Source organism: Episyrphus balteatus, chromosome 4, assembly GCF_945859705.1.
Source record: "Episyrphus balteatus chromosome 4, idEpiBalt1.1, whole genome shotgun sequence".
Classification (NCBI taxonomy): Eukaryota; Metazoa; Arthropoda; class Insecta; order Diptera; family Syrphidae; genus Episyrphus; species Episyrphus balteatus.
Window position 1 is genome coordinate 71,146,864 of NC_079137.1, and position 63,094 is coordinate 71,209,957.

Consider the following 63,094-nt stretch of genomic DNA (forward strand, 5'->3'; position numbering starts at 1 on the left):
CCAGATCATTATCCAGATTTTACTATTAGGTGTGTTTTTTTGTTTATCTATATAGATTTTGTGCAAAAAAAACGACATCGAGATTTTTGAAATCAAAACAATTTACGTGTTAAAAACAACAAAAACTTTATCTGTATAGATTTTTGAAAAATCCAGATAATTATCCAGATTTTACTTTCTCTCGATAAAAACAGTAGTGCCAAGGTACTTTATTTGTTGTGTTCATACAAAAATATCTGAAAATATTAACAAAAAAAAAAAAGCGGAGAAAAAGAGGTTTGAAAAAAACTCTCATAGAAAAAAATAATTAAAAATTTGTTTGACATGGTTGCATTGAAATGTTAATATCTCGAGATATACGCAATGCACTTTTCAGATAAAAGTCTTAAATGGATCCTTATAAGATTGTTGAACAGATATGTATAAAAAATTACCAAAGTTTTTTCGAAAAATTAGAAATAAAAATAAAAAAGTTTTCACATTTGATTTTTAAAAAATCGAAAAAAAATTCAATATGGCTACCTTCAAACGCTTATAACACAAGAACGACGCAACTAATGTTAATGGTCATGGTCTTAAAATGTAGCTAAGAATATACAGATAATTTTTGGTTTTTTGTGAAAAAACAATTTTTTTGAATCCAACATGGATGCCATGGCCATATGAAAATTTTTGTTTGCATCCAACATGGATGTAATGGCCTTCCCACTTCGGAGTTAAAATAAAAAAAAAACAAAAGCAACATTTTTGACAGACAGCTGCCAAAGTATATGTACAGTGGTGCCAAATGTTTGCATGGATTTCAAAAATCCCGATGTCGTTTTTTTTGCACAAAATCTATATAGATAAACAAAAAAACACACCTATTATCTCGATGAAAACAGTAGTGCCAAGATACTTTATTTTTTGTTACACAATACCCAACTAAAATTTCAGCTTCGGTTAAGATATTACAAAAGCTACATTTCAGCTTCTTTTAAACTTTAGTAAGGTTGTTAAGCATGGAAAAAGGAGAACGTTATACAAGTTTGAAACTCTTTAAGAAGTTTAAATGAAGCTTTGCCGAAGCTGTGAGATTTGACAGATAGCTTCGGAAGAACTTGTATAGCTCTTTAATACATGTCTTATCGAAATTAAAAAAAAAAACAACTACAAAAACAAAAAAGAATTCTTTTTTACTTTCGGCCATCCTACTATATTCATTAATGAAATCAAAAACTTAATCAGTTCAAATATCAGAAATGTAAAAAAAAAATGTCTGAGCTAAGTTATTCAATGTCAAAACCAAAAAGTGTCCGAGCTAGATTATTCAATATCAAAACCAAAAATCAATTACTAAACTTGGTAATTTCTGTAAAGCTTGTATAAATTCATTAAGCAGGCTTTTCCGACAACAATTTTTTTTTTCGTTTAAGTTTCTTTAACAGTATTTAAACAACTTATTAGAAGTTGTTAAACAAGTTCGAACTTCTATAAGAAATTAAATTCTGAAGTAAGCTCAATACAAGCTGTATAAAAAGTAGTATTAGTAGTAGAGATCTCAATTTATAGAAGCTGTTGTGCTAGTTGGGCCTAGCTCCTCAGATAAACTTTATAAAAATAAATTAATACTTAAATAAAAATCAACATAAATGCAACACAATTTAATTTCTTTTTATTTCTCCTCGTTTCATTTCCACTCCTTTTATATCCTCACTCACCTTTTATTTCTCCTCCACTTGCGTTTGTTGATGACAAACTTTACAGTAGTCTTACAGTGTACTTCTTCCCACACTTATAGGATCGAATACCACTTTCGGCTACTGATGAGAAACTTTACAGGAGTATTTCATTGCACTTCTCATAAGTTTAATAGGAGTGAAAAAGGGGGCCTTTTTGATGATAAACAGGGTTATATGAGTCTTTTAGGTGTGAAATTAGTCATGACGAGAAGCTTCTCACCATCGTTATAACATCGAAATAGTTAGTTGGGTGGCCGTCGGATGTGTGTTCCCATTATCAAAATACTATCCGATCAGACCAAATGGCAGCTAGTCTGTCCGGTAAGTTGGTCAATGTGAACCCCCCTATTATGACATTTTTTTCATAAGTTGTCAAAAAAGAAAATGAGTGCGTTCAGCACATCAAAATCTGTGTGTTTGGGTATGTTTGATTTCCTCATTTTCGATTTCGATTATAAGGCCGTGTGTGAATTGGGTTAAATATTTAACCTCTGTTAAATTTTTGACACTATTGAGGTGAATAAAAAAATTTTCAGTTGTATAGCTTATTGTTTAATATTTTTCTCTGCCTCTTTCTACCATGATACTACTCCTTTTCAATAAAAAAAAAAAACATCTGCCAACAAAATTTAACCTGGTCCCAGAGCCCATTAAATTTTTAACAACTTAACATTTTTATTCACCACAATAGTGTCAAAAATTTAACAGAGGTTAAGTATTTAACCCAATTCAAAAACTTCCTAAATCTTGTTTTGGGGAGATTTAAAGGCTTGGCCACACCGGAGGGTATGCGGTATAGCGGTAACGATATTTGTACTAAAAAAATTCCACACCTGAACGTTGATGTGTCAGTTTGGAAATTTTTTCATACAAGTACCCTCACCGCTACCCGTACCGCTACCGCATACCCTCCAGTGTGGCCAAGCCTTTAAAGGCTTGGCCACACTGGAGGGTATGCGGTAGCGGTACGGGTAGCGGTGAGGGTACTTCTATGAAAAAAATTCCAAACTGACACATCAACGTTCAGATGTGGAATTTTTTTAGTACAAATATCGTTACCGCTATACCGCATACCCTCCGGTGTGGCCAAGCCTTAAGGCTTGGCCAAAGAAATTCCACATCTGAACGTTGATGTGTCAGTTTGGAATTTTGTTCATACAAATACCCGTACCGCTACCGCATGTACCCTCCGGTGTGGCCAAGCCTTTATATTTGTATGGTAAATCAAGTGATTTACCCCCCCTATTCTGGCAAACCTCACAAGTCACAAAAACCTCACAAGGTGATCATAACTCGATTTTGTAAGAATTTATTTCTCACAAACTTCTTACTAGCAAAAATCCAACTTGTGAGTTGTGACCTCCTTCAGAGCAGATCACAAATTCGAAAGTTTTTGTGACGCGAAAACCTCACAAAATCAAAATCAGCTCACCTTGTGAGGTCCTCATAACTTGTGAGGTTTGCCAGAATAGGGCCATTAGAGGCCGTAGGCAAATCACCCAATTTTTTAAGATTTTTTCGGAAAAATAAATTTTTTAACTCACCACAGCTGTAAACCAAAATCGAAAAAGTGAATACGGTGGCACTACTGTAGGGAAAAATTCCAAGCCGGAACAGTTCCACACGGGAAATTGTATGAAAAAAAATTCCAAACCGGTGATTTACGTCAACGTTCACGTGTGGAAAAATTCCAAGCTGGAACGGCGACGACCGACGTTTACATGAGAAACTTTTCCACACGTGAACTTTGACTTTCCGGTTTGGAATTTTTTCATACAACTACCCGTTCCCGTAGGTACGCATCTCTTTCTGGTGTCGTCATTCCATTACTACTATTTGCCAAAAGAGAAAAGTGCAAATTTACAAAGTCATTTTGTGACAAAATTTTAAACAAAGATGCAAAAAACATAAATTTGGTTTCAAAACCATTTTTATATTTTTCTTTAAACATTAAATGAAAAACAAAATACGCAGAAGTAATTCTTCACGTATGATAACCCTAGACGTTCTTCACATGTGAACAGGCACAATAATGCACACAAAAATAATGCACATGTAGCTGCTGAGTTATCTACGCTATAGGAAAATGTCATTTTGACTTTTCCAGTAGTTTTTTTTTATTTGAATTTTGACATAAGATTCTTGTTTCTTGTAGTTTATTTGAAAGTACACACAAGTTGTTGTTGTTCACTCAAAACCTTCAATATAAATTGATTACATAGGCAGCTTCCCTGCAAGAATGAAAAGCCATACGGGTAATTCCATGAAAAAGTGGACACGAATTTTGAACAAATTATGCAGTCATTTTTACTTTTTTTTATTAGAAAATTACTATTTATAAATAGCAACATAAAAATTCAGGGAGTTTAATAATCTTAACTGGTAGACCAGAATGTGTGTCTGTGGCTTGTGTCTTGTGTCGCTGTCAAAGTTAAAAAGTATGAAATTAGTATATTGGTGCCAGAATACGTAGCTGTGGCTGTGGCAAGGAAATTCGCTGTGGTACAAGTCGAGTCGACTTTTACTTCAAGCTACAAGCGGAATGACTTTTGACGTTTCTAATGTGGTTACTCAGTTAAAATTATTTTTTTTCAAGGCAATTGACATTTTTGTACGCCACATAATTCTGTTCATCTTTTCTACATTTTGAGCGAATTTATTTGACATCTTGTACCACGACGTTTTTCTTTGCTACAAGCGAATTTTCATTCTGTTCAACCAGTAAAGCATTTTTATAGCATAAGCTTGCCAGCAACAGAAGAATTTTACATGAAAATGACGGAAAAACAAGCAAACTGAAAATATGATGAGTCTAATAGTGACGATGACAATATCCCCTGGTGAGTGCTAAAATAAGTTAACATTTAAGCAAGCTTCGTTACACACTATTCGATTAAAACAAAACTTGAGTGAAAATGCATCTTTTTTTTACTTTTGGAACCACAAATCGCAGGTAACATGAGTTACCAAAATAATGTAACGTGAGTTACCTAAATATTTAAAAATTTTTCCTTGAAATATTGAAAAAATGTTTGGTTTTGTCACTAATATTAAAAGCTTGTAATTTTGTATGTATGGAATCTTCATTGAAAACAAATTAAGATACTTAATTTCACATAAAAACTTCATACTGTCGGACCCTTAAAATTCGTGTCCGATTTTTGTAACGTGAGTTACCATCAAACTTTTATTTTTCCCAAGTAAATGTTAAAAATAAAGACAATTTTTTTAGTGAATTATGAAAGTAATAGTTATGCTCCATTCATGGATAGTAATTTCGTATCAATTTACATTAAAATTGAAAAAAAAATTATTTAGGTATGTGTTGGAAATTTTTGTGAATGTAACGTGAGTTACCATGGAATTGCCCATACACAAACTTCTTCTAAAATCGAATTAAAATCGATCTCATTGCGTTTTACTTGTCGTAAATAATTCGCGAAGTCTGTTGTACTGAACAAAAAATCGATTCTTTTTTAATCTACATAATTATGTGAAATAAGATGTGAAATTTTTGAAGAGCCTAGTCGGCTTTCTTTAATCAGAATGGTATTGTTTTCTATTGCAATATCATTAGTCCTGAACTTATTAGGTAGGGTAGAGTTGCCTATTTTCGGCCGTCTCCAGTTTCCGGCCACCTTTTGGAAAATCGTTATAGCTAGGGATTTCATAGGGTTTATTCCAAAATGTTGTTCTTATGCTGTTTTCTTATTTGTTAGAACAGCATACGAGGGAAAATTTGGAATAAACGCCTTCGAAATCACTAGTTATAACGATTTTTCGAAAGGTGGCCGGAAACTGGAGACGGCAGAAAATAGGCAACTCTACCCTATGTTATTAGAAATTAATGAATGTTATTAGAAATAAAATTTGTAGTTTTGCAAAAAAAAAAGTGAGAAGTAAAACTTCAGTCGCGTGTACATGTGTACACACACGTTTTTTTGTATACCTAGTGGATCTCGAAAGAAGATTCAGACAGGATACAAAAGGATTTTCAAACTGTCATGTCAAATGTTTCAATGCTTTTTATTTAACTGTCGTGTTTTTTAGTATCTGTATTCTTCTTGGTCGCGTTTTCTATAGAAATGACACTTTGTGAAGAAGTGACAGGATCACTGTGTCATTTACCTACAGTTGAACTTTAAGTCTACAAGTTTTTTTTTTTTTTATTTTTTATTGAACTTCCTTTTCTTTGATTAAAATGGGGGGCAGTTTGTGTTTTTATCGTGTCATTGAAGAATTAAATTCTTCTTTTATTTATTTTATGACTGGAGGATAAATGAACTCATGTATTTCAATTTTTTAAGATTTCTAGCGAAAGATTTTGAAATGACTCAAAAGTCTTAAGGAGAATATGTATGTAGTAACACAAGGTTGTATGTTGGTGCCTCTGCATGCCTGCATGTTAGATTGTCTTTATTTCTAAATATACACTTGTCAACATGTTCTCATACCCGCTTATCCATATGTCAGCATGTCCATGTGTCCGCATGTTCACATGTCCGTATGTCCACACGCTTCATTTCTTCATGTCCACTTGTTTCACTTGTCCATATCCCCACTTGTTTAGGTACATGTTCTCATATCCGCATATTTATATGTCCACATGTTTTTACTTCCATATATCCGCATGTGTTCTTGTCCACCTGTCTTCATTTTCTCAGGTGCACATATCTACAAATGCGTATGGTCACTTGTCCATGTGTCCACATGAGTGCATGTCAGCATGTTGGCCATGTCTTCATTTCTACATGTCCACTTGTCTACATGTTCTCATATCCGCATTTCTATATTTCCGCTTGCACTGATGTACGTACACCTTTCCTAATGTCTGCATGTTTTTTTGTTATGTCCGCATTGCTGAACTTCCACATTTCTATATGTCACAATATTCATAAGACTAAATACCCGCAAGCCGCATGTATACGCATATCCTTATGTCATCGTATGTCTAAATGTTCACAAGTGTACATCATCTAACTAATCTTAAAATCAGTATGTTTGCGGGTCCATATGTCCATATTATGTCTGCATGTCCATATATTTGCAAGTCTACATCTCCACATGTCTATATGTCTCCCTTAACATAAGTCCGCATGTACGCAAATCCGCATGTTAAAATGTCTGCATGCCAGCATATGATCATACCCACATGTCTGCATATCTACACGCCATCATATTCTCAAGTCTCATATCTACATGTCCGCATATCCGCATGTCCACATTTCCGCATGTAGTCAAGGGCGAATATCCTCATACCCGCATGTCTGCATGTTCATTAGATATAAGAAGACCTGGAGGGTAAATCTTTTAATATTGAAAGTTAAAGTTCTAAAGACTATTTTTAGTAGAACAACTTTATTGAAAAAAAATTAAAATATAAACGATTATTAAATTTGCAAGTTTAACGGCGGTTGGAGGGGTAGAAAACATCACATATCTAGATCTTCTAAGCTATTCTAAATCTCTCATTTTTCAACTACTATGGAAGCAACACTTAAATTACCAACTCAATTTAAAACCCATAAACAACCGATTTCCATTGAAAATTTGGCATTGCTTCCAACCACCAAACAAAATAGCCCTGAAAATCTCATATCATCATTTTTTAAGTATAAACTTAAACATTACATTTTCGTGAACAAAATATCTTCTTTCAATATTCCCTTAGCTGCTGTGTAGTAGAATAAGAACTATGGGCAACTGAAGCTGGCTTTCATCCAATAATAACAATTGCAACAAGAATCCATCCCCGAAAAGCAGCGTTCAACCATCATCAGCCAACAGTTGTTATATGTGTACACAAAATCCTTGGCCTACAAATATTATGGAAAACACAACACTCTGCTATCGCCTCCTCTTCTGGCTAACATAAGAAAATTCAAACAAACAAAAAAAACTTGAAACTTGCCATGAATAGATTTAAACAGACCGTAAATAGCCTGATAATGCTTCCTTCAATTTATTTCAATATTTGCCCACAAACACACACACACTCAAACAATTTTATAGTGGTTCCTATGCATGCGGCAAAAAGGCTTCCAATTTTATGCCCAACTCTTCTGGGAGGCGGAAATAAACCATTTTGGTTAACCAAATGGTTGGCAACAGAACAAAATCCAGAACCAATGATGATGATGATGACGATGGCAAAGCAGGCTTTTTCCCAAAAAAAAAAAAACCCAAAACCAGAAGAAGAATAAGAGCCTTTTCCATATAAAATAGCCTGCTGCTTCCATATAAGTACAGTGGCATTATAGAACGCAAAAAGTTTATAGTAGTTGCTGCTGCTGCACGCCATTTCCATTCAACATGCATGCGCTACTACACTACTTATTGGTGTTTTGCCGGGTGTAAATTGTGTGTCCTTAATTTTTTTTTTGGTTTTGGGGAGGAAGTCGCTCTCTCTGAATGGTTGTCTTGGCTCAAGTCCATCGTTAAACGTTTTTGTATGTTGTGTAATATTAGGCTTGTAAAGCAACAAATAATATCAAGCTTATATTCTAACCATAACTATATCGCTATATCGAGAACGTTCCCAAGTCGCCGGATTTAATTATTTGGCACTTATAAGGACGGCCGCCATGCATCGCTTTGCCATGATATGTGGCGAGCTGCTATAATCGCATGTAATTCACATCCGTGTTTTCTTCTAAGGCAAACAAGCAAGCAATTTATTTTTTTTTTCTTTTTTTTTTTCATTTTATTTATTATGTTATTACTTTGTGTGGCCGGCGGCGGAAGGAATTGCTTGTTAACACGTGACTTTGTCTGGTTTTTTTGCACCTGTTTTATGGGAATGATTTCAATGATTTAATTTTGAGGAAAGAAATGAACAAAAACTTAATTTTTAGACAAGAAATTAAAAAAAATAATCACATGTATTCAGCCAAATCAGGTATTGTACAAAAAAAGTTAGAAAAAATTAAGGTGTACCGCAAGGTAGCCATTTAGTACCTCTTTTATTTGCTTGGACAATATACGATAGGCACTCTACGATGGGACTTCTTTCAAAATCAGTTAGCTAGTTCATTATTTGTTATTTTTACTTGCGATATAGGTACTATAGGGCAAGTTTAGGATTCGAAAAAAAAATCGAACTCGAGATAACTATTTTACATGACATTACGATGATGGAGAATGCCAAAAAAGTGGATCCAGCAATTCTGTCCGTCTCTGTATGCACCTCGAGCTAGATCCTAAACTGCTGGAGCGATTCTCTTCAAACTTGGTAGTTAACAGTTTTGGGCGATTCTCTAGAGGGGAAATTGACATTTTTCTTAGGACCAAAACTAACGGTATCTGTCATACAACGATTTTGTTTAAATTTTTTTTGGATAGTATAACATATAAGAGCCAACTTTCGAAATAAAAACAATATTTTTTTGTACCGTTATTAACGGTACCTGCCATAGAACGTTTTTTTTTTTTTGGTTTTTAAATATCTCGTACAAAACTAACCCGATTTAAACCGATTTAACACAAAAGCGTTTAAGTAAAGCTAATATTAAAATTTTAGAAAATTTTCAAAAAATACAATTTTGGATTTTTAAAAAATATTTCAAAAATTTTTTTTTTTTAAATCAATTTTTTTTTTAAACGGGTTTTTGAAAAATTTAGAAATGACGTTTTCATGTGTTAATTAATTATTTCTTCAAAATGGCATACCAAATTTTTTTTGAAAAATTTTTATATATAATAAGTTATTTTTTTTTTTTAAACGGCTCTAACGATTTTCGAATTTTTTTTTCTAAAAATACATTTTTATACAAGAAATAAAATGGCATACTTGGTTTTAAACGGTGGTTAAACGGTGTTTAATTAATTATAAAAACAGATATTATTTTTTTTTTAATTTCTTGAAAATATCAAATTTTAAATTTTCACTAATTTTCTTGAATTGAAAGCTTTAACATTAGAGTAAATTTAAGCATAAGAGCGAGTACGTGAGACCCCAGTCGTGCATTCTATTTTTTCTTGACTTCAAATTTAGCATTGAGTTTTAAAATTTTAACACCGATAAGGCATTTGAAAGATATTTAAAAAGTTGGCAAGATAAGGAATACGTTCATATCATTTAATTTGAAACATATAATAATACAGTTAAACATTTGAGTCATTCCACAGACTAGGCATTGATAAATTTAAATGTCTTTTTTTCTCATGAAGTTTCATGACATTATGAAATACTTATCAGCTTAAGTTGAAATTAAAAAAAAAGAAAAATCGAAATCAAAACCGCATGCAGAAATTTATAAAAATGAATGTGATTAGGTGACAGTTAATTAATATTTTTTTTCTCGTTGTGATTTACTTATTGAGACTAGAAACTTACACAACATGTAATCTTGACTGAAAAGGTAGAGTTTCTTAAGTTGACATGTTACGGTAAAATTTACCGCAACAATGACTGGTCTTTCTGTCCCTTTCATCCCGTTTGTTTTACAGGTGTTTCCTTCGATTTACTGAGAGAGACAAGGGCAGCCATGGGTCATCAGCCATTGGTAATCTCTTTCAGTAAATTTGTAGAAACAATAAACTTGATCTTAGCACCTAAATTGGATTGGTGTGCGAATCGACGAAGTGCACTCTGCTATTATACCGAGGGAGTGTGAAGTAGTAAAATCGGCCGACAGGTGGTTGAGCCTTAATTATGTAAATATGCCGACAGATGGTCGTGCCTTAACTTCAAAAATCGGCCCAGAGGGGGTCAAACCAAACACATAATTAAAACTGCAAAAGATGGCCTAACAAAAACTGGTTGATGCAGAAGACTGACCAAAAGATGGTCGACATAAAAGTATATTAGTATACGAGCAAAAGCACGGGTTACATTTGGTTCCCGATTGCTGAAGACACTCAAATTTGAGTATGGCCGAGGGCCCAACATACCTATATATATTTTTGTAAAAGATGGAACGCTAAGGTTATTTTTCTATTCCCCCAAATCTAACAAAAGTCCACTGGTATTAATTTTAGAATCGCGGTGAAAAACAAGTGATTGCCAACTTTCCTACAAAAGAAAAAAATGAATGGGGTTGGGTGCCATCTTTGCCAAGTTTTTCTCATTAGTAATCCTGGTGGGGACAAATGCATTTTGTTAGCCGAAATTGGATTGTTTTAACTTTAATTCTTTTCTTTCTTTTTATCTTGAAAAAAAAAAAATGGGGATGAATGGCTGAATGCGTTCATGGAATTCCCGCCACTGGAAACGATTCAGCTGCCGGCGAATTCCATGATGATAACGCAAAACCATGGGAGAACGAGAGTGCGAGTAGGTAGGACCGTTTGATTCCGACATGGGCGCTCTGCAGCCAATGAGCTGAGAGTTGCTGAATGACGTGATCGGAATCGGCTGTTCCGGATTGGCCGAAAGCACTGGGGGTATGAGAGCGAAAAAGGATCGCCCAGGAAGAAAAATTTCTGGCGTTCACTTTTAAACTGGCAAGCTCAGAATAAAGATCAAAAATTGGAAAATTGTGAAAAAGATAATTGTTAGAAAAATTTTAAAGTGAAAAAGAATTTAATTTCGGCAGTATAGTTTTGTTAAATAGTTTTCGAAAATAAAAATTTTAGTGGTTGTTAAAATTAATATTTTTGGAAAAGAAAAATTGGGAGGAAAATTGGCAGAGTGGTCAAGGGTGAAATTGGGGTGGAAAAGTTACATAGGATCGTTGGCAATCCAGAAAAAAAAGATAAGTAGAATTTGAATTTATATTTGGTATTATAACTCGTTTTATTGTTGGTGAATTTTGATAACCTTTTCATAAAAATCCGTTGGCTTTTGTTTCGGTTTATTTTCCCGAAATTGCGGGACACGCGACCTAGTTAGTTTAAATTTTTAACAGTTCGAAAAACTGAACTTAGCGTTCCATTTTAATCCGTTAAAACTCTTTGTTGAATTGGTTGAAAAGATTTTGGGTTTTTGCCCTACTTAACTGCAAGGTTTCCCAAACAAATAAAAGCTTTCAAATCTCTACTAGAGAAAGTAAATTCGTTCTTTTTATTTTTAATTTTCCATCGTCGTTTTTCGCTCCAAAAGGTTTGTAATTTCCTTTCAAAAAAAAAATTGCTGGCGCCCTTTTCATTTTTAAATTTCAGCTTGCGACGCCCCTGGTGAAAGTAAGTTGGAATTCAAAAATTTTATTATTACCTTTTATTTTATTTTAATTCGCTCATTAAATTATAATCATCAAATCATAATATTCGCTGAACCCATCCCTTGCTGATTTAGCCGTGGTGGCAGCATATAAATTTGCTGTGTGTGTTACACTTTTTTTTTTTTGTTGCTTTGAATTCGCTGAACAAATTCAGCTCATAGTCATCATACCGTCGTCGTCGTCATCGTCATCGCCATCAAAGTTGTCAGTCGCGATTTTAAAATTTACTTTAATAATAATAATTGTAGTCGGAAAAAGTGTAACAGACAGACTTAAGATTATAGTGACTCAAGCGCTCAAGACTTTTTGATTGTTTGAAATTGACTTTAGATATTTTTACGCATGTAAACTGAAATAAAAGTCATCCTTAAGTCGAAATAAAATAATAAAATACTAAAAAACATTCCTAAAAAGTGTGACTACATAAAATGTAGCTATGTGTGTCGACATAAAATTATTTTTTGAATTGAAATGAATACCTAGTTTCTACAGTTAAAAATTCTGGAGTATTTTTTAATACTTTTTGGCTTACAATGCACTTAATAAAATAAAAATAATTTTTTAAAAAAATGTTAAATGAAATTTATATAAGTTTTATTCTCAATGCATTTAAAATTGGGTTTAGATATTTCCTTTTTATTAAAGGCTTTTTAGAATAGTTATCTTGAAAAAATCGTATATTTGTTTGCATATTTGAGGCAGCTTTAAAGTGTTTTTTTCCGCTGCTGAAAATTCATCAAAATTGCCTTAAAATACTTAAACTTTTCCGTCAAGTTTAAGATAGGTATAATATTCCATTTTAGATATAAGACATAAATTAGCCAGAAATAGCCATCCACATTATTTTATAGTACAAAAAGAGGTTGTCTGTAAAGCCAGTTTACGGACGATGATTTTACGTGATAACGTCGTCAGAAAACAGGTTGTGTGCTTTTGTTTAAAATGACTCAATTGAAGCGTTTGCTTATTTCAAACAATCATAATTTACAAGAAAAAGCTAAAAAAAAATTACTTTTTTATTTTCTCATAATATTAATTTTTTTTATTTTAAAAGCTTACAAAAAAATTATGCAATTTAAAAGCCAAGTATTTCTTCTTAAGAATATAACCATTTTTAAATTCTTACAATGCGAAAAAAGTATAAAAAATAATTTATTGAAAACAATCGTTTTCATCAAAAAAGGCAAAAAACATGAATTTTTATCTTCTCACGTCATTAATTCCATTTTTTCCCCTAACAACCTATAAAAAATTTTATACCATCTGAAGGCTTATTGTCTTAGCTCAAAATATATATATCGATCGGGTCTATGAGACATCTACAAAAAGAGCTAGAATTTTTTGAACTCGATCAAATTTCAAATTTATACAATGTGAAAGCTTATTATTTCACCTTTTATATGACGTATCAATATCATTTCAAAGATGCCTACAAGAGAAAACATGCAGAAATCCGCTTGAAATATCCTTAAACAGGGAATTGATTTACATTAAATGTAGTCAAAATAGGTACATTTTAGGGAATGAAAGATTTTTCTTTTCTTAAACATTAACTTTATCTTTAATGAGAATGCTTGAAATGACAGAGTTTTTTTTGTTACCACACAACGACTTCCAAATTTAACCTTTTTCATGAAAGAATACAAACGTAAAATCAAGAAAATTTTTGAGAAATAAAAAATGAACAAAAATGATGATAATCTAAAAACCATCCATGATCACCAACAAAAGCAAATTAGTAACAAGTAAATTCTCTCCTTGTTTTATGTTTCCAAAGTTTTTACTTTCCAAATGACCCATCAGGAATACCTTCCAAATTCTTGTCCAACTTATTCTATCCAAAAAATACTCCCAACGTCCAACTTTCAAACAATACACCTCTATTTTCACTTAAAACCCACTTACATTCCCAACTCATGTTCTTGGTCACTCACTATACTCTTCCCCCCTCCAGCTCAAAACTTCCTCATATATCTTTACCACAAATATCATTAACTCTCATAGCGTTTCCTCTTAAATGTAACGACATTCGGAAATAATTACCCTCCCTTGTTCAAATAGTTTTATATTCTTCAACAAAATTTTCTTTTCCAAAAATAATAATAATAAAAAAAAGGTCCTACCATACAAAATTTTATACGAGAGCAACCTTTTCCCCCCAACATAAAAAGCCACAAAAACAACAACAACAATCAACTTTTAACTAACCAAGAAGAGAATCAGTCTAAAAAGGACGAAAACTAAACTAAAAAAAAAAAGGAAGGTTCAACCTCCTGCCACTAGAATAACTTATTACATTCTAATAACAATGCTTGCTGCTATCCTCAACTATATATTTCGTCCTCAAGACCTCAGACCTCAAGAATATATAGTTCCATTACCATACCCTAAAAAAAAGCAAAAAAAAAAAAAAAAAATTAAAGAAAATAAACTAAAAAGGAAGTGTTCGCGTTACTTTGAATAAAATTATAAAAGTTTTTCTTTTCACAACGCAAAACCCGAAAAAGGACAAAGGTTTTCAATTTGTTTGCGGGATGAGGAGGTGGAAAAAGTCGACAAGGCTCAAAGAAAGAATGAGCACCAAATATATAGAAAAACTTTCCTCTCTAATTTTGCCTAGAAAAAAAAAAGTTAAAAAAAAAATTTCTCCATAGACAGGACCTTTTTCTCTTGAAGCGTGTATCCTATCTTTTCAAAAATATGTATCCCTATACGTATGGAGTGTAGGGTTCATCTTTGTTATTCTTTGGATAAATTTCTTCCTATATAGTAAAATTGTTTTAATAATTTTTTTTTTATATTTATTTTTTTTTTTTTTTGTGAATATCCTTTTTTCATTCTGTCTGTGTGGCCTATTCATAAAAATTTTCGGGTGACTTTACGATGCAATTGCATAGAATGGATATGAAAATTTTTTCTTGTTCGGTGGCAAAATTTTGTATATGCTTGCGGAAAATAATTCGCAACGCTCGAGATGATACACACTCCACAAATTCGTCCTTTTCGTCCTCCATGTTGCCTCTTCTTCAATTCAATAATAATAAAAACGGAAGGTATCGTCTCTGCTGAAGGAGGACGACCAAGATTCCAACGAATGTGCTTTTGCACGGCGGCGGCGGAGCTGAGCCGACTTTTCCGCCACCAACCATCCACCGCCTATCACGTGGAAAGTTTTACCCGTGAAAAACTTTATTTGTTCTGGGAAATAAAATACAAAGGAAAAACTTTTCTTTATTCTTATAAAACTGCTTTTTCTTCGTATAGGCGCGCCAGATTTGCCGGGCTAAAAAGTAATGAAAATGGAAAAGGTGAGATTGCCAGTAAGAAAAATATATCACAAAAGGACGAAAGTTTTCCTTTTAGTTTAATAAAAAAAAAAAAAAAGAAAAGAAAAACAAAAAAAAAGTTAGGAGGCATATCGCAAAGAGTGTGGAAAGTTTAATAAAATTAATAGATTTTGTGCGAAGATTAATTGAAGCATAGCGAGTGACCCAAATTGAAAGATTGCTTAGATAATGGGGAATGTCCTTTGGGAGGACATAGCTGCAACTTCAGCATATACAGATACCATCCAGATTTTAAATTGAATTCTCTTCGTCCCTTGTTGGCCATTTTTATCATAAAGTATTATATTTAATTCCGGTTTGAAATAGTCATCCTGTGTGTGTCCTGGCTAAAAACGGACACACATATCCTCCTGCCATATAGTCCTCCAGACAACATTATTATATGGACCATTTTCTCGTAACAAAATTATATCTGGTATCTATCCTTTTTTGCATTTTGGGAGAGAGAGGATAATGTGTTGCTTGTTGGTGACCATGTGTGTTTGTGTGTGTGTATTAGAGTAGGTAAAGCATTATCCTGAAAATGGTGTTATTTTGTTGTGCAACCGGTGCAAATACGAGATATAATTAAGGAATTAAAAATATTTTTTGATAAAACGCTCAGCCAACCATAGAAAATTTAACATTGCTAAGCGGGTGTAGGTAGTATAAAGGTTTATGTAGATCAGAGTGTTATATAGGCTCTTCTATACATTGTTATACAAACTTTATAGAGCTGAATGTGCAGTCATTAGAGATATAGCCCAGACTGAGTCAGCAGGATATTTTTTAGGGTAATTTTATTTAATTGCAAACATGATTATGAGATAATTCTACGGTGATGATGACCTTTAGGATTTTTGAGATTGTTTTTTTTTTTGCCTATATATTAAATGGTGGCAACTAAAAAAGGTAGAGAAACTATTTGGTGCAAAAAAAGGGTTTAAATAAAGATTTAATGTAGAAATTACTCCTAAATAAGGGAATTTAATTATCTGTGAATAAACCAAAATGGTTTTAAAATGGTAATATGTACGAATAATGGTTTGAATTATTTTGAAATGAATTTTGAATTGAAATAGATGGAACACTGTTAGAAACTTTAAATGTATGACAAATTAAGAATGAGATTTGAACATTACTGGATTTAATATGTCTCAAATCCTTGTAAGTTCTTATGAACTTTAGACATCGTAAAAAATGAACCAATTTTCATAAATAACTAGCTAACCCCCACCCGCTTCGCTGAGTGTACTTTTTAAAAAAATAGAACCTGTTTGAAAATACATTTAAACCGAAAAAAAAACTGGTTTATTGTAATGAACATTAACCAATTTATTGTAATTTATGCAGTTATTGGACATTGTTAATGGAATAGCGGCACTTGATTCGGAAGGCCGAATTACACTTCAAAACAATTTTTTCAATGTTAATTCAAAAAATGAATTGATTCAGTGTTTTTCCAAGTATAAAGACAAATTACAAAAATCATACTTGGCTGAGTGAACGTGCAATAATGGCTGTTACAAATAAAAATGTTTCTGAAATCAATGCAACAATTTTAAACTATATAAATGCACAATGTTTTGCCTACATATCGGTTGACCCTATCACAAATGAAAGCAATGTATCAAATTACCAAACGGAGTTTTTGAGTTCATTGGATATACCAGGACTATAATGTATCAAAAAGCCTTGCCATATTATTAGGTCCAAGCGAAAAAATATAATTTTTTGGTTCATGCTGCTGAATTTTTAAAGTTTTTGTCGAAATGTCTTTAATTTGTTTTATCCCATTTACCTGCGCTTATCATGTAGATACGGATTGCCTTAAAAAAAGTCAAAGAATTCATACTTTTTGATACAAAATAACGTACATAAGGGGATAAGCTCCAAAAGAAGTTTCCTATGGAATTCATGCCGGGAGAATTATCAGACCGGTCCAATACTTGAATTTGTATATCGAGGAATAACGTGATACGTGACATTCTTAACTTTATGGCAAGGACCCAGTCTTGCATAGATATAGATGCTTCGAGTCTCGAGCCTATTCTGAAATCGTAAAATCAAAACGTTCCCAAGCTCCTTTTGTTTTGGTCTGGAGCTATGGCGTTTTCCTTTCCCTGAAATAGCAGCACAGCCAATAATGATCACAGGATGTTTTTTTATTTGATTAACGTACTTGTCTGGTCTTATACGAAAAAAAAACTACTCCAAATTTTAAATTACGTACTATCCAGACGATCAGAGCTTCTATGTTTATGCGAAATGCGATCCTTGACATTAAAGTTAAGCATGTCACGTTATTCCTCGGTACAAATTTTATTTTCAGATCGTATTTATGCTAAAAGTAATGATATCAAAAATGTTTTTCCCGTACCATCGGGTGCATCTAAGAAATACAAACCACAACTCTGATTGATGACACCTTGCATAATAGTGTCATACTTCGGGAATTGGTTTGCACAAATATTCTTAATTCAACGCAATTGTATTGCCTTCCGCGTAGTATTTCTTGATCAAGAACATCTTGCTCTTCACGATTTGGAGCAACCAATTATAATTGTGCTAATGCTTTATTCGCAATCATCAAACAAAACACGTGTCCTAAATAAAGATCACAACTTGATTATATAATTTTTCATTTGTGTAATCCAAATGTGGATTTAATGTCACACGGCGCATTCGGTGTATCTAATCCTAATCACATCTAATCCTAAAGTTCGAGTGGATTTGAAATATAAGATGATATTATATTTACTGAGAACAATATGATGTGGCGAAGACAAAACAGATGCACCAGGAAGCGTTGAGTCCCAATGAGTGTCTGCTTCAAGCTAATTCAAACGTTGACAGGCATCACAGACTATAAACTATAATTATTATTTTGAAAGCCTGTCTTAATATATTTTTTTTACAAATAAAGCTTAGTTAAACTTTTTAAAAAGCAAGAGTGTTTTTTCACTCGTACAAATTGACAGCTATGTGAAAGTGGGAGTAAATGTATTATTTTTTTTTATACAAACCATCTACATATTAATACCTTTCAAACAAACAAAAAATTACCAAAATCGGACCAGCCAAACGCGAGTTTATCGGCCACACACACTTAACGAACTCATTTTTATATATAAGATATAAGGCGACAAAAACTCGATACTTAATTTTTAACCATATTTTATTAAATGTCTGAAAATTTGGATATTTTCAATAATTACCGTAAAACTTAACTGATTTTGAAAAAAAAAGTAGGTAAGGTGATAGCTTCGTCTCATATGACGATAAAAAAATGTCGGCTAGAAATTTGAAGCCCAAACCGTAAAACTGACCTGATTTTTTAAAACAACAATTTCGGTCTCAACAAAATCTCAATTTTTAGTCGTTTTATTTACCGTTATAATGAATTTGCGCCAGGAAACTGTCGTCACAGAATTTGGACTTCTACAGGTGCCCAATTTTCAAAAAAAAAATTCCGACGAAAGGATTATTACCTACTTAGAAACACACCGTTATAAAGCAGTGTCCACCGAAATAGCCAAAATAGCGTTAAAAACTGACGTCTTAATATTTGGACGGTAAAACTAAACTGAAAGGAACAACGGGGAACGAAATCTTAATTTTTAGTATTTTACGTCACAGAATTTGGACTTCTTCAGAAAAAAAAGTAAGACGAATACTTATGTTTACAGACTTTCCTGGCCAAAAAAATCAAAAACTATGTAAAATACTAACGTCTACAATTTTGAACATTTGCCACCGTTATGACCGCTTATATAGCTTCGTCTGTACAAAATTTCGATACTGTTTTTTTTTTTTTATTGTTTTTATATATAGTTATAACGAAACATCGACCAAAAAAGCCAAAAATTCGCTAAAAAAACTGTCCACACGGTAAAACTAAGCTGAAAAAAGGCATGGTGATTGCTTAGTTTTGTTAAATCTCGAAACGTCATTTTTTAGATTTTTTTTTATACATTTACCGTTATATTAAAATTTTTAGACAAAACAGTCAAAAATGAGTTGAAAAACTGTCATCTGAAAGTGTAAACTTTTTCCACTGCCGTAAAAATAAAACAGTTTTCAAAACAAAAGTATGTTGACGCTCTTGTTGCTTTTGTCACTTTTATCGACATATAAGTCACTCAACCCTTTTTAGACAGCGTATATTATAATTACAAAAATACTCTTAGACTGTACAGTACTGTCCATTTCTAACTTAAATAAAAGTCTTTAATAATTTATACAAACCAAAAAAAAAAAAAAAATTCTTTCCTCCCAAGTCCTTTCCAGCCTCATAAATCATTCTCTTTCTCTCTCTCTCACACATTATTCCTCTAACAAAATATTCTCTTCTAACTCTCAATTTGTCCAAGAGCCTTATATCATTTATAAAAATTGTTCCCAACCATAAATATCAGGTTAAACCCTGTTTTGCCACACACAACTCAAAAACAAATAAAAGGATTTTTTTATCCCCCTCATATAGTAAGACCACAAAAAAAAAAAATATTAAAAATTTCCACAACAAAACCCCAACAAAAACAAGAAAAAAAAAGGACAAAAAAAAGAAAAAGAAGATGAAAAAACTAAAAACTTTTCGAAGCCTATAACAACCGCAAAAAGTGAACAAACAGCGAAAATCCTTTATAACAACTTTTCACAGGGATTATATTTATATATGTATATATAAAAAAACACACAGACACATACACACATAGATTTATCTAAAGAAAAAGTGGACAAAAAAACATTATTGTATTAGGGTATCCACACACTTTTTCTTATCCCACCATCATCATCATCCCCCCTTTTATCTCCTTTTCTAACCATATCGCACTTTGGTATCCTTTTTTTTGTATGTATTTTTTTTTGTGTGTTAAAATAGAGACGAGCCGCCAGAATCAAAGTTGTATATCATAAATATCCTTATGGCAGGAGAGCACAACGAAAAAACATAGTTTCGGTGGAAGGTATTAGCTGATGCTGGAAGATGCTAGAACCGGGAGGAAGGCTCATCGTCACAGACATTTTGTTGGTTGGGATCGGCTCAACTATTATATACAATATTGTAGTAACGCAAGCTGTTTTGAATTTAAGGAATATTTTGGGACGTTGCCAAAAAACCCACACCACCAGAGTATTACCAAATGGGGTACGTCGTCGTCATCGTCCTTTCCACTACTTTGAGAATGATGGCAGCGACAAGGACTATCAGAGATGAGCCTCTCCATCTCAGCCTATGACAAAAAAAAATATAATAAAACTATAGAATAAAACAAACCAACTTGTAGAAGACAGTTCCTTGCGCAAAAAAAAAAAAATAAAGGACGAAAAATCAAGCTTAACTAAAAGCACATCGCTTGTCAGTCTTCGCAACCACTAAAACAGCAGCCAGCCTAGTGGAAGGCACTGTGGTAAGGATTTTTGGCATTATCCTTAATGAAGATACCCAACAAACTCCAACTCCCCAACCGAGATAGGCTGGATGGGTCATAGGGAAAAACCCCGCATAACTATATAAGCAAAAAAGGACCAGAGTCTGATGCAAACCTGTCAAGGACGAATGAAAAAAAAAAATATTTAGTGTGTGTGTTTATAAAACAATGTTGTCTCTCATCATTTTGAATTATGTATTTCCAGTATCCTGGAGGGTATTATAAGAGTCCCGCTTAAATAAAATGTCTTTATTGCTGTGAAGGACGACGATTAAAGGTTTTTGGGCATCGCACCCAAACAGCAGCAGCTCATCGTGTTACTCCCAAAATGTGTCAGTTTTCATAAACACACTATCCTTATTTTTGAATGGGGAGAGAGAGAGGGGACGATCATGAAGAAAATCCTTGGGAATATTTTGCACAGTTTGATTATGATAATGTAACCCGGTTTTTGAGCTTTTATTCCCTTGTTTATCCATAGTGTTCTCTCTATTCTGGTAGGGGGTTCGTTGGTTTGGCTTATCATTAGGATTTTTGGAAAATGTGGTTAAATTGTTGCTAAAAAGGGAGTAAATTGGCTATGGGTTTGATGATGGTCATGGTGGATGTGTTGCGGATGGTGTTGCATTTAGCATATATTTCCACCGGTTGCCGGACCTTCATATGGCATCGTATAAATTTACGTCTACCTAAGCTTTGACTAAGGCATCAGGATTAAGTTATTTGAAAAGGCTAACATTTTGGATGGTCTTAATAATATCGACGTACATATACAAATGAAGGAGCAAAGTCAATGATTTATGTGGGAATATAATGTTTTGAATGCTTTGGTCTTACGGTATCGACACAGGGGATATCCTTTTGAGGTTTTTGGAATATGGTTGCCAGGATTCTATGTGGCAGCCACAAATATGAGATAATCTTTAAGCTTTGTGGAAAATGAACAATCGAAGCTTATTCAAAGTTATGAGATTTTATCACGCTGTGCGGTGTTTTTAAGTCTTTCAAACAGACAATTTGTTTGTTAGATTGTTTTTCAAATTTCTTTGTACGATTGCTTTTGTTTCAAAATTATTTGGGTTTGGAATCGAAAATTTGTTTTCACCACAAAAATCTATTATCTAGTTTGACTATAGGGTTTCTTAGAATTATTTTTAAGACACAAATACTATGAACCTAAAGATGAATATTTAATAGATTAGATATAAACACAAAAAAATATCCAATCAGTATACTATACATACATACATAAGTGACAGTCTATAGCCTAAATCCAGGAGACAAATAATTAGCTTCCAATAAAATCACATTTGCAAAATCATTATAAGTAGCTTAGAAGTTATGAGGGAACAAATGAACATAACGTAGACACCCGTAATTTTTCACTTCACCTTAAAACACACAAGGTGAAACAAATTTAAACAGTTCGCAGCCACAAAATTTAAAAAACAATATCGGACTTTCGCAACTATCGCTACTGTCGCAGTTTTCGCTTTTGTCGTATCTGTAGCTGATTTCACAATTTTCACAGGTTTCGCATTCTTGGAACTTGGTGCACTTATCGAACTTTTCGCAGTTTCTACACTTTTTACACATTTTGCACTTTTTGCAATTTTTAAAATTTTTCATTCTTCGCACATTTTGCAATTTTCGCAATCAAAACAATCAAAATCGAATTGGAATTTTGATTTTTTTTATACCTACTCTTATAACTTTTTGCACTTGTCGCACCAATTTTTTCAATTTTCGCAATTTTCAACCTTATCATAGATTTCACATCTGTGGTCCTTTTTTGCAATTTTAACCGTTTTTGTACATTTTACAATCTTCGCATTTTTCGCAATCTAAGCAATTCTCGCACTGTTAAAACTTTTCACGCTTTTTGTATTTTTTGCAATTTTCGCATTTTTTCGCATTTCTCGCACTTATTTATTTCGTGGCATTTAAACAGAACTGTTATAAACAGTGCCAATGCCATCGATCGAGTTATTGCAACCATATATAAGGACAACCTGGGTTACCTAACACTTTCCCTGTAGGGTGGGAAAACGGAATGATCGTTAAGCTTTCAAAAAATTGAAACCTGACGATGAGTTTTTGCACCCATTACAATTTAACTTTCAGCAAAAAATTAAATAAATGAATAAATGAGATATGCTTTACTTTAAACCCTAACTATGTGGACACGAGCTCTGCGAAATCCTATATCAGTTTGCAAAAAAAAAAACAAAAAATGCAATATCATTCGCGTAGTCATTGTCACAGTCATCATAAGTAAACTTGCCGGCAGTCCAGTAGTGCGGCAAGCTTTAATCTTTTGTTTATGATATAGTCCCATATACCTGCAGGTGTACGTAGGTAGTGGTATCTCCTCTAAAAAATGTGTGACCCAAACAGGCTTCAAAAAAAAAAAAAAAAATCAACATCCAATACACAAAGAAATACCCGCATATATGTATCTTTTTTTCGCAAAATGAAAATAAATCCAACTCCAAAAACAACAATAATATCAACCTGCATAGTACTGACTTCAGCAAGTCTCTGTCAATCAAAAAAAAAGAAAAAAAAACTCAAAAAAAGACTCACTTTGCTATAGCATTTCCGCTGTTTTTTTCGCTCTCTATAGTTTCCTCTATTAAAAAAAAAAATCCTTAACACAGCACTCTTCAGTTTTTACCCCATGCAACCCATCAAAACAAACATATCCTCAAAAATAAACGGAACACGAATCGATAAAAAGCAAACACAAATAAAACAGAACAAAAAAATCAGAAAAACAAAATGGAACAAAACTCACCTGAAAACGTATGCACATTGACGACGACCAAGACCCAAAACCGGGCAGAACAATATCCCTTGACAGCAGCAAGAGAGTAGAGGTACCTTTTTCGCATACAATTGCAGTTAAAAGTGAAATTCTTTCCTATATCTTCTCGTATATGTAAGATATTTGGATGAGTGCCGAACGCACATCGCAAGCAAATACACAATCCTTGCACTCGTTAATTGGTATGCACGTATCATCGTGGTGGCGGGCGCAATGTAGGTATATGTACCTTATACCTTCCGGACAATAGCGTCCACCAACGTGAAACAGGCATAGCTAGTACACAGGACAATCATCATCTCCATTCGCATTATCGCATGGGATGGCTCGCAACGTCGCTTTTAGCAATGGTAACTTGCTATGGACATACACACAAATACAAACAAAATACCAAACAGATAAACAAAACAAACATAGTCCAAAATGTATATAAAAGGAAACAAAAAAAAAATTATAATACCAGGATCTATGTAGGATCTAGCCGCATTCCAATCCAATTGCGAGAATGCGATTTCGCGCGCAAAAACTTGAATTCACTGCACTGATGCAGCAATTTTCAATGCGTTGTCCAATTGAATCTGTGAGGATTTCTGTGCCAAGCACTGGCTTATAGTAAATTCTTGTAGGATTTAATACTTGCAAGAATTATTTCATGTTAATGTGTGTCGTCCTGGGACCTAACATACTGAAAAGTAGCTAGTTGGTTTCATAGCATTTTGAAAAGAATTGTTTATAATAAACAGCGAAAAGAGCGAAAAATTCTAAAAGTGTGACAAATGCGAAAAGAGCAACTAATGTGACAAGTGCGAAAAGTGTTACATGTGCGATAAATGCGAAATGTGTGACAAATTAGAAAAGTGCGAAAAACGTAACAAATGCGACGAATGCGAAAAGTGCGACAAATGCGAAAAGTCCGACAGATAAGACAAGTGCGAAAAATGTGAAAAGTGTGAAAATTGCGACGAGTGCGAAAAAAATTACAAATGTGACAAGTGCGAAAAGTGTGACAAGTGCAAAAAGTGTATAAAATGCGACACATAGACTGCGAATTGAGAATTTGATGAACAATGCTGCATTTGTTTCTTTTCTTTTGTTTTTTGCTTTAGTCAAGAAGCTCATTAAAACTCTTTACAATAAAGAATCGTTTCCCTGATTTTTGACTTTAGTCTGTCTCTGTCTTGAAATACTACCCAAACCAATGAGGCGATATTGTTCAAACTTGGTAGTTATAAGTAGTAACGGGAACTATCGAATGATTTGAACTATCGATAGTTAGTAACTGAATGATTTGAACTGTCGAATAGTTCATTTATTCATTTATTCATTCGAATAAAAACTATCGAATAAAACTATCGAATAAAAACTATCGAATAAAAACTATCGAATACACTATCGAATAAACCATCGAATAAAAACTATCGAATAAACTATCGAATAAAATAAAACTATTCGAACTATATTACACTATCGAATAAACTATCGAATAAAAAAAACTATCGTATTCTAATGAAAAAACTATCGCACAAAAAACTATCGAATTAAAAAAAACTATTCGAATGAAAATTGTAACTATATGAATGAATGAAAATTTTACAATTATCGATAGTTTGATGGTTTTATTCAATAGTTCCCATCACTAGTTATAAGTGTTTTTGGTGTTTCCCTAAAGAACCGGAAAATTATATCCTTTTTAGGATCTAACTAATGTCTATTTTCTATTTTGATTAAAATAACGTTCTTCTTTTGAAAAAAAAAAAAAAAAAATTAAAAAAAAATAAACTATTTCTTTTTGTGTTATTCAATTAAATTGTAAATTTAAATTTCAAAAAAAAAAAAATTGAAATTTAGCTAACATTCCTATTTTTAATCATATTTAAATCTGAACATACTACTGACAGTGGCGTATTGAGGGGGGGGGGGCTCAGGGGGCTCAAGCCCCCTCCCCCAAGCCTTCAAGATCATGTTTTTATTTAGCTGATTTCATCCTAACGTACATGATTAACTGAAACTTGTTCGTAAATCTAAGAGATTTAGAGGCAGCACAGATGCTCGAGCCCCCTCCAAATTCTAAAACGGCTGTTTGGGTTTGTTTCAGTAAGAGCCTAAGCTGACGATGAGGGTTGGGATAATGTTTGTTTTTCGAATTTTAGTCCAATTCAGAATTCTTAAGATAATTTTTTTAGTATTTTGACTTCCAATTACATCACCGTTAAATTACACCGGCCGGCACACAAAAAAAAAATGTCATGTACCAGGAACCAGACCAATCTTTCTATATGTTTTTGGGCACGCTGAATCCGAATTTCAAGTCCGTTTGGCCCTGTCACCCTCCATTTTTGAGTAAAATGCAAAAAAAAACTCAAAAAAGGAAGTTTTTTGCCTTTTTTGCGTCTTTTTTACATTTTTCTCAAAACTGGAGGGTGACCGGGCAAAACGGACTTGGAATTCGAATTCAGCAGGTCCAAAAACATATAGAAAGATAGGTCTGGGTCCTGGCACTGGTAGCGACATGACGCTGTCAGCCCTCAAAATTGCTCAAAAACTCTTGACGTGATAGGAATAAATCTGTACACTGAGGGAAAAACACTTTAAGCTCCCATACAAAAAACTTTAAAATCAAAAGTGTTTATTAACAAAAGAGCACTGTAACGATTTACTTTAAAATTAAAAGTGACACTTTAAATTTTTTCACGTCCGTGTGAAACATTTTAAATTTCAAAGTGAAATCGTTAAAATTTAAAGTCGCTCACTTTAAAAATAAAAACACTTTTAAGTTTAAAGGGAACACTTTCAATATCAAAATGACACTTTTAAATTTGATTTGAAAGTGTTTAATATAAAATGTAAAGTGTTTTTAAAGCATTCACTTTTAAATTAAATTTAAAATGGCTCACTTTAAAAGTCAAATGGTACACTTTTAAAACACTTTCAAAAGCGTTCACTTTAAAATTTAAAGCGTTTTTAAAGCTTTCACTTTTAAATTAAATTTAAAATCGTTTGCTTTAAAAATTAAATGGTACACTTTTAAAAACCATTCAAAAGCGTTCACTTTAAAATTTAAAGCGTTTTTAAAGCTTTCACTTTTAAATTAAATTTAAAATCGTTTGCTTTAAAAATTAAATGGTACACTTTTAAAATCCATTCAAAAGCGTTCACTTTAAAATTTAAAGCGTTTTTAAAGCTTTCACTTTTAAATTAAATTTAAAATCGTTTGCTTTAAAAATTAAATGGTACACTTTTAAAAACCATTCAAAAGCGTTCACTTTAAAATTTAAAGCGTTTTTAAAGCTTTCACTTTTAAATTAAATTTAAAATCGTTTGCTTTAAAAATTAAATGGTACACTTTTAAAAACCATTCAAAAGCGTTCACTTTAAAATTTAAAGCGTTTTTAAAGCTTTCACTTTTAAATTAAATTTAAAATCGTTTGCTTTAAAAATTAAATGGTACACTTTTAAAATCCATTCAAAAGCGTTCACTTTAAAACTTAAAGCGTTTTTAAGGCGTTCATTTTTAAATTAAATTTAAAATCGTTTGCTTTAAAAATTAAATGGTACACTTTTAAAATCCATTCAAAAGCGTTCACTTTAAAACTTAAAGCGTTTTTAAGGCGTTCATTTTTAAATTAAATTTAAAATCGTTTGCTTTAAAAATTAAATGGTACACTTTTAAAATCCATTCAAAAGCGTTCACTTTAAAACTTAAAGCGTTTTTAAGGCGTTCATTTTTAAATTAAATTTAAAATCGTTTGCTTTAAAAATTAAATGGTACACTTTTAAAATCCATTCAAAGGCGTTCACTTTAAAACTTAAAGCGTTTTTAAAGCGTTCATTTTTAAATTAAATTTAAAATCGTTTGCTTTAAAAATTAAATGGTACACTTTTAAAATCCATATAAAAGCGTTCACTTTGAAATTTAAAGCATCTTTAAAGCGTTCATTTTCAAATTTAATTTAAAATGGTTTGCTTTAAAAATTAAATGGTACACTTTTAATATCAATATCATTAAAAAAATTATCTACATATTTTAAAGCATAAGTATTTTATACCTTAAAATAAAAAATGATAGTAGTTCAGTAATAATGAATCTTAACTTCCTGAAGCACATACTTACATTTGAACTCATCCAGTGTTTTGATCTCTTTTTCTTCATAACTGAAAGGTAAATTTAATTCGAATTGAAAAAAGAAGAGATAATTTTAGTTTCATATTAATTTTTTTTATTGCAATTTTTTAGCATGTAACAAAAAATATAATTTTTTAAAAATTAAGTTAACATTAAGTTTTAACAAAGCTTTAAGCCTAGCATACATTTATAAAAAGAAATATTTTACAGTTTCAGTTTTTCGTATAAAGTTTTTTATAAAGTTTTTTATAAAGTTTACATTAAGTTTTTACAAGGTTTTAAGCCTAGCATAAGTTTTACCATTATTTATCTGATATAAATTCATGGGAGGACTCGTGAACTCTGAAATTTTTAAAAGTTTCAAGGAATTTTCTTTTGATCCAATTTCAAATGATTGAAAATGTTTATCGAAAAGTATAGTTTTTATAGGATAGCAAAGAACGAAAATTGTCCCGTGTTCATAAATAAAAAGTTTAATTTTGTAAAATGATACATTGACACCACAGGCTTTTGCTAAATACCTGTTTTCTTTATATTCAGTACCTTTATAATTAACATTACTTGAGATATGCACACTTTTAAGATTTATATTATGATTCAAAATTATGATTGGAAAATAATCTTCTTTTGATATATCGTTAATACAAAATATTTTAGGGTCGAAGAAACTAGGCAAACCATTTTTGAATTTTAGCAAAAAGTTGGAAAAAACTAACGAACTTTTAATAGCTGCAGAGTATGAAGGATTTACTCTGGATGTTATACTATTAAAATAAATTTTGGTATCTTTGTGTTTTGCTTCGAAACGCATTGCCCACACAAATTTAGGGGGGCCACACATTTTAATAGCACGAGGATAATGGACTAAGAAATGATGTTTTGGCTTCAAATTACCGTAAAGTTCGATATAAAGCTGGTGATGCGCTTTTATAAGATGACGTAAGTGATCTATTTCGCTATCAGAAAACACAGATTGAAATAATATGTCAACAATTTCTACAAGCAAAATAAGGAGTTTCCAATGTTTAACACTTGGTTGAATTAAATCTCCAATCATAAGTGGCAGGAAGTGTGTAAAACAATGTGTTTCACTAGCTGTCATTTTCAGGTTAAATGATTTAAGTTTTTCTATTTTAAGTGGCTGTGAAATATCTCCAATGTCAGTGTCTCCGAACTGAAATAATTGTTTTCTACTATTAATAGCATCTATGGAAATGATGTTTTCATTTATCAAACCCAAGAGGATATTGCAAATATCATAAACGCATACTCCTTCCAAAATATCATGCATAAGATCAAAATAGAAATTGTCCGTGACGTGAAAGCTTTTTAAGGAATTGAAGATACATTCTGACCTTATACCTGTCTCTTGAAAATTGTTTTCGTTTAGATCTTTCTGATATTGAAGGCGGTTTCGTAATAATTTCTCATTCTCGGAAATGTCGGTCTGCATGTTACTCTTTGGAGTGGTGCACGCTCGACAATAGCGCTTCGCATTGAAGGATTGCGTAAACCCCAAAATACTGTTGAGGCCTAAGTTATCTCCAACCACTAAGCCAATAATGAAATGTACTTTAACAATTCGGTCGGACAATTCAATATTAATTCCTTCTTCCAATGCTTTTAACTCTTCGATTAAATGGTATAAAGAGTTTTCGTACCCACAAAGTTTCAGATCATTTGCCGCTATGAAAGCAGCGTTAAACACGAAATCTAATTTGGAAAGTATATATTGCGGCATAGTTGGAAAATTGTAGTAACAACCACAAATTGAAAATGTATGTGTACCCAAAGCGTTATTAATTTGAAAATCATCAAAATATAAATTAAATGGTATTAATAGATCCGAATCGAATTTTTGTTTTTTTAAACGGAAAACTTCAGCGTTACAAAAATTTGACAAACTGTTGGTATATAACATGTTGTTTGTATTTTTCATTGTCAATTTAAAGACATTAGGTAGTTCAAATAAGGTTTTAATCTGGAATTGTAAAGGCATTATTTGAATACTCAAGGATTTTGCACCGAGCGTAGGATTACCATGAAGAACCTTTTCAACAATCCCATTCATTATGATAAAAGATTTCGGATAATCGTATATTTTCATTTCATTTAAAACTTTAAGCATTCTATGTTCAGATGATATATCTTGAAATGGACTATCGCAGAATTCTAATATGGTTTTAAAGTCTTGCTCTACGTCCGGAGGTAAGGAAAGGGATGAATTACATAATAATAATTTCATTGACGACGAAATAGTTGAAACCAAGTCTGTAACAATCTTTTGAATATGAGCGACTTCTTTTCTAGGTACAGAATTTTTGGCGTAAATTTCAAGACACAAAACTAAGGATTTATATTTCAAGTTAGATATAATTTCTTCTATGTGTACTTTAGATGATAAGTAAGATTCTTTTTTTAGCGGAGATAGGATTGTAGTTGAGTTTGGCAATACTTCAACTTCTGCTTGGTGTACTGTTGGGAGACAAATATTTTCATTTGTTTTGTGTGATAATAAATGGCGCTTTAAGAGAAAAAAGCTAGAAAATAGTTGTCCGCAGTTGTTTTGAGCACATTGTAAAATGTCTTTTTTAGTGAGAAAGTGATAATATTTAAAATGACCTACAAGCACATCAGCGGAAGGAAGCTCTTGAGAGCAAATGTAACACTTGAACATATTGGTTTTGATTATACAAAAATACCAATATATTTGAAATTCAAGAGAGACAAATACCAACTTAAAGAAACATAAGCTGTGGCAAATAAGGAAAATAAATGAATGAAGTTTAATATTTTTTGTTAATGTTAAATGTTAAATTTTAAGACTTTTAAAACGTAAGCCGTATTTATTTCGTAAAAAAAACTATTGGATAAAATTCCAAAGAATGAAATAAGTGAAGGATAAAGTAAAGTTAAGCTGGGACTTTTTAATTCCAAAACAATGAAATAAGACTTTTAAAACGTAAGCCGTATTTATTTCGTAAAAAAACTGTTGGATAAAATTCCAAAGAATGAAATAAGTGAAGGATAAAGTAAAGTTAAGCTGGGACTTTTTAATTCCCAAACAATGAAATAAGACTTTTAAAACGTAAGCCGTATTTATTTCGTAAAAAAACTGTTGGATAAAATTCCAAAGAATGAAATAAGTGAAGGATAAAGTAAAGTTAAGCTGGGACTTTTTAATTCCCAAACAATGAAATAAGACTTTTAAAACGTAAGCCGTATTTATTTCGTAAAAAAACTGTTGGATAAAATTCCAAAGAATGAAATAAGTGAAGGATAAAGTAAAGTTAAGCTGGGACTTTTTAATTCCCAAACAATGAAATAAGACTTTTAAAACGTAAGCCGTATTTATTTCGTAAAAAAAACTATTGGATAAAATTCCAAAGAATGAAATAAGTGAAGGATAAAGTAAAGTTAAGCTGGGACTTTTTAATTCCAAAACAATGAAATAAGACTTTTAAAACGTAAGCCGTATTTATTTCGTAAAAAAACTGTTGGATAAAATTCCAAAGAATGAAATAAGTGAAGGATAAAGTAAAGTTAAGCTGGGACTTTTTAATTTCCAAACAATGAAATAAGACTTTTAAAACGTAAGCCGTATTTATTTCGTAAAAAAACTGTTGGATAAAATTCCAAAGAATGAAATAAGTGAAGGATAAAGTAAAGTTAAGCTGGGACTTTTTAATTCCCAAACAATGAAATAAGACTTTTAAAACGTAAGCCGTATTTATTTCGTAAAAAAACTGTTGGATAAAATTCCAAAGAATGAAATAAGTGAAGGATAAAGTAAAGTTAAGCTGGGACTTTTTAATTCCAAAACAATGAAATAAGACTTTTAAAACGTAAGCCGTATTTATTTCGTAAAAAAACTGTTGGATAAAATTCCAAAGAATGAAATAAGTGAAGGATAAAGTAAAGTTAAGCTGGGACTTTTTAATTTCCAAACAATGAAATAAGACTTTTAAAACGTAAGCCGTATTTATTTCGTAAAAAAACTGTTGGATAAAATTCCAAAGAATGAAATAAGTGAAGGATAAAGTAAAGTTAAGCTGGGACTTTTTAATTCCCAAACAATGAAATAAGACTTTTAAAACGTAAGCCGTATTTATTTCGTAAAAAAACTGTTGGATAAAATTCCAAAGAATGAAATAAGTGAAGGATAAAGTAAAGTTAAGCTGGGACTTTTTAATTCCCAAACAATGAAATAAGACTTTTAAAACGTAAGCCGTATTTATTTCGTAAAAAAACTGTTGGATAAAATTCCAAAGAATGAAATAAGTGAAGGATAAAGTAAAGTTAAGCTGGGACTTTTTAATTCCAAAACAATGAAATAAGACTTTTAAAACGTAAGCCGTATTTATTTCGTAAAAAAAACTGTTGGATAAAATTCCAAAGAATGAAATAAGTGAAGGATAAAGTAAAGTTAAGCTGGGACTTTTTAATTCCAAAACAATGAAATAAGACTTTTAAAACGTAAGCCGTATTTATTTCGTAAAAAAACTGTTGGATAAAATTCCAAAGAATGAAATAAGTGAAGGATAAAGTAAAGTTAAGCTGGGACTTTTTAATTCCCAAACAATGAAATAAGACTTTTAAAACGTAAGCCGTATTTATTTCGTAAAAAAACTGTTGGATAAAATTCCAAAGAATGAAATAAGTGAAGGATAAAGTAAAGTCTAGGTTTGGACTTCTTAGATCGCAAGCCGTATATTAATTGTGTAGAAAAACTGTTGAATACAATTCCAAGGCAGTTCACAGTTTTTAGAGTATTTAGGTTTTTAAGAAATTTGGAGTGTTCAAGTTTTATTTTGTTTGAGTGTTATTAATTTCGTAAAAAGATTTTGCATTTAAGTGACATAAATTTAAAAGGCCTTCACATATACTTTGTTAAGAACAGTTTGATAACATCCGAGACAATTTTCATTCAAATTTTGAAATAAAGCTTATCTATAGTTTTGTCAATGTAATTTTTTTTTTCAATTCTAAAGTTCACGAGAGTAAAATATGCGTTCATAAAGAATTAAATAAGTGAACATTTTATAGTTAATTTGACTGTTTCATGTAATTTAAAAGTAAAGTTAGACTTGGAGTTTTTAAATCATATGGTGTATTTATTTCGTAGAAAAACTGTTGAATAAAATTCCAAGGCAGTTCACAGTTCTTAGGGTATTCTAAGTTAAAAACTTGAAAGATCTTAAAGCATAAATCGAGGCCCTCTATAAAGCTATCAAGTTTATAAAGCGTTTTGTCAAAAAAAACATAAAATGCTTTTAGGTTTTCCCCATCGGTCCCTTCAGCTACAATGAATGGCTGGATTGTTAACTTACTTTGGTAGTATTTTGTTGTAAGCTCGTCTATTTTAATTTTGTAGTTGCTGATGGTTGGTATTATGAGCACAAAGCTCTCATTGGCATCTTGGATTGTTGCTTTTCGCTTACTGCTACCATCCAAACTCTTGAAGCGGGCAGATGGAAGAAGGATAGAGTTTAATAAGACCGCAAACACGTAGTCTTCGCAATCTAAAAATAGAAAAAAAAAAAACAAATAAAAGGTTTTGACATGTATACAGACTAGGGTGAACTTAATTTTTGAAATGCTTGAATTTCCTTTTTTTGCCTCGAAGAGATCGGTGTGTGGGTAGACGAGTGCAAACGAAACTCAAAAATTTCAAAAATAATAATTTCAAAAATTTTGGACGACAAGATTGTTTTTATTTTTTTTGCTTCTCAAAACTTACCAATTTTGTTTGTTTCATTTCCCTGTACCAGTAAGCTTTTTGAGTTTGGATTTTTAATATTATTTTGGTAATATTTCAAAATATGTTTTTTAAAATCATCCCATTTGCTTTTTAAAAGATGTTCTCTGCCTGGATACATAAGCTTAAAATCAATATCGATCTGAAATTATAGTAAAAAAAATTTCTAAAAGAAATAACATAATACGTTTTATAAATGAATCGTCTATATAGTGTGCCCCAGTTACTACCGAGTGTAACTTATTTAAAAAACTAAAAACAGTTTTCAAAATTAGCCTTTCTTCTATTTCAATTTAACTAGGTGAGCTATTAAAGAAATCAATTTTAAAATAATAGAACTATTATAACTGGGAAGCGTGAACATTTCCTAATAACTATGACTTTTTTAAGAGTAATTTTTTAATAATCATACTACCATTTTGAGAAACATAGGTGGATTAAAATCGCTAAATTTTGGCGAAAACACCTTAAGAAATAAAACAAACAATGAAGGATCCACCAGTATTGGTATGGTTAAACAAAATTACAAATTGTGAATATGCTCTTTTTTTTATATTCCCACGCCTCTTTCCCCCCCAGATACCGCACGCGCTGGGGTCCATTTACACCGAGTACGAAGCCATTTGCGGATGATTATCGTATCGGCACTTTTTAGTGTTTTTTGAAGGTAAAAACAAATTAAAAAGAACTAAATAAGTAAAGAGAATGGTGATACGAATATCAAAGGAAGGTCAAAGATTGGGACTGCTTAGTACAAGCATTTATTATATCTACATATGTAAAATAAAAACATCAGAAAATGAAATGATATGAAAATGAAAATAAATTTAATATTTCATGTTTAATTTTCAGAAAGTGTCAAAATTTTAAAACAAAAATGTTTTAATAGTCAAGAGTGTTGAGAAAAAAATAATTCAATATACAGTAAAACCCGGATAAGTGCCTCTCGCTTAAGTGCCTAACCCGCATAAATACCTTTGTTTTTTTAGAACCAAAATTTTAAGGATTTTTTCATATAAAATTCATCTTTTAAGTACCTTTCGCTTAACTGCCTTCCCCGCTTAATTGCCTGGCTTTTCAAATACTTATAGTTGAATTTACTTGCAAAAAAATCTTCTTAGATGATTTCCTAATGCCTGTAGTAATATTATTTAGTTCATCAAAATTGCAATTAGATCAGTGCCAATAACTTTTAAAAATAAAAAAAATTATAAGCAGCATATGGGTGGTTGAAAAATTTAGGATAAATGGTATATGAAAGCGGAAAAATAAATTGCCCATAAACTAATTGGGGGAAAGGGGGTGGGTGAATGCCTTGTTCGATTTCACTTGTCAAAAAGTTTTTTTTTAAAGTTATACTTCTTTTCCGGCGGTTGACTGCGAAAATTTACTTTTTGACAAGGACTGTCAAAGGGATTAGCAAGTAGCGCCATATATAGCTCTTATACATGAACCATGTACATCTTAAATAACAGCAGCTACATGTGCATAATTACTGCGCACATTATAAAAATTCATGTTCACACGGTAGAAAGTGAATTTTTGCCCAAAAGCCCAGTATACAAATCGCGCTTGACTAAATTTTACCTCTACAATTGTAAATGTGAAATGCAAACAATTTAAAGATGATAATTTCGTTCAATTTTCTCTATTATATTTAACAAGTAGGTATTCTTTTTGGATTCGAAATTTGTTTAAGTTTGTGTTATTAGGTGTGTTTTTTTTTTGTTTTTCTATGTAGAATTTTGCACAAAAAACGACATCGAGGCATTTGAAATCAAAATAATTTACGCATTAAAAACAACAAATTTAATTGTATAGATATTTGAAAAATCCAGATAAATATCCAGATTTTATTGTTATCTCGATAAAAACAGTAGTGCCCAACGTACTTTATTTGTTGTGTTATAGGTAATTTATACAGAAATAAATAAAAAAATTAACAAAAAAAAAGCGGAGAGTTTTGAAAAAAGCTCCCAAAAAGCAAAACTTTGTTGAGCATGGTTGCATTAAAGTGTTAATATTTCGAGATATACACAATGCACTTTTCAGATAAAAAATTTAAATGATTTCTGATAAGATTGTTGAAGGATAAAGTAAAGTCTAGGTTTGGACTTCTTAGATCGCAAGCCGTATATTAATTAGTTTTGTCAATGTATTTTTTTTTTTTAATTCTAAAGTTCACGAGAGTAAAATATACGTTCAAATAAAGAATTAAATAAGTGAAAATTTTATATTTAATTTGACTGTTTCATGTAGTTTAAAAGTAAAGTTAGACTTGGAGTTTTTAAATCATATGGTGTATTTATTTCGTAGAAAAACTGTTGAATAAAATTCCAAGGCAGTTCACAGTTCTTAGGGTATTCTGAGTTAAAAACTTGAAAGATCTTAAAGCATAAATCGAGGCCCTCTATAAAGTTATCAAGTTTGTAAAGCGTTTTGTCAAAAAAAAACATAAAATGCTTTTAGGTTTTCCCCATCGGTCCCTTCAGCTACAATGAATGGCTGGATTGTTAACTTACTTTGGTAGTATTTTGTTGTAAGCTCGTCTACTTTGATTTTGTAGTTGCTGATGGTTGGTATTATGAGCACAAAGCTCTCATTGGCATCTTGGATTGTTGAACAAATAAAAACATAAAATTACCAAAGTTTAAAAAAAATTTCGTTTTTGCAGCTGTTGCACCTTTTGACGTTGTTGCCGCAGACACCTTCACAGGCCATTAGAAAAGTATAATTTGGTTTCTATGGAAAATTATTTCTCGCCAACATTACTGTCATTTACGGAAAAATCGATCTTAAAAATCGTTTTTTTGTTTTTTTTTCAATTTTTCTCAATATTTTCTAAATCAAAAGTATAGTTTTTCCATACAATCTCAAATAAAAGGTTTTAATCTAAAAGTAACTGCATTCCAAGCTTTTCAAAAATAAAAAACTTTTTGGATTGAAAAATAGGCTATTTTTTCAAATTAAATTCGTCAAAAATCCAAACATTAACTTTTTGCTCAAAAAACATTTAAAATAGATAGAAAACATAACAAAGTAATTTTTAACCAAGATTTGTTAAAATCAAACCATTTTGGTAAAAGATAAAAATAAAAAATAAGAAAATCGTATTTTTTGCATTTTTTCAATATTTTTGAGATTAATGTATAAAAAAAATGTTTTGAGTAAAAGTTATGACTTTTGCATTTAACTTTTTTCGATAGGAGGTCTACTTTTGACACAAATCGTAAAAAACCACGACTTTTGACACCAACCCCACTTTTTCGCCCACCCACCCTTTTCCTACAATTAGTTTGTGGGCAATTTATTTTTCCCCTTTCATATACCATTTATCCTAAATTTTCCAACCACCCAAATGCTGCTTATAATTTTTTTATTTTCAAAAATTATTGGCACTGATCTAATTGCAATTTTGATGAACTAAATAATATAGAGATTGAAGCAAATTACAAAATGCACAATCAAAACAAAAAGCCGGTATACTGTATTTACAAAATTTGGGTTAATAAAATTGGGGTTACAAAAAACCATTACCATCTTCTTCTCATTATTTATTAAATAAATACATACATTTGTATGTATGTGTTACTCATATAATAATATAAACATTAAACAAAAACATGAATGATTGATTGTTTTACAACCGAACGGGCGGCTTGCTTGGCGGTGGTCGCGGACTAAACGATTGTTCGGCCGGCTGGAAGTCGTAATTTTTGTCCAATTAAAGGTAGTGTTGTTACACATAACTCAGATGCTAAACTTGTTTAGTATTACTAATAAAAAAAATATTGTCATCAATTTAAATTTTCAGTACTCACCTCAATAAGAGCTGAAGTGCAAGCTCGATTTAAAATGAAACTTTATATGTTATAGAAAGGTATCTAATCGAAACGCTTCTCGTATAATATATAATAATTTTATCAACAATAGAGGCACAGAGTAAAATTGACAGTTGTAAAATACATATTTGTTGTTTTTTTTTATGAAGTTTAAGCTTCACGAGTCGTTTCGTTGGTAGTTCAATAATTTTATTAAAATAAACTCGCGCTTTTTGCCAATTTTACTTGGTATGTAAAATAAATTAAATTAAAATAAAATGTGAGTATTAATTCTGTTGCGTTTTTGTTTTAATATTAAAAGAAGTTTTAAATGTTTCGTTTTTTTGTTAAAACAGTTAAAAAAAGTTTCATTTTAAATCGAGTTTGCACTTCAGCTCTTTTTGAGGTGAGTACTGAAAATTTAAATTGATGACAATATTTTTTTTATTAGTAAATCTAAACAAGTCTAGCATCTGAGTTATGTGTAACAACACTACCTTTAATTTAATATATAAAAAGTGAAAATAACCCACTCTGTTTGGAAGCTAGAGCTAATTTTCTGCGAAAAACAGTGAAAAAACAGAGATTTTTGATACTTTGAGCGAGTGTCGGCACCATTTAGAGTTATCCAATCGAGCTGAAATTTTGGCTATCTAAAAATCTGCAAAGGCGGAACATTTTATGGGGTTTCCCCGACCAAAATTTCGAAAATCGATTTCTTGCGGTCACTCTAGTATATAATGACTGGCCTATATCAGTTTAACATTTTGCGAAAGAAGAAACCATTTTGAGACCAACTTCATTGTTAAAAAAGAGGTGTTAAGGCATCGAAGAAAGTAATCTACTACGATAATACAAATAATGAATTTCAAACGTGAAGAATGGTCACAATTATTTGTAAATGAATATTCAAGTAACTTTTCCCTTATTCTCTAATATTTGTGAACCAGTATACTGAATTTTTCAACAGACCCGCGCCTCCTACCACAAAAAATGCTCTGTAAAATATTGGGAGGAAGTACAAATTTAGGAAGTGCTTCATTATCTTAAATAGAAAACAGCCCTGAACCTTTTTGAAAATGTTTGGAAATGACTAGCCCGTACTGATAAAATTTGCGATAGTCGAGACAAAAATATTTCCTAACCAGCCATTTAAAAATTTAGGAAAGAGATTCTGATAGATTGCATAGAGAGATTTAACAATGCAATTCCTGGACAGTTTCATTATTTTTTTCATGAATAAAAAGTCCACTATAAAAAAAATAAAATAAGTTAAATACAATTTTAATAAGAACTTGGTTTAAATTCCTTGTCATGGACCACTTTGACATCATTCTCTATGTACCTATTCTGATGAAACAAAAAAAAACCTCAGTTTTTCGATGCGAAATGCTTTGCCATAGAGAAACAAGAAAAATAACCACACGTTTTGAATTATTTTTTTTTTGCTGATTCTGTTAACATCTTAAACAATGACTTGACATTAAAAAATTATTATTTTTCCAACACTGTAAGGAAAAAACGAATACTGAACATTTGAAAAGTTGTGTACCTATTCTGATGAAAAGGAGTGTATGTAAAGAAATTTGTTTAAAAGTCGAATTATAAAAAAATGTTTTTTTTTAAGTAGAAGCTTGATGTAAAATGGAAAATTACGAATTGGAGGACCTTCCTATTAATATAAAGAGACCATATTTGGTGTGTATATTCTAGAGGTGTCTAACAATCGATTTTTCGAAGTACAAAATCAAAAAAAAAAAGTTAATTAGATTTTTTGACCCACCCTACTCTGTATATTTAAAAATAAAATTGTAAACATGTAAACAAATTACCAAAGAAGGAGCTCTTGCATCGTTATATAATGGCCATTCCATTAAAAATTCCGGTTTTGAGTATTTTTTGGCATCAGTCTGGCGTAAACTAAATGTTCTTTCCCATTTATCTACTGTCTCTTTCCAGTCATTACAGTCTCTTTTAAGAATGTTTTTAAGAGAGAGGGACATCGACTCGTCTATTTCCGATTCCTCACTTTTTTCGGGCTCTTGGACTGCTATAGCCTCCCTTGTATCAGGACCATCAACACTGCTGGATGACTGAACAGAAATATCCCACTTCCTTCTCTTGGTTTTTAGGTTAAAATATTTAGTGTAAAGTTTTCCACTGGGGTTTTTTTTGTGCTGGCGAGGAATATAATAATATTCCTAAAATTAAAAAAAATTTCATAAATGATATGCGAAAAATTAATATTCTTATTTAAGATAACATAAAAGAAGAAAAAGTAAAATAGAAATAAAGAAAAGTCAAATAAAAAAGAGTAAGTGTGAGCATTTAAGAAACAAAATGTACAAATAGTCATGCCTTAACGTAATACTTTCAATTATTAATTTATTCAAAAAAGGTATTCATGTAAGAGTATAGCTCCTGTAAAAAAAGTTATAAAAGAGTAAACTGCTTAATTTGTAAAAAAAGTAAAAAGTAAAAGTTACATGGGAAATCTTTACCAGAAATGTTCTTAATAACATGTAGATAGTTAAACTCTTCACAAGTAGTTTGGTTGATATTTGACTGCATTTTTTTGCTTAAAAAAGATGATTTGCTACGAGATAAAGTTTACCACGTTGCATGAATACCTTGTATCCTTGATAAAAAAAAGTTTTTATCTATCTTTCTATCTACTAATATGCCGCAAAATTTATTTTAAATAACATTTATAAGAAAATATTTCTACAATTTTTTAAGGAGAATTTAACTTATAATTTTTTCTAACAAATTTAATTTCATTTAATTCCCTAGCGGCTTTGGACTTCATTTGAAATATTCAATAGTTTCTTTATTTAACCCTTAACTGATGTGGCGGGTCCACGCCTATTTTAAAAATTTATACCCGTTGTGACTGCATTTTAAAGTGCAAATTTTATTTTGAAAACTAGTTTTCCCATTTTTTTTTTTAAATTTTTTTAACTGGTTTGGAAAATGTTATATTTGAAAGTTTTATAAAGAAATTTGTAAAAAAAATTTAATTTTGTATTTTGTTTTATTATTTAAAAAAGCCAGGTGTTTTCTGGACCCACGACTTTAGATACGTCAGTAAATTTCACCACATCAGTTAAGGGTTAATATGCAATTTTGAAAAAGGTCATTTTCAAAAATAGAAAAGGTATGTATTTGCCTGGTTTTGTTTTTCATTCGGGAAAATATCGATAATTTCTTGAACAATTTTGATGAAACTTTCCGGCCTTAATTTTATTCCCTTTGTTGTTACTACTTCCTCCAAAATCATTTGTATTAGCTCATCCCGCTGCTTTTTATTCAAGCAGGAGTTTTCTTCATAGTATTTAAGAAAACCATTTCCTTTGGCACTTGATTGTAACAAACTTGATAAAGACTAAAGTAATATAAATTTTAATTTATTTAGAAAAAAATAAGACCAGAGTAAAATATAAAATTCGTAGAAGAATCACTACAAATAAGAACCGAAAATGGCATATCTTTGCTCTCAAAAAAAAAATCAATTAGCCCTCTATTTTTTTTAATTCTTGTTAGCTTTTTTTTAGTTAGTAAAAAAACATATCTCATTGAGCAAAAAGTTATGCTTTTCTGTTCCTTAGAGTCTAATAAACAAACACTACAAAATTAAAAAAAAAAAAAAAAACAAAATTAAAATCAAAATTAAATTCACTTACCGGAATTTGTGAACTTAAAAATGAAGGAGCTTTAGAAGATGAAGGTGAATCAGTGGTTTCATCTCTACTAAGCCATGTAATAACTTTTGAGTCATTACTTAAATTTTCGTCATCAATTGCATTCTAAAATAAGAAAAATATTGTATTTATGAAGAAAGTATTTTACAATCAGGTATACCTCAGATTTCAAGTATAAAAAAAGTTTTTGGCGAAACTCAGCCCGCAACCCTACTGGTTTAATAACTTCTTTTATATCATCTCTTTTTAAATACTTTAAATTTTTGAAGCTGATTCTTGCATCTGCAAAAAATTTCCAAAAAATAAATTATATTTGGCTAACATAACCTCGTTAGACAAACTTCAATAATAAAGTGATTATAGTGGGCCCTACAAAAATTATCAGAAGAAAAAAATCAACTGTTTTGAACACAAAACTTACTTTTTAAATCGGTATAGAGCTCTTCTAGCTCAAAACTCCTTAGCAATGTTTTTAATTGTATGTCATCCTCGGACAAGAGTTCTTGATTGTCATTTTCAATTTCTGTTGTATAAATTATACTTATGTTTTGATTTTCCCGATTAAAGGTATTTGACAAAATGGCATCTATATCGTCAAGCTCTTGGTTTTGAGTCATTTTTTACAGAAGATGTTACTAATCGAAGAAAAAAGGCAAAATAAAGGAATTTTTACAATTAATGTGAACGTAAGTTCGTTTAGCGTATATTACGCAGCAGAAGCGAAACGAAAAAATTTTAAGTCTCCAAAGTCAACAGCGAACATGATAAGGAAAAATACCATTGGGTATTATAGCAAAGTAAAAATAATAAATCTAAAAATTCCAGAAAAAATATCAGACAATAAATTTAAAAGCAAAAAAAAAAAAACAAATTAAATTTTGTTCAAGATTTCGTTAACGAAATTTTGTATGTAAATTTCGTTTCGCTTCAGCTGCGTACTAGGCTTTAATCAAAGAATTAAAATGCAGTAAATTATAGTGCAATAATAATAACAAAGAATTGAAATGCAGTTAAGTACAGTGCAATTATACTGTGCAAGTTGCAATTTTAGACATCTGCGCCATTGACTGTTTCCCTTTATTTCGCACTTGAGAAATCGATTGGCATCATTAGTTCTTCGATTTATCGGTACGACCTCGAACTAAATTTTTTTGGGAAGTTTTTTCGATAATTTTGACAATTTTGCACGTTTTTCAGCAGGGTTGTAAAAATATCGGCTCAACTTTCCTTTAGGGTCGCACGAATTTTAATACGCGAATAATTTTATGTGAAAGACTAAAAGTAATAAAAATAACAATTTTAAAGTTAGGAAATTTGTATTTATATTTTTAATTAATTTTTTAAAGTTCATTTTTTCATACAAAATGCATGCAAATGACGACCGCGAAGAAAGAAAAATTTTTTTGAAGTTCTTTTTACATACCCAAACTTGTCCCCACCTTAAATCCTATAGTTAGCCCAAGCAGGGGGGTTGCAGGGGGGCAGCATGCCCCCCCATACGCATCTCACTTTTATACGCCTCAAACTTCAAATTCTTCGTCGTCATTTGCATAGGTACATTTTGTATGAAAAATTTTAATAGCTCACTATAAAAAATAAAATCACAACTCTAGGCGTGCGACCCTAATGGAAAGTCGCCCCAAAATATCAATTGAAAAAACTGCATTAGAAATTGAAAAAAAAATATTTATTGGTCGCACGATCTTGCTCTTAGGGTTCAAATTTCTACAATTTGTAGGACTTTTTATATAGAAATTTAGTTAATGAAGGTACATAAAAACAAAAAAAAAAGGGGCGACTTTCCATTAGGGTCGCACGAATTTTAATACGCGAATAATTTTATGTGAAAGATTAATGACTAAAATTCATAAAAATAACAATTTTAAAGTTAGGAAACATTCCCCAAGTATGATTAAAAAATAAATATTTAAATTTTTCATACAAAATGCATGCAAATGACGACCACGAAGAATTTGAAGTTTGAGGCGTATAAATGTGAGATGCGTATCGGGGGGCATGCTGCCCCCCTGCAACCCCCCTGCTTGGGCTCACTATAGGATTTGAGGTGGGGATAAGTTTGGGTATGTAAAAAAAACTTCAAAAAAAATTTTTTTTTCTTTGCAGTCGTCATTTGCATGCATTTTGTATGAAAAAATGAACTTTAAAAAATTAATTAAAAATATAAATACACGTTTCCTAACTTTACAATTGTTATTTTTATTACTTTTAGTCATTAATCTTTCACATAAAATTATTCGCGTATTAAAATTCGTGCGACCCTAAAGGAAAGTTGAGCCAAAAAAAAATTAAAAATGGCTACATCATCATTTTTCGATTTTCTTTACTTAATGCTTCATGTTAAAACATGATAAAAGAGACAATATTTCTTTTGCACGGTTTTTTTCTACTACGCACAGAAATTTCAAATAGAAATTCACTCACGTTAATGGTAAATATGGTGATGGTGAATCTAGAGTATGCTCTCAATTCACCGAAGAAAAACGACAAAAAATTCACTCTCAAAATGAAGTACAAACATTTTGAATTGCAGAGTCAACAGTCAAGAGTCAACCATTTTTTTTATGCACGAAAATGTATTAACTATCAAGTAAGATATTCAAAGTGTTTCTCTTATAGATCAACACGTTCACTCTTAAATTATTAAAATTATTATTTTTTTTTTTTTTTTTCAAAATGTTTGACTTTTTTGTATATACATATGTATATCAAGATATGTACATCGAACTAACTGCACTTTGTACATTTACGTAAAAACGTAATAAAAGTAAAAATATATAAAATTGAACAATAAAATTACAAAACTCACCCCAATTAATGGTAGGTAAAACGACCAACACAATAATGCGCAAATTGTTTTTTTTTTCCACAGCGCACAAAAATGTTTTTTTTTTTTGTTTTTTATAATACCTATCACGAGAAACCGGAGACGAGACTCCAAATAATGGTAGGTAACAACGCACAGTGTTTTTTTTAACTAACGAACAATGTTTTTTTTTCTACAACGCACAAAGTGTTTTTTTTTTTTACCTCGCGAACAAACAATACTGTTTTTTTTTTCACACCGCACCAGAATATATTTCTTTTTTAGAATCGCACTGGGGACGGGACCACCGACTGCACGCTTTGAAACTGAATTGAATACTGAACTCGAACTGAAATGAAAGCGAGGATCGAGGAATTTGTTCTCTTGTTGAAATGAAGAAATGTAAAGTGTTTCTCTTTGAAATCAAAACGTTCACTCTCAAATCGAAATGCACACTTTACTTTTTAAAGCGTTTGTATTAAAATACTTTTTTATTAATGTTGAACGCTTTAAAAATCAAAAGTGAACACTTTTAAACTGATTATTTTCAGTTAAACATTTTATAATTGAAGACAAAGACTTTGATTTTAAAAGTGTACACTTTTAAATGAATCAAATTTTGAATTGAGCATAGCGGGATATTTTTCTTTGTTTTTTTTTTTCATTTTATTTGAGTATGTAAGAATTTAGGTATGTATTTGTAAGTCGTTAAGAGATTCAAAGTGTTTCTCTTTGAAATCAAAACGTTCACTCTCAAATCGAAATGCACATTTTACTTTTTAAAGCGTTTGTATTAAAAAAAAGACAGACACTTTGATTTTAAAAGTGTACACTTTAAAATGAATGTACACTTTAAAATGAATGCGCAAATTGTTTTTTTTTCCACAGCGCACAAAAATGTTTTTTTTTTTTGTTTTTTATAATACCTATCACGAGAAACCGGAAACGAGACTCCAATTAATGGTAGGTAACAACGCACAGTGTTTTTTTTAACTAACGAACAATGTTTTTTTTTTCTACAACGCACAAAGTGTTTTTTTTTTTACCTCGCGAACAAACAATACTGTTTTTTTTTTCACACCGCACCAGAATATATTTCTTTTTTACAATCGCACTGGGGACGGGACCACCGACTGCACGCTTTGAAACTGAATTGAATACTGAACTGAAATGAAAGCGAGGATCGAGGAATTTGTTCTCTTGTTGAAATGAAGAAATGTAAAGTGTTTCTCTTTGAAATCAAAACGTTCACTCTCAAATCGAAATGCACACTTTACTTTTTAAAGCGTTTGTACTAAAATACTTTTTTATTAATGTTGAACGCTTTAAAAATCAAAAGTGAACACTTTTAAACTGATTATTTTCAGTTAAACATTTTATAATTGAAGACAAAGACTTTGATTTTAAAAGTGTACACTTTTAAATGAATCAAATTTTGAATTGAGCATAGCGGGATATTTTTCTTTGTTTTTTTTTTTTCATTTTATTTGAGTATGTAAGAATTTAGGTATGTATTTGTAAGTCGTTAAGAGATTCAAAGTGTATCTCTTTGAAATTAAAGCGTTCACTCTCAAATCGAAATGCACATTTTACTTTTCAAAGCGTTTGTATTAAAATACTTTTTTAATAATGTTGAACGCTTTAAAAATCAAAAGTGAACACTTTTAAACTGATTATTTTCAGTTAAACATTTTATAATTGAAGACAAAGACTTTGATTTTAGAAGTGTACACTTTTAAATGAATCAAATTTTGAATTGAGCATAGCGGGATATTTTTCTTTGTTTTTTTTTTTTTTCATTTTATTTGAGTATGTAAGAATTTAGGTATGTATTTGTAAGTCGTTAAGAGATTCAAAGTGTATCTCTTTGAAATTAAAGCGTTCACTCTCAAATCGAAATGCACATTTTACTTTTCAAAGCGTTTGTATTAAAATACTTTTTTAATAATGTTGAACGCTTTAAAAATCAAAAGTGAACACTTTTAAACTGATTATTTTCAGTTAAACATTTTATAATTGAAGACAAAGACTTTGATTTTAAAAGTGTACACTTTTAAATGAATCAAATTTTGAATTGAGCATAGCGGGATATTTTTCTTTGTTTTTTTTTTTCATTTTATTTGAGTATGTAAGAATTTAGGTATGTATTTGTAAGTCGTTAAGAGATTCAAAGTGTTTCTCTTTGAAATCAAAACGTTCACTCTCAAATCGAAATGCACATTTTACTTTTTAAAGCGTTTGTATTAAAAAAAAGACAGACACTTTGATTTTAAAAGTGTACACTTTAAAATGAATGAAGTTTTGAGTTGACCATAACGGGTTGGTGTTTTTCATAACGGGGTATTTTTCTTGACTTTTTTTGTGTGCATTTCTGCATTTCTGTAAGCAGTTAAGATATTCTCTGAGAATTTAAAGCGTTCACTTTAAAATTAAAATGAACATTTTCCTTTTCAAAGTGTTTGTATTAAGACCTTCTATGAAATTGATAATTTTGTAATAAACATTTTAAAATTTAGCACAAACACTTAAAATTTTAAAGTTAGCACTTTAGATAAAATTTTAGAAAATATTTGAGTTTTTAACATATTAATATCGAAAATGACTATTTTTTGCCTTAAATTCTTAAACGATTAGAGCTATCGACAAGTATTGCGACAGCAAATTCAAGATTTATGGATCCCTCATTTGCTTTAAAAAAACAAATTTTTAGACATATTCTTCTCACATACGTACGGTGACCATCCGTCCCGGTTTACCCGGGACTGTTCCGTATTTCAACAGCTTGTCCCGGGTTTTTATTTAAGAAACCCGGGACGTATAAGTGTCCCGTATTTTTAAAATTTGTCCCGTGATTGTCCCGTATTTGCACATTTTCTGATTTTTGTATTCAAAATCTTAAAAACTTTTAACGGAAATCAAGAAAAACAGTGGTTGGTTGGTTTAAATTAAAAGTTTTTCTAATTTTTCCGATAAAAGCATTAAGCCAAGTACGCTGCTTAAGCAAAACGAAAAAAAAAACGTCTCCAAAGTCAAAAACTCTTTTGGCAAGAAAAATAACATATTTCGAATATTCTAACACAGTTTAGAATTTCGTTTGTTAAGTTGCGTAAATGCACAAAAACAAGCTAAATTTTCGTATTTCCTTGTGCTAGTTTTATATGAAAATTTTCGTTTCCCCTCAAGACTAGGCTTTAGTTTTTAAAATGTTGTGTCAATTGTTTAGTTCCAGCTTGTATTTGTAAAGTTGAAAAGCAGCTATATCAGGCGAAGTTTTTTTCGAATAATGAACAACATATATGTTCAAGTAAAGAACCTAGCTAAAATTCAAAACTTTTACGCACTTCTTAAAAGTTTAATAAAGATGATTCTATTTCAAAATCATTAAAAAAAAATGCCAAAAAACAGCTCTCCCGATTTTGATTAAAAAAATATTTTTTTCGAAGTTATTAACAGTACCTATTATAAATCCGCTTTCTTGATTTCGAAAACAGCTAAAATGATTTCAAAGAAAATGCTCTCATCAAATCGTTTAAGAAATTATGATATCAAAAATCAAAATAAGGAAAAAAAAAATGAAAACTCATTTTAAAAAAGTTCAATTTTTATTATTATTTTTTTAAATCAATATTTTCAAAACGATCCAAGGAATTTTGTATCTGTCCCGGGTTTCGCTTCTAGAAATATGGTCACCGTACACATACGGGCTATATTTTAGAAAATATTGCATTTTAAAGGCAAATCCGGAGAGAAAACATAGGTTTTGCTCATGTTTTATAATGTCTGTCGCAGAAGCGAAAGGAAACTTTCCATTAAAAAAAAGCACAGCGAAATCTTTAGCCCTTTTTTTTTTTTTTTTCTTTTTGTTTTAAAACTTATTTTCTTATGTTTTCTCTTCATATTTTTAATAAATAGTTTTATAAATTTCACTTTGACATAATACTCGATAGTGTTTTTTCGTTAACATGTTTGCTCTTGACTTTGGAGACTGGAAAAATGTTTGTTTCACTTCAGCTGCGTACTAGACTTTACGGATGGAAGCTACAGGCAAAATTTGCAGACCATATCGTCGATTCATTTGAAAAACTCAATAAACAATGTTATCGAAATCGTACTTAGTGAGTTTTTCCTTTGGACCAACGCTAAGATAATATCGTCGGTTCAAGAAATTCTTATACTAACGGCCATATTATTCACTATAGTTTAAAAATACATCTGCATCTGGTAAAGAAATGTAAAATGTCACAATTAAAACCGAATCCATTATATTCACTATTTAAATCCAATCTTAAATCTAATTTATTAAGTCCTATCTCGTTACATCCAAATAAATTATGATTATGAAAATTTTTAACCTTGTTTGTTAACAAAACAATACAATTTATTTCATTTAATTATATGTATATATTTAGAAATGTGGAAGTTATCCACCGATATGAAAACGATGACTCGATTTGTTTGTGGTATACTTAAAAATGAATGTTCAAAAGTCCAAAGCTAGCTTAAAAAAAGCCCATTAAATACATACGATACGATACGAAGAAATGTTTCTTAAGATATCGTGGGCACAACGCCAAAACCGCGAATCTGCAAAATTGTAATTTTGAGAAAAACGGCTTCAAAGTTTTGAAAACTCATGCTTCATGCAATCTTATGGGAACTCGTGCTACGGAAATTGATATTTTAGGCTTTTAGGCAACAGATTGAGGATTGGGTTCGAAGCAGTCGATAGAGGGACCGATAACAAGTTAAATGATGCATTAAAGTGAAAATGTCCAAAAATGCAGATTCGCGGTTTTGGCTTTGTGCCGACGATATTTTATAGAAACCATATACAAATTTTCAGGATAGTGTGAAAGTATTAAAAAACATACTTTTTGAAAGTTAAATGCTAAAAATTTCATTCTTTTATTTTTGAATAAAAGTAAAAACATTATTTTTACTGAAGTAAGAGCTAAAATAAAAAAATGTAAATGTGTTCTTGGAGACGGGCCTAAAATCTAGAATTTCCTTTAAAACTACTTTTTGATGACTCCCATTGTTTAAGAATTATAGACGAAAAAATTTTTAAATTCGAAATATTTTCTAATTCATTCATAAAAGTAAGAACTTACAAATTTAAAGGAAACACTTTAAAATTTATTATTTTCAATTTGACAATTTAAAATATGTGCAAACACTTCGAATTTAAAAGTTGACAATTTTCAATTTAAAATGTTTATGTTTAATTCATAATTGTGAATAAACATTTTTAAATTAAAAGTTTTATTAAAATGATTTTTTTTTAAATTTTAATATGAACGTTTTACAATTCAGTATGTTCATTAGGGTGGGTCAAAAAAATCGAAAATTTTTTTTTTGATTTGGTACTCCGAAAAATCGATTGCTAGACCCCTCTAGAATATACACACCAAATATGAGCTCTTTATATTAATGGGAAAGTCCTCCGCTTTGCAATTTTCCATTTTTACATCAAGCTTCTACTAAAAAAAAATAATTTTTTTATTAATTGACTTTTTAGCAAATTTCTTTTCAGATTCTTGTAGGAAATTGAACGCTCTACAAAAAAGGCCTTATACACTTTTTTCGTTTATCTAACAGTTGAATAGATATTTGAGGTCCAAAAATCAAAAAAATCTGTAAAAATTCGTTTTTTGTTCTTAATTTTGTAACAAATTGAAAAATTATAAAAATCAAACGCGCAAGACATATTCTTGTTGGAAATTGATTGCTCCACAAAAAAGGTCTTGTTAACTTTTTTCATTAATCTAACCATTCTAAAGATATTCGAGGTCAAAGTTAAAAAAAATTATGAAAACATTTTATATTTTTAAAAATTTTCCAGTTCACTGAAAATTCATTATTTTCAATTTAGCAACACGGATTCTTGTAGGGGTTTAAACGTTCTACAAACAATTCCTTGGCATCAAATTGATTGCTTTAACCGTTTAGAAGATATTCGTATCCAAATCGCAATCCATACGGGTCATAAGAAAATTATTGAAATCAGTGGGCATTGGTTTGGATACGAATATCTTCTAAACCGTTAAAGCAATCAATTTGATTCCAAGGAATTTCTTGTAGAACGTTTAAGCCCCTACAAGAATATATCTTGCTAATTTGAAAATAATGAAGTTTCAGTGAACTGGAAATTTTTTAAAAATATAAAATGTTTTTATATTTTTTTTTAACTTTGACCTCGAATATCTTTAGAATGGTTAGATTAATGAAAAAAGTTAATAAGACCTTTTTTGTGGAGCAATCAATTTCCAACAAGAATATGTCTTGCGCGTTTGATTTTTATAATTTTTCAATTTGTTACAAAATTAAGAACAAAAAACGAATTTTTAAAGATTTTTTTGATTTTTGGACCTCAAATATCTATTCAACTGTTAGATAAACGAAAAAAGTGCATAAGGCCTTTTTTGTAGAGCGTTCAATTTCCTACAAGAATCTGAAAAGAAATTTGCTAAAAAGTCAATTAATAAAAAAAATATTTTTTTTTAGTAGAAGCTTGATGTAAAAATGGAAAATTGCAAAGCGGAGGACCTTCCCATTAATATAAAGAGCTCATATTTGGTGTGTATATTCTAGAGGGGTCTAGCAATCGATTTTTCGGAGTACCAAATCAAAAAAAAAAATTTCGATTTTTTTGACCCACCCTAATGTTCATGTTTGAAAAAAAATTAAAAGCATTTCGTTTTAATTTTAAATTGAAAGCATTAAAAACATTTTGATGTTTTTATGTTGAACACATTAGAAATTTAAAAGAAACACTTTAAAATTTATTATTTTCAATTTGACAATTTAAAATATGTGCAAACACTTCGAATTTAAAAGTTGACAATTTTCAATTTAAAATGTTTATGTTTAATTCATAATTGTGAATAAACATTTTTAAATTAAAAGTTTTATTAAAATGATTTTTTTTTAAATTTTAATATGAACGTTTTACAATTCAGTATGTTCATGTTTGAAAAAAAATTAAAAGCATTTCGTTTTAATTTTAAATTGAAAGCATTAAAAACATTTTGATGTTTTTATGTTGAACACATTAGAAATTTAAAAGAAACACTTTAAAATTTATTATTTTCAATTTGACAATTTAAAATATGTGCAAACACTTCGAATTTAAAAGTTGACAATTTTCAATTTAAAATGTTTATGTTTAATTCATAATTGTGAATAAACATTTTTAAATTAAAAGTTTTATTAAAATGATTTTTTTTTAAATTTTAATATGAACGTTTTACAATTCAGTATGTTCATGTTTGAAAAAAAATTAAAAGCATTTCGTTTTAATTTTAAATTGAAAGCATTAAAAACATTTTGATGTTTTTATGTTGAACACATTAGAAATTTAAAAGAAACACTTTAAAATTTATTATTTTCAATTTGACAATTTAAAATATGTGCAAACACTTCGAATTTAAAAGTTGACAATTTTCAATTTAAAATGTTTATGTTTAATTCATAATTGTGAATAAACATTTTTAAATTAAAAGTTTTATTAAAATGATTTTTTTTTAAATTTTAATATGAACGTTTTACAATTCAGTATGTTCATGTTTGAAAAAAAATTGAAAGCATTTCATTTTAATTTTAAATTGAAAGCATTAAAAACATTTTGATGTTTTTATGTTGAACACATTACAAATTTAAAGCAAACACTTTTAAATTTATTATTTTCAATTTGACAATTTGAAATGAGCGCAAACATTTTTAATTTAAGAGTAAACAATTTTAAATTTACATTTTAAATTTTAAATTCGAATTTATGAATAAACACTTTCAAATTGAAAGTTTTATTTAAATAATTTCACTTTAACTTTTAATATGAACGTTTTATAATTCAAAACTTTTATGTTAAAAAAAAAATTAAAAGCATTTCCTTTTAATTTTAAATTGAAAACAATAAAAATGCCGATTTTTGCTTTTAATTCCCGTATTTTTTTTTTTTTTCGCCAGTAAACACTTTTAATTTTCAAACTTTTAATTTAAAAGCTCGCACTTTTGAATTTAAAGCGCACTTTTTTTCTCAGTGTAAACAGTTTTGGATTCTGCACATGACAAAGTTCGAACGAAATAAAGTGTTTTTTTTTTTTAAGGATGACTCAACTCCTTGCTGTTTGTGTAAAATATTTGGGACACAAGAACTTTGAAAATACACTAGGTACTCTGAATGTGAAAGGAGGAGACAGTAGTACGAATCTGTCGAGAGCAGTATAATTCTACTATACCACTTTCAGTACCGCAGCACAGCGTTAAACTCTCGATCAAAGATTAATAAAAAGAAATGAAAATTTTTTCGCACATTTACCATCTAAAAAATTTTAGAAAAATTTTCCAGCCCCCTCCAAATTTTTTTCTAGATACGCCACTGACTACTGATATGCGTCTGTCTACTTTAATTTAAATTGAGTAGAATTTTGCTTTTTCTTTAAACCATATCTGATCTCAAATTTTCAAAAATTTAAAATCGCCATTCATTTTTTTTAACTATACAAATATTTATTTAAGCAATATAACATTTAAGATGCATATATTTTTACATATTTCTTGTTTATATTATTTATTTATATTATATTATTCAAGAAATTAAGAAAATAAAAGAAATGTGTTATCATAAATCACTTTATGTCTTTCTCCTTATTCTTTTCAGAATTTCCCAAAATTTCAACCGATTGGAAATTAAGTGAGACAACTTTAATTCCAGGTATTTCCTTATTTTCCTTTAGAACAGACATTAATTTCTGAAAAAAAATTTTTTTAATGTTGTTAAATTAAGAAAATAAAAAAAAAAATCGTGTATAAAAGTTAACATACGCTATCTTTTGAATTTTGTTTGAATTCACGCTCAGAGCTTAATCCCAAAGCATATTTCAATAACTCCAAAATACTATTTGAGTTATTCATTTCAGTATTCTTTGATTTTTCACATTTTTCCACAACAACATTTGAACTTTCAACTTCACAAAGAATAGGATTTTCTTCACATTTAGCTTCAAAATCAGATGAAGATGGATATTTTTCCTTATCTTCTTCTGATGCTTTGGTACAATTCCAAATTCCTTTTTGACAGGTGCTAAAAATATGACATTTTAAAATGATTTTGAAAGAATTTTGTATATTCAAAAACTTTCTTACCAAAGTTCCAAAAACTCATTTCCAGGACGAACTTCCTTGTAGTTAGACTTATGTTTGAAACCCTCATATTCACATTGGGTTTCTAAAAAAAATTAAAATGAAAAAAAAAAAAAAAATCCCTTTTGTTAAAAATGAAACCAACCTTGACAATGCGGAACTTCAAAATCTTCAGTTTCTTGATGATACCATTTGCCGTTTTTACACTCCATATGTTGCACTTTCGTACCATCAGGGAAGGAATAGCCAGTAAAACATTTTATTTTGTATTTAGTTGATCTGTAAATAAAGTTTTTGATGAAACACATAAGTTAACTAAACATAGAAAAAAATAACGCCAGTGGCAATAACATCTGGTATATTTAACCATGCATATAGTTAAAAATACAAGAAAAAAAAGTTAAATATACCAGAAATAAGGTTAAATATATCAGAAGGAAAGTTATCCATGCGTTATTTTTTCTCTGTGTACCAAAAATATTTTTAAAGTAAAATTTTGTCAAAATTATAATCTAAACCTTATACTCCGCTAACAGTTTCTAAATTAGTATACATACCCGCCAGATCCTAATCGAATGTGTTTGGCATTTTCAGAAATTGGAGGCTGGAATGGGCATGAATTAAGTTCAACTTTATTACTATTATCTGTTGTAGTTTGCAAATTCGTAGGTCGATAATGAGGTATTCTGAAAGCTTGACTGACGTAGTCTTCTAAAAATATAAATAAAAAATTCAAATTGTATTCCAGTTTTATTTTGTATCCTTATAAACACTAACCATCACAATCAGGGGCATAATATCCACCGCCTACCTTATTTCTCCAATTACCATTGTCACACTCGAGATATTGTACTTTGGATCCATCGGAGAATTTAAAGCCCGAGAAACATTGAACTTTATATTTGTTTGACCTACAAAAAAAAAAAGAACGGTTTGTTTTTACATTAAAATAAAGGTATTCATAGAAAATCTATCCTTGAAATAAAATATTTTCCATTTCCAAAAAGCCGCTAACAAGTTCGTTTAAAAGGCTATAACATATAACTAAACAAGTAGCATAAAATATTATAATTTTTTTTTTATTTAATTTTAATTTTTTTTTAAATTAATTTGTTCCTTATTTATTCTTTATTTAGTCATTAATTCTTCTTTAATAGGTATTAATTTTTAAATCCTTCTAACAGACGTCTTTAATGTCCTTAATATGAACCTTAATCCTTCTAAAAAAAAGAGTGTCAGAATGCCCTTTAGAACTCTGAAGACCTTTGAGTAATTCTGTGCTATTGTCAAAAAAAAAATTTCATGCTTACCCAACTCGAATATGTTTGGCATTTTTCGACAATGGAGGTTCAAGTCTGCAGCCATTTGGTTCCAGAACTTCTGTTGTAGTTTCATCGTGATTGTAGACTTTGTTAGAAATTTCTAAAAAAAATGTAATCAGAACCTTTAAAAATACTGATCTTCTCTATTTTTTGGTCAAAACAGTAAACTTATACCTTCGCAATCTGGAGCTTTAAGGTCTCCACTTGAAATGTGTTGCCATTTACCATCTTTACACTCGAGATAATGGACTTTAGATCCATCGGTGAAAGAGAAGCCCGGAAGACATTGAACTTTGGATTTTTTTGTGCTGAAAAAAAAAAAAAAAATATATAAATTGTGTTGTTGAAACTGAGGGTTTTATAAGGCCTTTAAAAAGAAAATAGTTCTAAAAAAACCTTATGCTAATTTTTGAATATGAATATTTTCTGTAAAGTCCACTCACTACGTAAAATGTAAAAGAAAAAAAAAAATTTAAATATTTCAAAAGTGATAAATTTCTTGCAAATAAAAAACAAAAATAGTTACAGACTTTTGCCTTTAGAGGGCGCTATTTTTGAATTTTATGTAACAAAGATTGTTTATAATCACAAAGCAAGCTACACAATTTCAACGATACATCATTCGTCAAAATATGATTAGTAGTTTAGAAGTTACGATGGAACAGATGAACAAACACACTTTCCCAACAAACCAGGGTTGTAAAAAATCATTTTATTTTTAATGCATTTGCAAATACAAAAGATTGCATTGAAAAAAAAAATGTTTGCATTAAAAAAAAGTTATTGCTAATGAAAAACAAATTGCATTGAAAAACTTTCATTGCAGCGAAAAATATTTTGCATTGAAAAAAAAAATTTATTAAAAATTAAAAATTTTTCTCCATTGAAAAAAAAAATCAATGCAAAATGTGTACATTAACTTCTTACAATTTTTGCTTTTTGACCATACAAAAACTTTTCAACATTTTGCATTGAATTTTGTTTTCAATGCAGAAAATTTTTTATTTGAAAAAAAAAAAAAATTTTATAATGCAAATTTTTTTCATTAGCAATAACATTTTTTTTAATGCGAAATATCTTAAGTTGCAATAAATATTTTTTTTATTTTTCAATTGCAATAATTATTTTTTGTTCATAGAAATTTTTTTTATGTGCAATAAATTTTTTTTTTTTTTTTAATTTGATATTTTTACAACCCAGCAACAAATTGATAACCTTTCTAGAAAAATTGAAGGGATAATGCTTCTTACGAGGAATCCACAAAATCCCAAAGAGAATCAATCTTAAAAAACTTCATCTGTTCGGACTTTCTATAAAAATGTAGGCAAAATTAAAAATAAATATTTAAATTTTTCTGTATGTTTGTTCATATGTTCCCTTATAACTTCTTAACTATTTATCATAACCTAACAAATGAGATATTTTTTTTAAGGCTTTTGATTGTTTCCATATTATAGGACTATTTAAAATACATTAAATTAAATATAGTGCCTTCTATAGAACATTAAGGGTATTACTCAGAAATTTTTTTTAAATTTTTGTTTACATTTGATGATTTGATGATAAGAAAACTTTTGAAATAATAAACTATTAACATACTCGCCGGAGGTAAAAAGATTGTGTTTTGCATTTTTAGACAATGGAGGTTCAAATGTACACCCAAAAGGTTCTAGAACAACTTCTTCGTCATTAGATTCAATAAGTTTAGCTGTAGTTTCATCATTTCTTTCATAATTATTTGTTGTAGGATATTCATTGTGGAAATTGATTTCATTTGATGAGTTTTCTAAAAATATCAATAAAACTTGTTCTAGTAAAATAATTTCTGATAAAAATTGGAAGGTATACCTTACCTTGACAATCTTGAGGTATATAGTATTCATTTTTACTATTGTACCATCTACCATCTAAGCAATAGACTTTTTCTACCTTAGAACCATCGGGAAATGAATAACCCGAGAAGCATTTGATTTTGTATACCTTTTGGCTATATGACACAATGAAATAATAAGTTTAGAAATTATACTATGGTTGTTTTTTTTTTTTTTTTTTTTTTTTACTTACTAGCTGGAATGCATTAGAATGTGTTGAGCATTTTTGGATAAAGGGGGCTCAAATGAGCATTCGTTAGATCTCGTTGTTGATTCTTCTGAGTCGGTTTCAGCAATTTCTGATACTGAAATATCATTATTTGTTGAAGTGTGTTTTGGATATTGTCTTGTATGGGACTCTTCAAAGAAAAATATTGTATAGACAAATAAGCAAAATGTTGCTGTTTTGTATTTTTTGAAATTAAACCAATAATACCTGTTGTAGTGGATGTTATTTCCTTCCGTGGCGTAGTAGTAGACAACTCTGAAATAAAGGTTTTCAAAATTACTTGAAATTAAAGTGAACACCTTAAATGAGGAAATTATGCAAACAAAAAATATTAGAATTTCAATTCCGTTTGGCTATGTCTGTATCTATCTTAAGATACAGTCTCAACAGTAGTTCTTAGATAGCTAGTTTCTAGAGGGGAAATCGTTATTTTATTTTTAGAATCACAATTAATGGCTGAAGTGTAAAAATTTAGTCTTATCAAACAAATAAAAAACAGGTATGATGCTGTCGCTTTTTGGGTCGCAGGTATACCCTTAAAACAACAAAAATATATTTTTTTAACCGTTTTTATCGGCACCTTTTACGGAACCGTTTTTTTCATGACTGACTTTACTAGTTAAAGATTCAACCAATTTTAACGAAACTTTTAAGTCACCGTAAAATTTAAGATAAGTAAAATTTTTAAAAAAGTTTAGTTTTTTTGTTTGAAAAATCAATTTTTTCAAAACTGGATTATGAAATTTTTTGAAACTTTGTTTTTTTTCTATTTTTCAATTTAAAAAGTAGTATTTATTAGAAATATTTTTATTTTTTTTTAAACCAGAAATAATGATTTTGATTTTGTTTGTAAACTTTCGAAAATAAGAGTGTTCTTTTAAACAAAAGGAATATTTTTTTAACCAAAGGTAACATAGCTAAGTTACTCGTTACCTTACTTGCATATTTTAACGAAAATCCTTAAAAATAGTGTTTATAAAATCGTTAAATTAAAAATAATAAAAAAAACACGTTTGAAATAAAAAAAAAATTTTTTTTTGCAAATTAATTTTTGGGATAGGTACGGGTTAATGAAATTTTTATAAACTTTGCTTGTTTTTTTGTCTATTAATTAATTCTTGTGATTGGAATACCAATTTGTTTAAGAATGTTTAAAATTTTTTATAGATTGTATGTACATTTATGTATATAAAAAAATAAAATGCACGACTGGGGCCGCACGTACTTGCTCTTATGATAAAAGTAGCTTTTATGTCAAAGATTTAAAAAAAAAATATTTTGAATTAGTTAAAATTTGATTTTTTTCAGGAATTTCATAAGAAATGCAAAAATACGAAATTATTTTTTTTTAGTTTTTCTTACGCCATATTTTTGTTACTCGTGTTTTTTTGACAAAAACAAAAAACGCAATTAGCTACATATATTAAAATCACTTAAAGCATTATGTATGTCAAATTTAGTATAGAAAATTGTAATAACTCATTAACGGTGTACGGGAAGATCCGACATCAAAGATTACAAAAAATGTAAATTCATATTTCCATTATCCGTATTTTTTGAGAAAAACTAAAAATGCAGTTACGTTAGATTTACGTATAACATTACTTGTGTAAAATTTAATCGAAATCGTTAGAGTCATTTACGAGAAAATTGCAATAACTCCATTAAGATGTACGGGAAGAGCCGACATCCGCGATTTAAAAAAGAGTTAATGTCATATTTTCACTATCCGCATTTTTTGAGAAAAACTAAAAACGCAGATATGTTAGAACTCCAAACAGCATTACGTATGTTAAATTTAATCAAAATCGTTAGAGCCGTTTTCGAGAAAGTTGCAATAACTCCAAAACTTTGTATGGGAGGTATACGTTTAAAGCGAGATATTAAAAAACAAAAAAAAACCAACCTTGGAAATTACAAAAAAATCATCTGTACCAAATTTCAAGAAAATCCCTCAACCCGTTTAGGCTGCAGCTTCATGTACAGCTTTTTGTGACGACGCACCGACGCACCGACGCACCGACGCACAGACCGACGGACGTCATGACGAAAACCACTTTTTCGGACTTCTCCATCATCGTAATGTTAGTTTTGATTAAAACCTCGAATTTTTTTTTTTACACGAAACCAATACTTGCCCTATTGAGCAAGTAATAAAATATTTGTTAAAACAGGATCAAACGATTTTAAATTTTTTTTTTTTTATCAAATGTAATATTTCGTTTGGAAGTCAAAACATTTTTAAACGATATTTTTATGCAAATCACCATGTTTATCAAGTTGTGAATTCATAAAAAAAAAATTGAGATAAAAAGTTGAAATAAAAAAATTTAAGTGGAATTTTGTTATCAGTGTTGTGGACCAAAAAACAAACCGTATTTACCATAATACATATTAATTTTGGAAAAAATGATTTTGATTAGCAAATATTCAAAAAAGAAATAACTTTCTTAAGAAAATACTAGCTGGTAGAAAGGTTTTTTTTTTTTTGTTTTCAATTTTCTAGTAAAGCATTTAGTCGATTCAAATAAAATATTATGAGTTGGTACCTAGGTGCATTTGATATTTTCTTAAAATAATTGCAAAAAAAAAATATTTTCAAAGAAGAATATGGCTTAATTTTATTTATTTTTTAAATTTTTTAATGAAAGTTTAAAAAAAAATTTTTTTTTGCTTGCCAAAAATATTTTTTTTTTTCAATTTTCGAAGATGGCCATTTTGAAGAAAACAATAAAATTATAATTGTTCGATAGACGAACTTTAGGTAAACCGATATAGGTAAACTTTAATTTCCATTAAGCTGAAAATGTTTTATTTTTTTGTATTTAAATTAGCTACTTACTTTGTTTCTCGTTTGCTGACGAATAAAAACAATACATGTCACACTGTGTCATATCATCACTTAAAATAGAAACAAAAAAAAAAACATTACTTCCTGTAATATAGCTAAGCTTTTTCTTAAACTTTGTGAAGCTTACTGTTCGGCACTACTACAAAATTCATTTTCCTTTTCGAATGAAAAACACTCCCGTGTCTTTTGTAATTCACAAAATAGTCCTAAGAAATTTTCAGGACATTTGCAAATACTATCTTCAACACAAATTCCATTATTTTCACAAGATGGATAACAAACAGGTTTGACGGTAGTATCTTCATTGGAAATGCTAAAAAAAGAATTTTTAATAAAATAAATAATAGTTAATAAAAACTAAAAATAAAATAAATAATTAATAAAAAATTAAAGACTAAATTAAACAAAAGCTCACCTATTGAAGCCTTCTTCATTTTCTTCGTAATATCTTCCATTAATATGTATAAAATACATACAAAATATAAGAAGATGTATTATTCGAAAACCCATTTTGAAAAAAAAAAAAAAAAATATTTTCACTTGAATTTCACCACGTCTTGAAAATAAAACACACTCTGAGCCTTTTTGCGAAGAACTAAACTTTTAAAGATTATTGCTTTCCGTTTTATATGAAATTATAAAAATAAGTTACAGTGATAGACCGTGGAAAATATTGTTGGTTTTTTGAGATTTTTGCATTTCTTATCGAATTTTTTTTTTTCTACCCAGCACTTTTATATCAACTAACCACTAATTTTTTTATCAGTTGAAAGTTTTATTTAATTTATTTCTAACTTATTTTTACAAAAGGTTTGGCGAGCTTAAAAGGAATTTTATCTCAAAGAATATAAAAAAAAATGGAATGATAAATTTTTTAGGAGGAAAAAAATGCAATAACAGGAATTTAACGTAAGACATCCTCGTTTCCATGAATTGCAAGTCAGAAAAAAAAACAGAAGCAATTTTTCCATTTCCATGGAAATCGCCAGTATTGCCACACAGATTTTTCATTTCTGTCATATGAAATAAAAATAATAAAAATAAAAAAATTCTGTTTGATAACTTGGGGACTTAGACTAGGTAACTGAATTAGAAGAATTTCAGTAAAAGAATTTTTTTAGAAGATTGGTAGACTTTTATTGGTTGTTCCTCTATTTTACTACATATGAGCATGGACAAATTCACCTTGTCCATTTTTTTTTTTTTTTTTTTTTTTTTTTCAGAAGACTTTGTGAAGATCTTCGACATACAACTCAGGTAAACGTGATTTTCAATCCATTTCTATTGGTCTATACGTCTTTATAATACCCAGACAAGCTTCTTCACTTCCATATGCCATCGATTAGCGCCTGAACCGATTTATTGGGCATAACACGTTGAATATGAATTATATGTTCACCGTGTAGAATATATGAAGTGATTTGAAACAGATTGTGTGTTTGGTTTGGGCGTTCCAATTTCTAGCAATCATCTATTGTAGATAACCATCATAGTAGACTTTAAGGTTGTAACTGGAAGAAGGTGGTATAAGAATTTTGTCGATAACTTTTTTGGAAGTTGGAATATGTGAAATGTTTGGTTAGGAGATTAGACGGCCAGATGAAGGTGTGAGGTGTGAATTATATGAGTCTGAGTTCCTGATATTTAGGCGAAAAAAGAGATCCGCTAACAAATTCATGTGTGACAGAGTGCAATAAAGGGAATTTGAATTCTTAGCAATTTTTGTTTTGAATTTTTTTTTTCATATGAATTTATTTTATTTGTAGACTGGTAAGATGACAGATATTAGAGCTTAGAGATGAAGCTGAAGTTTAATTTCAGGAGATTAATATCCCTAATTCTAATGTTAGTTTGATAGAATTGTGACTTGTCAATAAAGTCCTAATTTCTATTAGCACAATATTTAAGTCGATACTGCTCATTGGCTTGCGGCTATTACTTGATTATATCTAACCAAAGCATAACACCAAGATTGTGAGAAAATATTTAGAGCTTGATTATATAAATCGGCTCTAGAATTTATTTGTTTTAACTGTTTATATTAAATTTTATTAAATGGAAATTGGAAATCAAATTTAATTTCATTTCATTTACTCTTTTTCTTCTTCTTTATAACTTTTATTTGAATGCAATATTGAAAAAAAATTTCTAAGTCCTAAATCAAATAAAATGCATCACTTGATAGCACACCCTTGCTCTTCTGGTATAAAAGTTGGTTAGAATGAAAAGATTTTTATGCGAAAATTTATAAAGCAATAATTTTAAATCTTTAAAACAAAATTAATTAATTTAAAAAAATTTAATTAATTGCGATTATTTAGGTATATTGCGAAAACATAATTTTAAGAGTTTTTGATCGCAAAACGAAGTACCTATGGTAGCTATTTTATTTCTTATAAAAGAAAGAATTTTTAGAAAAAATGTTTTCAAAATCGTTAAGTCGTTTTCTTTTGTCTTTATTTTCTTTTTGTACCTGACCTTACATAAAAAAATTCAAAACATTTTTCAAAAAAAATATTTTGCATACCAAAAATCAATATAAATAAATAATTAATGAACCCATAAAAAGAAGTTTAAACAAATTTTATGCACCTGTTTAAAAAATCTATTTTTGCAAAATGTTGTTTAAAAAAATCAATTTTTTTTTCGAATTTAACTGATCAATAATATTACTGTTAATTAAATTTTGTAAACAAACATTTTCATTAAAATCCATTAAATCATTTACGTTTGAGTCAGAAATGAAGAAAGCGGTTACAAGCTACCTTTAATTTTGACTCTAAAAATAAAATTTCAATCGATTTTATCTAATATTCTTAAGATCTTTTTCTCGTTCACTATATTTCGATTCCAACATTTTCTTCCTCGCTTTATTTTCATTACTAAATACTGCACAAATATTGACATAAGGTGTGTGATTTGTTTCAAATATTAAAATGATAAGGGCATTATGGCGCAGTTCCGCTATAATAAACATCGGATTTAAAAACTTTTCTTATCATTATCTTCTTTCCTGTACTTTCCATTTCTATCTGCATTATGTACTTATTTTTTTTTAATTACAATCGTTTTAGAATTTCAATTAAAAAAAAAAAAAAAACAACTTATACGGATGCAACAAGATTTTTTAAACAATATTATTATTGTAATTGACATAAATGATTCATTCGGAATAACCTCGATAAAAAAAAAATAATTTTTACAACTCAAAACAATGTAAATGCAAAAAAATGTAAACAAGAAGCTTATCTAATAACGTTTGACCAATGTAATAAATTAACGTATAGCAATTTTTCTTATTCATGATGTATTGGTGTTTGATATTATACAACATTCCAATTGGGAATTCCTAGAAAAATAAATTATTTGACGTATCTACCCACGAGGAAATAATATTCATATTTTAAATTAGCTACCGGATTGAGTAATGATTAATGAATGTCCCATTAAGACACCAGAAAAAAAGTTAAAAAAAAAATTGTTCAGGAAGGAAGTGGTTTCATTGGCAGGTGATTCACTTGACTTCAATGAAGGAAGTAATTCCTCCTAATTTATTTATTGTTTAAAAAATGGATATTTTAAAATCAGGGATTTATATGGCTTTGCATTGTCAAGTTGAGGCTATGAGAACAATAGTGGCGTAAGCCATAAAATTCAGTTTTGAACAACGAGAGATTTAAGATATACAGGGTTTTATAAAACAACACTTTTTTTAATGATATCTAGTTTTGAGTGCAGCTAGCTGCATTAATCTATTAAAAAAGATGTATAAAAAGACTAATTTTTTATGGAAAACCCATTTTTGAAAAAAAGTGATCTCAGATGAAAATTATAATTTTACCAATTTTTGTTTATAGGTAGCAATGTCTCTATATTCAGGTGCGAAATCACTTTTTTTACTACATATAATATTCAATTTTCATTAGATTAAGTTAAAAGTTTAAAAAAAACTTAATACTTGACTTTTATTAAGACCTTAAATCT

General features: G+C 29.8%; 2 protein-coding genes across 3 annotated transcripts; both read right to left on the reverse strand.

Annotated features, from left to right (window-relative positions):
* Positions 1–32,032: 32,032 nt before the first annotated feature.
* LOC129919065 (uncharacterized) lies at positions 32,033–44,969 on the reverse strand. 2 transcript variants are annotated; one of them, XM_055999888.1, is made up of 8 exons: positions 44,623–44,969; positions 43,700–44,039; positions 41,294–41,507; positions 41,033–41,154; positions 40,855–40,977; positions 39,004–39,372; positions 33,333–33,492; positions 32,033–33,114 (listed from the first exon to the last, which is right to left on the reverse strand). In XM_055999888.1, exons 3-8 carry the CDS (start codon positions 41,487–41,489, stop codon positions 32,639–32,641), a joined length of 1,446 nt encoding a protein of 481 aa, XP_055855863.1. In that variant the 5' UTR covers positions 41,490–41,507; positions 43,700–44,039; positions 44,623–44,969; the 3' UTR covers positions 32,033–32,638. The 2 variants fall into 2 exon arrangements, with proteins under 2 accessions (XP_055855863.1, XP_055855860.1); XM_055999885.1 differs by having other exon boundaries at positions 43,700–44,045.
* A 7,209-nt stretch (positions 44,970–52,178) lies between these two features.
* LOC129919703 (uncharacterized) lies at positions 52,179–59,686 on the reverse strand. Its single transcript, XM_056000675.1, has 15 exons — positions 59,526–59,686; positions 59,238–59,423; positions 59,102–59,160; positions 56,467–56,514; positions 56,224–56,389; positions 56,013–56,146; positions 55,759–55,945; positions 54,334–54,467; positions 54,148–54,259; positions 53,615–53,748; positions 53,395–53,548; positions 52,983–53,116; positions 52,841–52,922; positions 52,520–52,778; positions 52,179–52,446 (listed from the first exon to the last, which is right to left on the reverse strand). Exons 1-15 carry the CDS (start codon positions 59,618–59,620, stop codon positions 52,324–52,326), a joined length of 2,007 nt encoding a protein of 668 aa, XP_055856650.1. The 5' UTR covers positions 59,621–59,686; the 3' UTR covers positions 52,179–52,323.
* Between the last annotated feature and the right edge of the window lie 3,408 nt (positions 59,687–63,094).

Excerpts from the sequence above, each read along its gene's own strand:
- LOC129919065 (XM_055999888.1), bottom strand. The coding sequence starts at position 41,489 with ATGACTCAAAACCAAGAGCTTGACGATATAGATGCCATTTTGTCAAAT. Across the intron at positions 40,978-41,032 it reads TTTTATACTTGAAATCTGAG|AATGCAATTGATGACGAAAA; the intron begins GTATACCTGATT and ends TTCTTATTTTAG. Across the intron at positions 33,115-33,332 it reads AAATGAAACAAACAAAATTG|ATTGCGAAGACTACGTGTTT; the intron begins GTAAGTTTTGAG and ends TTCTATTTTTAG.
- LOC129919703 (XM_056000675.1), bottom strand. The coding sequence starts at position 59,620 with ATGGGTTTTCGAATAATACATCTTCTTATATTTTGTATGTATTTTATA. Across the intron at positions 59,161-59,237 it reads TTTTGTAGTAGTGCCGAACA|TGATGATATGACACAGTGTG; the intron begins GTAAGCTTCACA and ends TTCTATTTTAAG. Across the intron at positions 54,260-54,333 it reads TAAAGCTCCAGATTGCGAAG|AAATTTCTAACAAAGTCTAC; the intron begins GTATAAGTTTAC and ends CATTTTTTTTAG.